This window comes from Rhinoderma darwinii, chromosome 1, assembly GCF_050947455.1.
Source record: "Rhinoderma darwinii isolate aRhiDar2 chromosome 1, aRhiDar2.hap1, whole genome shotgun sequence".
In the NCBI taxonomy this organism is placed as follows: Eukaryota; Metazoa; Chordata; class Amphibia; order Anura; family Rhinodermatidae; genus Rhinoderma; species Rhinoderma darwinii.
In genome coordinates this window covers 233846267-233918355 of record NC_134687.1, presented here as the reverse complement: position 1 = coordinate 233918355, position 72089 = coordinate 233846267, and positions in this window count along the sequence as shown.

Here is a 72089-nt window from a genome sequence, read left to right as displayed (position 1 = left end):
GGTGACCCCAAACTTTTGAACGGTAGTGTACATGTGGGAATACAGGCATATGTGTGAATAGAAGTCCAAAAAACACACACTGGCTACATCAGGTGTATACCAAAATAGTCAATATATGTATCAGTGGCAATCTAAAGTGCTTGAATGCAGGTAGCAAAAACATGTAACTATGAACCACTGTAATACACATAAATAAGGGCATAGAAGGCCCAGACAACAAACTGGAGGGCCAGAGTAATATAACACAAACACCTGTATAAGGTAGCGTACATACCCAAATTCATGGTCCCGCTCAGAGAGGTCACCAACACCCGACGCGCGTTTCGGGTGGGGGTTTGTCTCATTATTATGATGTAATACACTATATCACCACATTTAGAGATTTTCTCTTTCAGCCCACTTTGGGTACAATTGGTTATACATCCTTTTTATGAACTGGAGCCCAGAATTGAACTGCATATTCTAGATGAGGCCTCACTAATGCTTTGTAAAGTGGTAATATTATATCTCTCTCCCGTGAGTCCATGCCTCTTTTAATACACGACAATATCTTGCTGGCCTTTGAAGCAGCTGATTGACATTGCATGCTGTTATTTAGTTTATGATTTACAAGTACACCCACATCCTTCTCAACCTTGTTACTCCCCCAGTGTTGCTCCCCCTAGGACATATGATGCATGCAGGTTGTTGGTACCCAGGTGCATAACTTTACATTTATCTACATTAAACCTCATTTGCCAAGTGGACGCTCAAACACTTAGTTTGTTTAAATCCGCTTGCAATTCACAAACATCTTCCATAGACTGAACATTACTACATAGCTTGGTGTCATCTGCAAAAATAGAAATAGTGCTATTAATCCCATCCTCTATATCATTAATAAATAAGTTGAATAATAGTGGTCCCAGCACTGAACCCTGGGGTACACCACTTATAACCGGTGACCATTCAGAGTAGGAATCATTGACCACAACTCTCTGGATACGGTCCTTGAGCCAATTCTCAATCCAATTACAAACTATACTTTCTAAACCTATAGTCCTTAATTTACCCATTAGACGTGTAATGTTGGGGTAGGGAGACAGACAGGTGAGCCCTAATCTACCCGCCACTCAGTCCCTGCCTACTTGCATCGACCCGCCCTAGGCGACGGGGTACAACTGGGCGACGGTCCCTACACTCAATAGGTGCACGACAGACAAACAGACAAGGGTACAAAGAAGCCAGGGAAATGGGGAAGCTGCCCACGGGGACACCGTGAGCAACAAGCGAAGTGAACGAGCAGAGTCAAACCAGGAGATGAGCGAGGTACAAAAACGCAGAGCAGAAGAGTGGTCAGTAAAGCCAAGGTCAATCACAAGCAGAGGATCAGTAGTTCAAGAAGCTGCAGCAGGGCCAGGAAACCAGCAGAGAAGAAGCACAAGCAAAGGAGGAACAGGAAAGGCAGGTATAAATAGAGGGCGGGAGCTAGCTCCGTCTGGCCAGGCTGTGATAGGCTCTCCCACTCCTAAGCCTGCCATCCTGGGTGGTGGAAGATGGAGTCAGTCTCACAGACATAGAAGCAGGTGCAGACTGATTATCTATGGGCGTCGACACAGAAGTTGTGTCTGGCAGATCCTTTACAAGACGTCTATGAGGGACAGTGTCAAATGCCTTTGCAATGTCCAAAAACACTATATCCACAGCGGTCCCTCTGTCTATGATTCTGCTCACCTCTTCATAAAATCAAATCGGGTTGGTTTGACAGCTTCTGTCCTTAGTAAAAACATGCTGGCTATCACTTATAATACTATTTATTGTCACATAATTTTGTATATAGTCCCTCAATAGCCCCTCAAACATTTTCCCCACAATGGATGTTAAGCTTACTGGTCTATAATTACCCGGGGAAGGGTTTTTGAAAATAGGCACCATATTTGCCCAGCACCAGTCCCTTGGCACTATACCAGTCACTAGAGAATCTCTAAATATTATGAAGAGAGGGACAGAAATAACTGAACTAAGCTCTTTAAGAACTCTAGGGTGTAACCCATCTGGTCCGAGGGCCTTGTGTACATTTATTTTGTTTAATTTAGCTTGGACCATCTCTACATTCATCCATAACTGAACTAAGCTCTTTAAGAACTCTAGGGTGTAACCCATCTGGTCCCGGGGCCTTGTGTACATTTATTTTGTTTAATTTAGCTTGGACCATCTCTACATTCATCCAATTCAGTATATCAACTTTTCACGTCGACACTTCAGAAGAACTTTCCCCGCATGGTGCGGGGTGCTGCTGAAGCCCGGGCTGTTAGTAACAGCCTCGGGCTTCAGGGCAACGATCATATTTAACCCCTCAGATGCGGCGCTCAATAGCGAGCGCCGCATCTGAGTGATTTTAGAGGGAGGGGGTTCCCTCTCTCATCCCACTGGCATCCCCGCGTGCATCGCGGGGTGCCGATGGGTTCTACGGCAGCCTGGGGGTCTAACAATGGCCCCCAGGTCTGCCTTTAGTAATTGCCTGTTAGACCATGCCAGAGGCATGACCTAGCAGGTGCCTGTCAGTTTTACACTGACCGGCAATAATACACTGCAATACAGAAGTATTGCAGTGTATTATAATAGCGATCAAAAGTCCCCTAGTGGGACTTAAAAAAAAATAAAACAAAGTTAAATAAAGTTTGAAATAAATAAATAAATGTCCCAAGTAAAAAAAAATAAAACCCCCCACTTTTTCCCCGTACAAAATACTTTATTATGAAAAAAAGTAAAAAGTTACTCATATTTGGTATCACCGCGCCCGTAACGAACCCAACTATAAAACGATTACATTATTTAACCCGCACGGTGAACGCCGTAAAAAATATAATACAAAACAACGCCAGAATTTCTGTTTTCTGTTCATCCTGCCTTCAAAAGAATTTGATAAAAAGTGATCAAACCGTAAAAAAGTTATGGCTCTTAAAATATGGCAACACAAAAGCAAATAATTTTGATTTTTTTTTTTTTACTGTGCAAAAGTAGGAAAACATAAAAAAATCCATATAAATTTGGTATCGCCACAATCATAACGACCCGCTGAATAAAGTTATTATGTTATTTATACCACACTGTAAACGGAGTAAAATTAAGACGCAAAAATATGGCGAAATTTCTGTTTTTTTCCCAGTTCCTCACTAAAAAAGTTATTAAAAAGTTAATCAATAAATTATATGTACCCCAAAATGGTGCTATTATAAAATACAACTTGTCCCGCGAAAAAAAGTCCTTATACAGCTGTCGACGCAAAAATAAAAAAGTTATAGATCTTTGAATGCGACGATGGAAAAACGTAAAAAATTGCTCGGTCATTAAGGTTTAAAATACCTTCGGTATTAAGGGGTTAACAGCAATGGCACCGGCTACATCAGCTGCTCTTTCTTCTGTTGTATATACAGAGCTGAAGAACCCATTTAGTAACTCTTCCTTCTCTTGATCCCCTGTGACCAACTCCCCATTACCACTATCTAGGGGTCCTACATATTCAGACCTTGGCTTTTTTGCATTTATATACTTGAAGAATTTTTTGGGATTTGTTTTACTATCCTTGGCCACCTGCCTTTCATTTTGTATTTTTTCTGATTTTATTACCTTTTTACCCCCCCCCCCCACCTCCACCACCTATGTCCGTCCCTGGTTATGACTAGGAGGAAATAACCTTTTAGGATAGGGAATTATGTGGGACCTCTTCCAGAGGTGGATGAGCATAAACCTCTTAGGACTAAAGTAAAGTCCCATTTTGCCACAGTTCTGAGGATGGTAGGTCCCATTCTAGCAGACTGTTTCAGGAACCTTTTCACCAAGGGCTTTTGTGGTAAGGATCTTACCCAAAAACGGCGGACATGGACTAAATTTGGACCTTCTAAGGTCGATGAACTCAGTCCTTTTTCGAATCCTTCCTGCAGGAAGTCTAGGATGTTGTTATCCGCAGTTTGAAACTATCCACTCCTTGAGTGGAATACCAAGCTGACAAGATTAATTTGACCCTTGTGTAAGTCTGCTTGGTTTATTCAGACCTGGACTGCGAGCAGGTCTTCATACATTCATTAGATTATAATGGAAGCTGATCAACCTTCAGGCTGTCAGGTTGAATCTCTTCAGGTCCTGGCATATTTGAGTGCTCTGAAACACCAAGTTCTGCAATGGAGTAACTCTCCAGTAACACCCTCGACTCATCTGAAGGAGTTGGTCTTGCCTGATTTTCATCAATACCCTGGGTATCAAGGAAACCGGAGAGAAAATGTAGGCCAGCCTGAACCTCCTAGGCATGGTTCTGCATTCATTCCAAGGGATTCTCCCCCTGATTTAGTGAAGAGAAATGTTTCCACCTTGGCGCTGAACCTGTTTGCCATGGGATCGTTCTCTGGCACTCCCCACAACCTGGTGATCTGCTTGAAGATCTCTAGAGTCAGAGAAATTTCTCCCGGGACTGCTAGACCTCGACTCAGTCGGTCGGCAATAATGTTGAATATGTACAGTAGACAGATAGGTAGGTTCATCTCTGTCAGCCTGATCAGGTGCCACCCTGCCTGATGTTATTGTTGTTATCCGTAGTCAGCACGATCCAGAGATGCTGGATCAAGGACCTCCCATCTCTGAGATGTTTCTACATCTGACGGATTCATGACTTTGAAATGACAGGGTGCACCTACAGTTCAACCACTCCAGGTTGTGTTACCTTAGGTTCTGGAACTCTCTTTGGATGGGTCATAAGTCCCCTAAGGCCCAAAGTACTGCCTCTGCAGCTGCTGAAATAAAATGTAAGATCCTCTGCTACCAAGATTCATTTCCACCAAGCGGGAGGAAGGGAGAGAATATCTCCAGGGAATTTATGACAGCCTTAGGGTATGTTCACACGCAGTAGCAAAATACGTCTGAAATTACAGAGCTGTTTTCACCTGAAAACAGCTTCTGATTTTCAGCCGTTTTTGTAACTACTCGCGTTTTTCACGGCGTATTTTACGGACATTATTGGAGCTGTTTTTCAATGGAGTCAATGAAAAATGGCTCCAAAAACGTCCCAAGAAGTGACATGCACTTCTTTGACGCAGGCGTCTTTTTACGCGCCGTCTTTTGACAGCGACGCGTAAAATTACACCTCGTGGGAACAGAAAATCGTAAAACCCATTGAAAGCAATGGGCAGATCTGTTTGTAGGCGTAATGGAGCCGTTTTTTCAGGCGTAATTCGAGGCGTAAAACACTCGAATTACGTCTGAAAACAGTGCGTGTGAACATACCCTAAGAACGTCTTTGTTCTTGATGGAACAATGTCCGACTTTTCACAATTTATTATCCAGCAGCGTTGTAGTTACTGGACAGTAGTTTAAAGATGGAGCATCAGATGAATCGTTCAGGTATGTAATAACAGATATCCCCTGTGTTCTTACAGGCAGCTATAGTGGACACCATCTTAGAAAAAGTTTGAAGAGCCAAAGAGATCATGAATAGAAGAGCTGAATTGCTGTGTGCTTGACACTGCCTCTTATCTACACAGTTATTGATGTCACAAGGGTCGCTTTCATCATCTCTCTTCTTACTGGCAAGGCCCTTGCATGGGCGAACCATATCTGGGAGAGACAAGGACCAGAGACCCGTGACTTCCAGGAGTTCCTCCGGACATTTCGCACAGTGTTTGAGGAGCCTGGACGAGTCTCCTCTGCAGCGGCTTCCTTCCTGAACCTACGCCAAGGAGATACGTCCGTTGGCGAGTACGCCATCCACTTCCGCACCCTGGCGGGAGAACTGTTGTGGAACAATGAGGCCCTGGTGGCTACATTCTGGCATGGACTGTCTCCTAAAATGAAGGACGAACTTGCCGCTCGAGACCTGCCATCTACCCTGGATGACCTCATCCTTCTGGCTGCCTGGATTGATAGAAGGCTCCGAGAACGGCTCCAAGAGGTTCGTCGGGAGGGAGGTCTTCCTAGTCTGATTCCTACCTTTGCAGCAACCCCTGCCTCAGATGCCGATCCTCCTAAGAAGTCTGTGAGGATGGACCAATGTAAGTTATCTACCCAGGAGAGACAACGCAGACGCACTTCGGGACTCTGTCTTTATTGCGGCCTCAGAGGCCATCTTGTGCGTCTGTGTCCCCAAAAGCCCCAATGCCTAGGGTTGGTAGGAGAGACAACCTTGGGCAACGAAGGACTCCCGTCTAAATTGTCCATACCCGTGACCATAGTGTCCGGTGAGAAAACGCATCAGGTCTCTGCATATCTGGACTCTGGATCCGCTGCTAATTTCATTTGTCGAGACCTGGTGGACCTTCTTCAATTACCCACTACTTCTCTGGAGAGACCGTTGATGGTTGCATCAGTAAATGGACTACCTCTGCCCCACCCAGTTATAGCTGTGACCAAGCCACTGAGGCTCCAATTAGGTGCTCTCCACTCCAAACTTCTATCATTCTATGACCTGTCCAAGGCCGTTAACCCTGTGCTGCTGGGCCTGCCTTGGCCCCGACTACATGCCCCAGTCCTGGACTGGAACTCTGGAGAGTTTCTCCAGTGGGGCCCCGAGTGTCACAGCCGATGCCTGGTGCAGATTTGTTTGGCTCAGCCTCCTCTGCCTCGGTCAATGGCAGGATTGCCTGGTCATTATGCTGAATTTTCGGACGTCTTCAGCAAAAGGGAGGCGGAGACACTGCTCCCACATCGGGCGTATGACTGTCCTATCGAGCTGTTTTCTGGTGCATCCCTTCCCCGTGGTAGGATATACCCTCTCTCCTTGCCAGAGACTCTGTCCATGTCTGCCTATATTAAAGAGAACTTGGAGAGGGGCTTCATACGGAAGTCTTCCTCTCCGGCAGGAGCCAGGTTCTTCTTCGTCAAAAAGAAGGATGGCTGCCTGCTTCCTTGTATTGACTACCGGCCTGTGTAATGCTCCCGCGGTCTTCCAGGAGTTTGTTAATGACATTTTCCGTGACCTCCTCTATGTTTGTGTTGTGGTCTATCTTGATGACATCTTCATTTTTTTTCTAGATCCTATGACGCATCAGGGACATGTCCGTCAAGTTTTGCTGCGCTTAAGGGAGAATCGTCTGTACGCCAAATTGGAGAAGTGCGTGTTTGAAAAGGACTGGGCTACATTGTCTTCAATAGAGGTCTCAAGATGGATCCTGAAAAGGTAAAGTCTGTCCTGGAATGGCCACGTCCTCAAGGCTTGAGGGCCATACAGCGCTTTCTGGGATTCACCGATTTTTATAGACAGTTTATTCCAAACTTCTCATCACTGACATATCCTATCTCTAACCTCACTAAGAAGGGCATGAACGCCAAAGTGTGGACTCCTGAGGCATTCAATAGCCTGAAGAGCGCCTTCACGTCAGCCTCTATCTTCCATCATCCAGATGTTTCCCTACAGTTCTCGTTGGTGGTGGACGCATCCTCTGTCGGTGCTGGTGCACTCCTGTTCCAGAGAGGTTCCAAGGGCAAGTCAATGGTATGTGGATACTTCTCTAATCTTTTCTCTTCCGCAGAACACAACTACTCGATTGGGGATCGGGAGTTACTGGCCATCAAATTGGCCCTGGAGGAATGGAGACATCTACTAGAGGGCGCAGCTCATCCCATCCTGATTTTTACAGACCACAAGAACCTCACCTATCTTCAGATGGCTCAACGGCTGAACCCTCGTCAGGCCAGGTGGTCACTGTTCTTTACCAGGTTCCAATTTGAGCTCCATTATCGCCCGGCCGACAAGAATGTGAGGGCCGATGCCTTGTCCAGGTCTTTCGAGACAGAAGACACCATGGAGAACCACAGAACATTATTGATCCGTCTCTGCATTGTCTCTGTCAATCTCCTGCAAGTTGGGGACATTCCTCCAGGGAGGACTTTTGTGCACCTGGCTGACAGAGGGAGAATCCTCTGCTGGGGACACTCCTCTAGTCTGGCAGGTCACTCGGGTACTCGTAAGACCCGGGATCTGATTGCCCGTCATTTCTGGTGGCCCACGCTGCCCAAGGACATTATGGACTTTGTTTCTTCCTGCTCAGTGTGTGCAGCTAACAAGGTCGTTCACTCCAGACCTGCTGGCCTTCTCCAGCCATTGCCTGTGCCCGATGCTCCCTGGCAGAATATAGCTAAGGACTTTATAACTGACCTGCCTCTCTCTGCTGGATGCAGATGAAGATGGCCCCCCTTCGTTCCTCTGACCGGTCTTCCTTCTGCTCCTCAGCTGGCCAAGATTTTTATCCAACACATCTTCCTCAGCACGGCTTGCCGCAGCATATTGTGTCTGACAGGGGGTTCAGTTCAACTCGAAGTTCTGGAGAGCCCTCTGCGGACTCCTAGGTGTAAAGTTGGACTTTTCCGCGGCTTACTATCCTCAGTCCAATGGTCAGGTCGAGGGGATCAATCAGATCTTGGAGAGCTACTTACGCCACTTCATTTCCAAGCAGCATGATGAGTGGGTGCAGTTGCTCCGTGGGCTGAATTCTCCTACAATAATCACACCAGCGAGTCCACACAGAAGACACAGTTTTTTATTGTCTATGGCCAACACACACAAATTCCTCTCCCGGTGCTTGATACATCCGAGGTACCAGCTGCTGACACTGCTTTTAGGCACTTTCTGCAGATCTGGCAGCAGACTCGATCCTCCATCCTGATGGCAGTTGGCCGCATGAAACGGAATGCGGAAACAAGAAGAAGAGAACCTCCTCAGTTTCTTCCTGCCACGAATGTCTGGCTTTCCTCCAGGAATATTCGTTTGAGGGTGCCATCATACAAATTTGCTCCCAGGTTCCTCGAACCCTTCGAGATCCTGCAGCAGATCAACCCTGTTGCCTACAAGCTTTGGTTGCCTCCTACCCTCAAGATCCCCAACTCCTTCCATGTCTCTCTCTTGAAACCGGTGGTTCTGAACCGCTTTACCAAGACTCCTAGCCCTGCGGTTGCCACCTGGGGCCCTTCAGATACCTTCGAGGTTAAGGAGATCTTGGACACCAAGAAAGTGAGAGGAAAGACTTTTTATTTGGTGGATTGGAGGGGGTTTGGTCCTGAAGAGAGGTCCTGGGAGCCAGAGGAGAACCTCAATGCTCCTACCCTTCTGAAGAAATTCCTCTCTCGCTCTGGCCCCAAGAAGAGGGGGCGTAAGAGGGGGGATACTGTAACATCCATGAATCTGTGAGTGCTGGTCCCCATCTCCTTCCTAGGAGATGCCAGCGCTCACTTCCGCTCCGGTCCGCTGTGTCCCTTAAGGCTCTTAAAGGGCCAGTGCACGCACATAAAAACAATCATCATCATCAACTCACATGATTTCCTGGAATATAGAAGGCCTCTGCCCTTCTGATCCTTGCCTGAGGATTGTTTGTCATATCCTAGTTTGTCTAACCAAATGGTCTCCTAGTGTTTTCCAGTTCCAGTGTTCCCTGTTCCTGTATCCTGTATCACGTGCTGTGCTGTAGCTGGGCTGTATCTTCACCTGTCCTGCTGCTCCACGCCTGATGTCTACCTGCTGCATAGTCCCAGCCGAGCCTGCCTTGCTACTGTCCGAGCTATTACAGATACCTTATACGAACTGTGGACTGTGACCTGCGCCCTTTTGGCCAGCTGCCATACCACCAAGGCGGTACGGCCCAGTGGGTACACAAACCCAACGTGACAGAAACTGCAATATTTATGCAGAGCCATACACCTCTTGCAGACGACCGAGTTCGGGCCGTGAAAAACGGTCCGTGTGTTGGCCTCTTTTCCCAGCCCGACCGCGGTACAGGTGAACGGGACTCCTGGCATCATAGACATTTTATGATGCTAGTAGTCTCTGCCTTCCCACGGAACTGAACAAAACTATACAGTACGGACAAGCAGTTCCATAGGGAGTCGGAGACTCCTAGCATCATTAAATGTCTAAGATGCAAGGAGTCCCGTTCACCTGTACTGCGGTTGGGCCGGGAAATGCGGCTGAGACACGGACCATTTTTCACGGCCAGAACTCGGTCGTGTTGCTACAATCACACAAAAAAATGGCCGTTAGAAAATGATCAGTTGCCTGTTTTTAATGGCAATTTTGCATCAGTGTGTCTCTTTTCATCCATTTCCAGTCTGTCTGTCTGTTTTTAATGGCCGTTTGTCATCCGTTTGCCATACATTTTTCATGGCTGTTAAAAAAAAGGATGGATTTAATTTGTCAGGGTTTTTTTGTCCCAACCCCCTCAAAACACCACAGTGCCCATGTAGATAGTGCAGCAATGTCCCTGTTGATAGTGCCACAGTGCCCATTGTAGATAATGCCCACATGGGGCAAGTGCCGACATAGTACCACTATGCCCACTTTGTGCCACAGTGCCCACTGTAGTTAGTGCCACAGTGCCTGCATATAAAGGGCCACTGCCCACATAGTGCCACAGTGCCCACATACTAGCACAGTGCCCACATATAAAGTGACATAGTATCCACATATAAAGTGCCAGTGCCCACATAGTGCAAAAGTGCCCATTATAGATAGTGCCACAGTGCCCACATAGTACCACAGTGCCAACATATAAAGGGACATAGTACCCACAAATAAAGTGCCTTTGCCCACGTAGTGCCACAGTGCCTATTGTACATAGTGCCACAGAGCCCACATAGTGCCACAGTGCCCATGTAGAGAGTGCAACAGTGTCCCCTGTAGATAGTGCCACAGTGCCCATGTAGATAGTGCCATCCCCTACATAGCACCCCCCTGTAGATAGCACGCTCCCTGTAGATAGCATCCCCCTTGTAGATAGCACCCCCTTGTAGATATCACGCCCTCCCCTGTAGATAGCGCCACTGAAGCTCACTGTAGGAGCAGAATCCCTCAGGTCGGGGATTCTGCCCATAGAGGAGCCCCTGACATCTCTGTCCATATATGGACAGTGACGTCAGGAGAGCAGAATCCCCTGCCAGAGTAGGCCAGGGATTCCGCTCATAGACAGAACACCTGACGTCTCTGTCCATATATGGACAGTGATGTCAGGAGTGCGGAATCCCCTGCCAGAGCGGGTTGGGGATTCCGTTAATAGACGGAGCACCTGAGGTCTCTGTCCATATATGGACAGTGATGTCAGGAGTGCGGAATCCCCTGCCAGAGCGGGCTGGGGATTCCGTTAATAGACGGAGCACCTGAGGTCTCTGTCCATATATGGACAGTGTCGTCAGAAGAGCGGAATCCCCTGCCAGAGCAGGCCGGGGATTCTGCTCCAGGAGTAACCCCTTGACGTCACTGTCCATATATGGATAGTGACGCCTGGGGCTTTTCCAGGAGCGGAATCCCCTGACAGAGCATGGTCTGGCCGCCGGGGATTCCGCTCCTACAGGGAGCTTCAGTGGCGCTATCTACAGTATATATGGGGGGGGTTGCTATCTTAAAGCAGTGGGGTGCTATCTATATGGAGGTGAGCTATCTAAAAGACTGGAGTCCCTGGCCAGAGATCTTGCGATGCTCTGGCCGGGGATTCCATTGTTGAAAGCACGACATCACTGTCCATATATAGACAGTAATGTCAAGGGCTTCCCCGGCTCAGCGCTCAAAGTAGCGCTGTGGGGGGGGGGAATCCTGGCCAGGATCAGTTTTTACCGGCTGCTACAAGGATTGATTCCTAAAAAACGACCAGTAAAAACTGATCCATTAACTTCTATGGGAGCCGTGGGGTCGTCAAAACGGCCAAAAATAGGACATTTTCACAGGCCATTAAAAAAAGGGCCGTGTAAATGCACCCATAGAACTCTATAAAATGGCCGTGTGATGGCCATTACAAAAACGGCCGTCGCACGGCTGTTTTTCGCTGTCATGTGAATGTAGCCTTAGTTTGCTCTGCAATCCTGATTGACTTTGTTAAAGGGAACCTGTCACCAGCAATTCACCTATTAAACTCTACTCACCCCTTACTCTTATATGAGAAACGCTGAAAAATCAGGCCGCCTCCACCCCAACACGTGGAACGTCCCAAGGGACAAAAATCGGACTGCCTAGATGGAGGAAAAGGTTAAAGTGCATTAGTGCAACACCAAGCATTCAATAGCAGGCTGCAAGCAGCAGCTTAATAGATTGCATATGGTTAAGAAACACCCTTGTACACCTCCCAGATCAACCTAGGAAGTCCAGCATAATAAATTAAAATAGAAACACAATGCAAAGCAAACAAGCAGAGCAAACTATCTATCCAAGTCCACCCAGGACAGAAAAAAACATAAAGAGGAAGCGGCTAGATCAGGGGTCTCAAGTACGCGGCCAGCGGGCTGCATGCGGCCCCTGAGGTTGCCATCTGCGGCCCACGGGACACAGAGCCACTACTATAGGCTCTGCTCCGGGACTCTGTGGAATTCCCTGACATCGCTGTCCATATATGGACAGTGTTGTCAGGGTCTTCCCCAGAGCGGAGTCCCGGGCAGAGCGCTAGTATAGGCTCTGCTCCGGGACTCTGTGGAATCCCCTGACATTGCTGTCCATATATGAACAGTGTTGTCAGGGTCTTCCCCAGAGTTCCGGAGCAGAGCCTATACTAGTGCTCTGCTCTGGGACACCGGCTCTGGGGTTGCCCCTGACATCACATTCTGGTCTAGGAGTATCCCCTGACGTCACTGTGTATGAACAGTAACGTCAGGGGCTCCTTCAGCAGAGGAATCCCTGGCCTAAGCGTTGGCAACGCTCTGCCTGGGGATTCCACTCCTAGAGGGAGCCCCAATGGAGCTATCTACTGGGGGTGTGTGTGGCACTATCTGCAAGGGGTATGTAGCATTATCTGCAGAGGGCAGTGTGGCAGCATCTGCAGAGGGGACTGTGGTAGCATCTGCAGAGGGGACTGTGGTAGCATCTGCAGAGGGCACTGTGGCAGCATCTGCAGAGGGCACTGTGGCAGCATCTACAGAGGGCACTGTGGCAGCATCTACAGAGGGCACTGGCAGCATCTACAGAGGGCTCTGTGGCAGCATCTATAGAGGGCACTGTGGCCCCATCTACAGAGGGCACTGTGGCATTATCTACAGAGGCCACTGTGGCATTATCTACAGAGGGCACTGTGGCATTATCTACAGAGAACACTGTGGCTTTATCTACAGAGGACACTGTGGCATTATCTAGGGGTGTGTGGCAGCATCTACAGAGGGCACTGGCAGCATCTGCAGAGGGCTCTGTGGCAGCATCTACAGAGGGCACTGTGGCCCCATCTACAGAGGGCACTGTGGAATTATGTACAGAGGCCACTGTGGCATTATCTACAGAGGGCACTGTGGCATTATCTACAGAGAACACTGTGGCATTATCTACAGAGGACACTGTGGCATTATCTAGGTGTGTGTGGCATTATCTACAGAGGGCACTGTGGCAGTATCTACAGAGGGCACTGTGGAAGTATCTACAGAGGGCACTGTGGCAGTATCTACAGAGGGCACTGTGGCAGTATCTACAGTGGGCAGTGTGGCAGTATCTACAGCGGGCTCTGTGGCAGTATCTACAGCGTGCTCTGTGGCACTATCTAAAAAGGGGCTGCTGAATCTTGACATTTGTGTGTCTGCCAAACGCTGCCAACTGAGTTGCTGTACTGCATTTAGCGACACTTAAACTAGAAAACTGTTGTTGAAATAAGCACGTGGAGAAATCTCACAAATTTCCGTTAAGTTTAAACCTAGCGTTATTATTATAGTAATGTAGTATTGTTATAGTAATGTAGTATTGTCATAGTAATGTAGTATTATAGTAATGTAGTATTGGTATAGTAATGTAATATTATTATAGTAATGTAGTATTATAGTAATGTAGTATTATTGTTAGAGTAATGTAGTATTATTTAGTAAAGTAGTATTGTTATAGTAATGTAGTATTGTTATTGTAGTAATGTAGTATTGTTATAGTAATGTAGTTTTGTTATAGTAGTTCAAATAACTAATTGATTAACAATAATTTTGTAATGTATCAAATTTGAAAGTAATGCGGCCCGTCAACTTCCCATTTTTTCTATACGTGGCCCACCTACCCGGCCGAGTTTGAGACCCCTGAGCTAGATGTTCTTTTATAGGGTCAGGGGGCTCAAGTTAATTAGTGTTTAATTTGATCAAATAAAAAATGACATCTGTCCTACTAGTACACAGGGGCAGAAATACCCCATTATTGTGCTGTTGGTAGGACATAAGGGAAAGTATTGATCAGGGGCAGCCATGTTTGCGGACTTCTCTTCAGTAATTCCCCTTAGAGTATGTGCACACGTAGTGACCAAAAACGTCTGAAAATCCAGAGCTGTTTTCAAGGGAAAACAGCCCCTGCTTTTCAGACGTTTTTTGAGCAACTCGCATTTTTCGCTGCATTTTTCGCGGCGTTTTCGTGGCGTTTTTTACGTCCGTTTTTGGAGCTGTTTTCATTGGAGTCTATGAGAAAATAGCTCCAAAAACGTCCAAAGAAGTGTCCTGCACTTCTTTTTACGAGGCGTAATTTTACGCGTCGTAATTGCCGTACGACGCGTAAAATTACGCGTCGTGGGAACAATACAGCGTTATACCCATAGAAAGTAATGGGCAGATGTTTGACAACGTATTTGAGACGTATTTTCAGACGTAAAACGAGGCAAAAAACGCCTCGTATACGTCTGAAAATAGGTCGTGTGAACCCAGCCTTAAAGAACACAATACCAAGAAATTCATTATTTAATTTCATTAAGAGCTGTCTCAAACAGCAGTTCATCATATTGCTGTGATCTCAGTTTTGTACATGTTGTAAAGAAGAAAAATGGATTCCATTGTGGTTTAGACGCCCATACCTCCCTTTCAGAAGATTAACCCCTTCCCGCACCTTGGCGTAACTGTACGTCCAGGTGAGCAGTAACTTCGCGCACCCGGGCGTACAGTTACGTCCGTGCTTTAAAAGTTAACCGCCGCGCGGCGCTACACCGCAGCGGCGGTTAACTTCTCAGGCAGTCTGCCCTGATGTCCGGGCACACAACAAGGGACCAATTGAAGCTGTCCCTTGTTGTAGATCGCTCTGATTGGTAAGTCTGTGCAGACTTACCAATCGGAGCTCACTTCTGAGAAGGAAATACGTCACAGGCTCTGATTTCCTCTGTTGGAGTTAGGAAGTCGAGGAGATCAGAGCCTGTAGCGTCGTCGTCGTGTGAAGAGCAAAGAAAACACTATAATATCCCGATTAACCCCTTGATCACAGTGTGTAACTGTGATCCCCCCCCCCTCCTCTCCCAGTCTATAAGGGAGCTTTTTTTTTTTTTGTGCTTTTAAAAAAAAAAAACTCTAAAAAAAAAGTCCATTTAGACAGCGTCCGTGTTAGTCAGCGTCAGCGTCAGCGTTAGTCAGCGTTAGTCAGTGTTAGTGAGCGTCAGTGTTAGTGAGCGTCAGTGTTAGTGAGCGTCAGTGTTAGTGAGCGTCAGTGTTAGTCAGCGTCAGTCAGTGTTAGCGTCCGTGTCCATTTAGTCAGCGTTAGCGTCAATTTATTCAGTGTCAATCAGTGTCAGCGTCACTTAGTTTCAGACCATCTGTTAGCGTCAGATCGTTCCATTTGTCAATCAGTCAGCGTCCGTCATCGTCTTTTTGTCAGTGTAGTTTAGTCAGTGTTAGTTTTAGTGTCATAAAATAAAAAAAAGTAATAAAAAAAATAGTATAGTGTACGTTAGTGTTAGGTCAGTCCGTCTGTTAGTCAGTGTCAGACCGTCTGTTTATAAAATCAGTCAGCGTCAGTTAGTCATCGTCTTTTTGTCAGTGTAGTTTAGTCAGCGTCAGTTAGTCATCGTCTTTTTGTCAGTGTAGTTTAGTCAGCGTCAACTTAGTCTGCGTCAATTTGTTTAGTGTCAGTCAGCGTCAGACCGTCAGTTAGCGTCAATCAGTGTGTGATTGTCAGTTATTGTTTTTTTTGTCAGTATAGTTTAGTCAGTGTTAGTGTCATAAAATAAAAAATAAAAAAACATTAGTGTACGTTAGTATTTAGTGTTTTACGTAAAAAAAAAAAAAGACCCCAAAAAATATTTTTTGTATACATATACATTCAATAAAAATGGCCCGCAAAACCTTCACTGCAGAGGAGGCATATGAGATGCTCACATCGGACACCGATACTGCGAGTGATGCTGGGTCCGCATTTGCTCTGTCCTCCTCAAGCGACACAGAGGAACCCCCTCGCAGTCGCAGGAGGGTTATTGTTCAAGTAACACCTGCACCTGAACCCAATTGGTTGCCCCCAACCTCCTACACCCCCCAAGTACCGGACTTTACTGCTGCTGCAGGGGTCCAAGTCCAGACAGCAGCGCTGTCCGAGATTGAGTTTTTCCAGCTCTTTTTTTCGGACAGCCTTGTGGAAAATATTGTTGAGCAAACTAATCTATGTGCTCAACAATTTATTGCTGTCAACCCCGAAAGTTTTTATGCCAGGCCGTACAGGTGGCATCCCACTGACAAAGCAGAAATGCTGCAGTACTGGGGATTGGTACTAAATATGGGCCTAACGAAAAAGCCATCGGTGAGGTCTTATTGGTCCACCGATATTTTGTACCACTGCCCGTTGTACCGCACCACAATGCCCAGGGCTCGTTTTGAGGCAATACATAAATTTTTACATTTCAATGACAATTCCCAGTGCCCCCCCAGGATGACCCCAATTTTGATAGACTCTACAAAATTGGACCCCTTATTTCCCATTTGGTCCAAAAATTTTCAGCATCTTATACCCCTGGCAGAGAAATTGCCATTGACGAGTCCCTGGTGCATTTCAAGGGAAGGGTGAAGTTCAGGCAGTATTTGCCCAACAAACGTGCCAGGTATGGCATAAAAATTTACAAGTTGTGTGAGTCGGAGTCGGGCTACACTCACACGTTTAAAATATACGAGGGGAGGGACAGTCAAATTGAGCCCCCAAACTGTCCACCCGTCCTGACCACAACTGGCAAGATTGTCTGGGACCTCCTGCACCCACTGTTTAATGAGGGGTACCACTTGTATATAGACAACTGGTATACAAGTGTACCCCTGTTCAAATGCCTGGCGGAGCAAAAAACAGTGGCGTGTGGGACGGTCCGCAAAAACCAGAGACAGCTCCCAAAAACCCTTCTCGGCCAACCCCTGCAGCGTGGGGAGAGCAGGGCACTCCTTAGCGAAGGGGTCCTCTTTTTGAAGTTCAGGGACAAGAAGGATGTCCTAATGCTGACATCAATCCATGATGCCACCTGCTCTCTTGTCCCTGTGCGTGGTGCAACAGCCACCACCACGTCACGGCCTGTCTGCATCCAGGCCTATAATAAGTTCATGGGGGGAGTGGACCTTTCTGACCAGATGCTCAAGCCGTACAATGCCATGAGGAAATCAAAAATTTGGTATAAAAAACTTGCAGTGCACTTTATCCAAATGGCATTGTACAACTCCTTTGTCATCTACAGGAGCACTGGTCAGGAGGGGACATACCTGGAGTACCAGGAGAAGGTGATCAAATCCCTTCTCTTTGGGAATGTGGCAGAGGTAGGGGAAAGTTCTGCCTCAGCAAGCACGGATGTCCCCAGAATAGTTCCAGGCCAGCACTTTCCTGGTGAAGTGCCGCCCACAGAAAAAAAAAGGCGCCCCCAGAAAAAGTGTCGTGTCTGTGCCAGAAGAGGCATAAGAAAAGACACGATATATCAGTGTAACACCTGTCCCACCCACCCTGGACTGTGTATCAAGGAGTGCTTCCAAATATATCACACCTCTCTGGAGTTCTAAATTTTATTTTCACCCGTCCCTTTCATTTATAATTATAGTCCCTTCCATTTACAATTACCGTCCCTTTGATTTACCATAACCATTTCACCATTTAAAAATTGAAGATCCCCCATAACAAAACTAAAAATTCCCATTATACCCCTAGATGAATACCTAGGATTTGTAATACTGTGTAGTATCTGCACTATTTTTTAGGCCTTTGCAAACATGACATGTGCCCAAAAATCATCCAAGTAAAATAAGGTCTCAAAATCCTTGTGGTGTTCCAATACTTTCTGGCCCTGCCATACGTCCAGCAACAGCAGATTAGAGCCAATTTGAGGGTATTTCTAAACTCAGAAGAAATGGGCCAATAAGTGTTGAGGTGCTTTTTTTCACTTGCATAATCAGTGTCTGAAAAATCTGTCCTATAAATGAAGCATTTGTGAAAAAATTTTAAAATGTCCTTTTTCACTCCACATTTCCACAAGATTCTGCAAAGAAACTGTGCCGTCAAAAAAGTGATGACACCCCTAGATAAATTCCTTGAGTGGTGTAGTATTCAAAATGGGGTAATTTCTGGGTGTTTTCCATTGTTATGGGGGCTCAGAGTCTCTTCAAAGATCAAATGGGGCTGTTGAACCAATCATGCAAAACTTGGGCCCTGAAAATCTAAGGCTGCTCCTTCACTTCCAGGCACTGCCATGTGTCCACACAACATATTTGGATCACTTTGGGGGTATCTTTGAACTCAGTACAAATGGGCCAATAAGTATTGAGGTGCTTTTTTTCACTTGCATGCTCGGAACAATCTGTCTTATAAATGAAACATTGGTGAAAAAATTGAAAATAGCTTTTTTCACGCCAGATTTCGACAAAATTCTGCAAAAAAATGTGTGGTCAAAAATGTGATCGCACACCGAGAAAAATTCTTAGAGGGGTGTAGTTATCAAAATGGGGCCATTTCTGAGGGTTTCCCATCATTATGGGGGCTCAGAGTCTCATGCAAAACTTGAGTCCTGAAAACCTAAGGCTTCTCCTTCACTTCCATGCACTGCCATGTGTCCACACAACAAATTTGGACCACTTTGGGGGTATCTCTGAACTCGGTACAAATGGGCCAATAATGCTTTTCTTCACTTGCATGCTCTGTGTCTGAAAAATCTGTCCTATGAATGAAGCAGTTGTGAAAAAATTTTACATGTTCTTTTTCACGCCAGATATCCACAAGATTCTGCAAAAAAATTATGGGGTTAAAAAAATTTATCACACCCCTAGAAAAAAATTCCTTGAGTGGTCCAGTTTCCAAAATGGGGTAACTTTTGGGGGTTTTCCACTGTTTTGGTCCCTCCAGGGCATTGCAAACGTGACATGGCAATGAAAACTATTCCAGCAAAATCCGTTCTCCAAAATCCAAATGACGCTCCTTCTCTTCTGAGCCCTGCTATGGGTCCAAACAGCAGTGTATTACCACATATGTGGTATTGCCGTAATCGGGAGAAATTGCTTTTCAAATGTAGTGGTGCTTTTTCTCCTTTATTCCTTGTAAAAATGTAAAATTTCTATGTTTTTTCAGAAAAAAAGTAGATTTTCATCTTCACACACAAATTCAAATAGATTTCGCAAAACAACTGTGGGATCAAAATGCTAAACATACCCCTAAAAAGATTCCTTGAAGGGTCCAGTTTCCAAAATGGGGTCACTTTTGGGGGTTTTCCACTGTTTTGGTCCCTCCAGGGCATTGCAAACGCGACATGGCACTGAAAACTATTCCAGCAAAATCTGTTCTCCAAAATCCAAATGACGCTTCTTCTCTTCTGAGCCCTGCTGTGGGTCCAAACAGCAGTGTATTACCACATATGTGGTATTGCCGTAATCAGGAGAAATTGCTTTACAAATGTAGTGGTGCTTTTTCTGCTTTATTCCTTGTAAAAATGTAAAATTTCTATGTTTTTTCAGAAAAAAAGTAGATTTTCATCTTCACACACAAATTCAAATAGATTTCGCAAAACAACTGTGGGGTTAAAATGCTAACTATACCCCTAGAAAGATTCCTTGAGGCGTGTAGATTCTAAAATGGGGTCACTTTTTCTCTGTTTTTACTGTATCGGCAGCACAAGAACTCTTCAAACCTGACATGGTGCCTAAAATATATTCTAAAAAAAGGAGGCCCCAAAATCCCCTAGGTGTTCCTTTGCTTCTGAGGCCTGTGCTTCAGTCCGTTAGCACACTACGGCCACATGTGGGATATTTCTAAAAAGTGCAGAATCTGGGCAATAAATATTCAGTTGCATTTCTTGAAAAAAACTTTCTGTGTTACTGAAAAAAATGGATTACATATGAATTTTGGCAAAAAAAATGAAATTTGTACATTTCACCTGTAGTTTGCTTTAATTCCTCTGAAATGCCTAAAGGGTTAAAACACTTTCTGAATGCTGTTTTGAATACTCTGAGGGGTGCAGTTTTCAAAATGGCTTGATTTATGGGGACTTTCTAATATATAAGGCCCACAAACTAACTTCAGATCTGACCTGGTCCCTGAAAAAATGGCCTTTTGAAATTTTCTTGAAAATATGAGAAATTGCTGCTAAAGTTCTAAGCCTTGTAACGTCCTAGAAAAATAAAAGAATGTTCCAAAAATGATGCAAATATAAAGTAGATATATGGGAAATATAAACTAGTAAGTATTTTGTGTGGTAATACTATCTGTCTTCCAAGCAGATAGATTTAAATTTCGAAAAATGGTAATTTTTGCACATTTTCTCTAAATTTTGATGTTTTTCACAAATAAATATTGAATTTATCGACCAAATTTTTTCACTAACATAAAGTACAATATGTCACGAGAAAACAATCTCAGAATCGCTTGGATAGATAAAAGCATTCCGGAGTTATTACCACATAAAGTGACACATCTCAGATTTGAAAAATCGGCTTCGTCCTGAAGGCCAAAACAGGCTCAGTCCTGAAGGGGTTAAAGCTTAGCCGGTGCAGCTTCTTAACTTCTGTCATTTGTGAATAACAGGTCTTCCTGGCTGGTAATGTACTTGATGTGGTAACTAAAACCTTGGGAAGTTACTGTAGTCAAAGCAACACTAACAAACAGACTTCGTCCAGTGGAATGCCTGCAAGACGTCTCGGAGACTGTAAGCACACACTTTCCTGTCACTACACATCATTCACACTGTGTGTGTGGAAGTGTAACAGGTCACAAAACAGACAAAACGTCATCTGTACCTGTAGCCTAAGGATATATTACTTTTATTTACATTTCAGCGGGACTATTAAGATTTTATTTACTATCGGATACAGCTACAATTCCTTTTATTTGCTGTGAGATTTTTCTGCTATTTTCTATTGACAGCTCGCTAAGAATTTGGGATTTATCACTAGTTTATTCATTTTAAGCAGTTCTACATATCATTTTGGGGGGGGGGGGGGTAATATCATTTTAAGAACCTTTCCTTTATTTAAATCCAATGAGATTGACGGATTTATTCTGGTTAGCAAACTGGTCGCTGCCATTCTAGAAGAATGCCCATCTCTTCAGGTGCGGAAGGACATGTTGGAGTTGGTGTAGATAGAGCCATAAAATGGGTTCCAGAAGGAGGAGAAGATTATCAAGCAGTACGGATAAACAACTCATATCTTCAGAGGTAAGGAGGTCTTAAAAATCCCAAACAAAATGAAGAAATATACGCAGAACTGCTTAAACTGATCATCCACAGATAGAGTTGTGTTTGAGGAGCTATAGTGTCCTGTGTCCATTAAAAGAATAGATAGAAATGAGATTATAGCCGTATGAGGGCTTGTTTTTTGTGCGACGAGGTGTAGTTTTTAACAACCACCATTTATTGTACCATATAATGTACTGGGAAACTGAAAAATAATTATTTGTGGGTGGAATGAGAAAAAAACTGTGATTCCTCCATTGTTCTTTGGGTTTAATTTTTACGGCGTTCACCATACGGTAAAGACAGCATGTTAACTTTATTCTACAGGTTAATACGTTTATGGCGACTCCAAATTTAAAAAGTTTTTTTATGTTTTACTACCTTTACAAGGAAAAAACTAATTGTTAAAAATAAAATGTGTGTTTTGTTGCCACATTCTGAGAGCAATAACTTTATTTTTCCGTCGATTGAGCGATATGAAGGCTTATTTTTTGCGTGGCGAGCTGTAGTTTCTGTTGGTGCCATTTTGGTGTACATGAGATATACCTGTGACGGATGCTTTACAGTGACCGTCACCAATAATCTCCCATGTTAAAAAACGAACACCGTGCGGTATACGTTTTTTCTGTGGGATTCCTCAGGATGAAATATCGTAGTCTACTATGCTATTCCTCCTTTAAAAAAAAAAGGTATCCTGACATATGCCAGCCTGACGCAGACCAAAAGGACATTCTTTTGGTCTCCGTCTGGATAATGGAGCCCTCCGAACGCGTTTATCGTGTACGTCGGAGCTTTCCCGACGTACACGATGAACGTACGGCGATAACGTGATGTGAATCAGGCCTTCGCCGATGATATATAAGGAGTAAATCACCTGAATCAGTTTCTAGGATACTTTTACTTCAGTTTAAGGGCCTATCCACACAGAGTTTTTTTACACATTTTTTGGACGCGTAAACCGTGTCGGAAAACGTGCCAAAAAACGGCCGAAAATTCCTCCCATTGATTTCAATGGGAGGCGGAGGCGTTTTTTTCTCCCAAGCAGAAAAACCGTCTAGCGGGAAAAAGAAGGGACATGCCCTATCTTCGGGCGTTTACGCCTCTGACCTCCCAGTGACATCAATGGGAGGCAGAGAAAGCATATTTTGCGGCGTTTTATGCCCGCGGCGCTCAATAGATTTTTCTCCTGCAAAAAACTCAGTGTGAACCCAGCCTAACATATCAGATACGTTGATAAATTATCCATATATTTTATACTAATAATAAAGTATATTACATTCTGCTGTATGTTATTTGTTATGTATTCGTGCTTTAGCAATTGATGTACATGAATGACAGTTAGTTATGTGCACCTAGACACAGTTTTGTATTAGCAGATTCTGATAAAGTGCATATTTTTGTATGATTAAAATGTCCAGTGTAGTCCTAAAATGCATTTCTACTGTATGACTGCAGTTTCCACGGTGCACCACACAGTCATAACCATATATTTATTTTTTTAAACAGATATCTTAATCACTATGGCGGTGAGGAAAAAATAAAAAAAGAAGAAATGATGAAAGTAAGTTAGAAACTGGAATGTAAAATAGTCTTACACAAGTATACGTTTATAGCTTTATTTTTACACCTCAAACTAGTATTTCAGTTGAATGGTAACAGACCAGGCTCAGTAGCTTTGAATTGTTTTCTGAGGACATTTAGGCTTCATATACACGACAATGCCAATACAGTGGTGCATGGACTGTTTTCTGGGTCTGTATTACAGACCTGTAGGCCTTTGGGGATTAGAAGCTATGTCTCTTACCGACTATAAGGCCTCATACACATAAAACCTGCACAGGGTCTACAGCTATGTACTACAGAACTACAGAGCCGTAGGCGCTCCTTGTGCCTCTGTTTGGTGCCCCTGTACGGCACCGTATTACGGCTCATGCACAAGGCAGAGCCCTGTGCATGGGGTCATATGGCTTGCCAGTATGGAGCCACACGGCTCGTGTACCATATGCACGAAGATATTCTTCTTTAGAAGCAATGCTTCTAGGGGAAATTATCTCCCTATATACGGGGTTCGGTGGAACATGCCACAATATTTATTCTGTTAGATTCATACAGAATTAGATAGAAAACCTTTGAGCCTTCTATGGGTGCCATATTATGGCTCTGTACAACTAAAAGGTTTTTACGGAGCCATACTACGGTCATGTACAGTTAGGTCCAGAATTATTTGGATAGTGACACAGGTTTTGGCATTTTAGCTGTTTTCCAAAACATATTGAATATACAGTTATATAATCAACATGGGCTTAACGTGCAGACTCTTAGCTTTAATTTGAGGGTATTCACATCCTAATTTGAGGAAGGGTTTAGGAATTACAGCTCTTTAATATGTAGCTGCCTCTTTTTCAAGGGACCAAAGGTAATTGGACAATTATCTCAAAAGCTATTTAATGGGCTGCATGGGCTATTCCCTCGTTAACCCATCATCAATTAAGAAGGTAAAAGGTCTGGAGTTTATTCCAGGTGTGGCATTTGCATTTGGAAGCTGTTGCTGTGAACCCACAACATGAGGTCAAAGAAGCTCTCAATGCAAGTGAAACAAACCATCGTTAGGCTGAAAAAAATGAAGAAATCCATCAGAGAGATAGCACAAACGTTAGGAGTGGCCAAATCAACAGTTTGGTACATTCTTGAAAAAAGAGAGCGCACTAGTGATCTTGTGAACTCCAAAAGGCCTGGAGGTCCACGGAAGACAACAGTGGTGGATGATCGCAGAATCCTTTCCATGAAGAAAAACCCCTTCGCAACATCTACCCAAGTGAAGAACACTCTCCTGGAAGTAGGTGTGTCAGTACCTAAGTCTACCATAAAGAGAAGACTTCATGAGAGCAAATACAGAGGGTTCACCACAAGGTGCAAACCATTAATCAGCCTCAAAAATAGAAAGCCCAGATTAGACTTTGCCAAACAACATGTAAAGAAGCAGCCCAGTTCTGGAACAGCATTCTTTAGACAGATGAAACTAAGATCAACCTGTACCAGAATGATGGGAGTAAGAAAGTATGGAGAAGGCTTGGAACTGCTCATGATCCAAAGCACACCACATCCTCTGTAAAACATGGGGGAGGCAGAGTGATGGCATGGGCATGCATGGCTGCCAAAGGCACTGGTCACTAGTGTTTATTGATGATGTGACTGAAGACAGAAGCAGCCGGATGAATTCTGAAGTGGTCAGGGATATACTTTCTTCTCAGATTCAACCAAATGCAGCAAGGTTGATTGGACGTGGCTTCACAGTACAGATGAACAATGACCCAAAACATAAAGCAACCCGGGAGTTTAAGGCAAAGAAGTGGAATATTGTGCAATGGCCAAGTCAATCACCAGATCTCAACCCGATCGAGCTGCATTTCACTTGCTTAAGACAAAACTTAAGGCAGAAAGACCCACAAACAAGCAACAACTGAAGACAGCTGCCGTAAAGGCCTGGTAAAGCTTCACCAAGGAGGAAACCCAGCGTTTGGTGATGTCCATGGGTTCCAGACTTCAGCCAGTCATTGTCTGCAAAGGATGATCTACAAAGTATTAAAAAAAAACATTTTATTTATGGTAATGTTAATTTGTCCAATTACTTTTGAGCCCCTGAAATGAGGAGGCTGCATAGAAAAATGGTTGCAATTCCTAAATGTTTCACAGGATATTTATGTTTAACCCCTTGAATTAAACCTGAAAGTCTACACTTCAATTGTATCTCAGTTGTTTCATTTCAAATCCAATGTGGTGGCACGCATAGCCCAAGTCATGAATATTGTGTCACTGCCCGAATAATTCTGGACCTAACTGTATATGAGCCCTTACTCATATTTTCTAAATGTTTAAGTTATTTTGAAGTATTATTAAACAAAGAGAAGCATCCATCTTTAGAACAAGAGTTATCCTAATTTCACATATGAATTCCTTATTTAGGTGGAAATTCTGAGTAGTTGTTAAAACCAAAATGCCTTTTTTCTTGGTGGTAAAACAGCAGTCAATATGCCACATGTGGTAAACCAATGCTGATTGTCCGGGTGTAATATGAGATATCAATTGAATGTTTTTTTAATTAGGAATACACTTTTAACGTGACCTGTTGTACATTTTTATGTTTTATGAAGAAGACTGTAGGATTTCAAAGAATATATAACACACAGAACAAAGTGTCCACAAAAGAAGGCTCAGATATGTGTAAGTATTTGCACTAGATAAAACTGAGCATTCTTTAGTGCTTAAATGCTTTCCCAATATTACAATATTATTTGCGACTAGTGTAAGTAGCTTCACTAATCTTAACTGATAGATTAATGCCTCGTCTCAAGTGACAGGAATTTAGCAGCACTCCATTGGAAATTATAATATGGTTTTAAGCCATATCTCTATGACCTTACCATTATACAGCATTGGTACATATGTCCTATAGTTCATTATCTATATGAACAAGTGACTGACTGGATCAAAGTTTACTTTTAGGGTATGTGCACACACACTAATTACGTCCGTAATTGACGGACGTATTTCGGCCGCAAGTACCGGACCGAACACAGTGCAGGGAGCCGGGCTCCTACCATCATACTTATGTACGATGCTAGGAGTCCCTGCCTCGCTGCAGGACCACTGTCACGTACTGAAAACATGATTACAGTAAGGGACAGTTGTCCTGCAGCGAGGCAGAGACTCCTAGCATCGTACATAAGTATGATGCTAGGAGCCCGGCTCCCTGCACTGTGTTCGGTCCGGGACTTGCGGCCGAAATACGTCCGTCAATTACGGACGTAATTAGTGTGTGTGCACATACCCTTACCCGTCATTGCAGTGATCCAGTCATTCACCATCAATAGGCTATAAAGCACTACACAGTAGTAAATGTAGATGACATAGACTTTAGGATCGTAGCATTTCCAGTGCTGCTTCTGCTTTTAAAGGATTCGTTTGAGATTATATTAAAAAGTCTGCTTTTTTTCGGAAACAGTACCACTGTTGTCCATAGGCTGTGTTTGGTACTGCAAGTCAGTCCTATTCACTTGAATAGGGATGAGATGAAATACCAGGCACAGCCCATAGACAAGGCTGTTTCTGTAAAAAATGCAGACCTTTTCTTCTACACCTGGACAAACCCTATAAGTATTTTCGAGCAGGCTTTATTTATTACATGACAAATGTGGAATTTAGGGTTTTCCTTGTGACATCATGCTTTGAGCTCATGCACAATGCAGACTGAGCCTGTATGGCAGTGCACGGAGGCCGTACCAATTCTTAGTACGATTCTAAGTGCTGAAATGTACAGAAATGTTCATTAAGAGGTCAAGGTAATAAAGAAAAGAAGGGTAATCAAAAGAGATATGCATTCATTAAAAGCAATTATTTATTTTTACTTATTAATAGAATATGAAAACCTTTAGAGTTTGCCGAGACCTTACTGGAAAGAGCAGCTAAGTGGCAAAAAAACTATTTAAAACAAGAAGCTGAGCGAGTGTGGGAGCTTGGGAGTGAGCATTGGTCTGCAGCAGTGGCGTAACTACCGCTGTAGCAGCCATAGCAGCTGTTACAGGGCCCGCGGCATAAGGGGGCCCGTGCAGCCCGCCGGCACGGCCCCCCATCCCCAGTGGCGCCGCTAGCAGCCACTATGGCTGCTACAGCGGTAGCGATGCCACATTCAATAGTATCTGCGTCCATAGGCTACAGGCAGGGTGGCAATGTAAACTACCGGGAAGATTTGCGGTGGGTCGGTCAGTAGGTGGGCCGTCCCCATACCTCCAGCTGCTGGCACCTCTGCACACTTGGAATTGCTGATTGGATGAGAGCCTGTCAGTCTCCCTAGCTAATAGGCATTCATCCAATTAGTAGGTCCTCTTGCAGCTATAGGAGAACCAATGGAGTGATAGTGGGCAGAGCCATGACGAGAGGGCGGCCCTGCAAGGCAAATTACAGGAGAGAGAGAAAGAGCCTAGGCTGCAATGTACTTCTAAAAGTAAGAGTAATGTTTGGGGGAAATGTCTGATAATATTTAATGTTCTGGTGCAGGTGAAAAGAAAAGTAAAAAATAAATTGCCGCATTCATAAGGCCGGTTTCATATGCAGCGGTCAAAATGCTTTTTTTACTGCACCATTTTCCCGCGATTTTTCGGAAATCGCTGTAAAACCGCACCAGTTTGCCGTGATTTTCGAAAAAAATCGCATCAAAACCGCTCCGTTTTGACGTGATTTTCGGAAAATCACGCCAAAATGGTGCGGTAAAAAACATCATTTTGACTGCGGCATGTGAACCCAGCCTCATGAATATGCGCCGCTCCTGTCCCCTGTTCTATAAGGCTACATTCACATGAACGTAGCCCACCTAGGACATGAAAAACTGCCTTTTTCCACATCCGAGGTGGACCCGTACGGGACGCGTTGTCACAGATCCCCCACAGACTACAGTCTATGGAGGGATGCGTGACAAGCAGTAAACTAGGACATGTCCTATTTTTCAACGGAGCGTTCACACGCTCCGTTGAAAGAGCGGTCGTGTGAACGGCCCCATTGAAATGCACGGGTCCGTGTGACGGACGTTGTTTTAATGGCCGTCACACGGACAAGATTCACGTTCGTGTGAATGAGCCCTAACTGTGGGTTCACACGTCGCGGTCAAAATGTGTTTTGACTGCGCCAGGAAAACCTAGCCTCAGGCTCAGCGTAAACGCTGCCGAATTTCCGCAACAGAATTGTGTGCAGAAATTCCTGCATTTACAGTCGCAGCAAAGTGGATGAGATTTAGAAAATCATATGCCCACGCTGCGGAAAAAATAGCAGCGTAAACGTCAATAAATTGACCTGCGGTGTGGAATTTAAATCCGCAGAAAGTCATTTATGCTGCGTTTTCGTGGATTTTCTGTCGCGGGTTTTCTCCATTGAATTCAATGGGGATACAAAACCTGCAACAGAAAGCCATGTGTTGCGACTTTTGCAGTGGAATCGCAGCGATTCCACCACAAAAATCGCAACTCAGGAAAAAATAAATAAATCTTACTTACCAAGAACTCTCTGCTTCTTCCTGCAGTCCGGCCTCCTGGGATAATGTTTCATCCCATGTGACCGCTGCAGCCAATAGCAGGCTGCAGGGTCACATGGCCTGCAACGTCATCTTGGGAGGCCGGAGTGCGCGTAGAAAAGAGGGAGGGGGTAAGTATGGGCGTTTTTATGTTTACCCCAGCGCTGCATTCCGCAGCAAAAATTCTGTTCGAAAAATCGCACCACAATTGGAAGGTGCTGCTGGTTCCAAGTCAGATATGCTGAACAGTTTTTACTCAGGCTGGGTTTTCAAGCTGCAGTTTTGGTCCTTTTTTCGCTGCGATTAGTGCACTATAGTGGCTAAATACTACAGTATTTTTAGTGATTTTGCAAAAAACGATGTGTTTTGCCGTAATTTCACAGTAGCTGCGGCAAAAAACGCACAACAACCGCAGTGCGTGAACCCAGCCTAAAGTACGGCACGGGACTGCTTGTCTACCAGTGCAATACCTCGGTGTGCTAGCCCCCCACTGTAAATGCTCCGACTTTGTATTTTTGCATTGGATCAACCTACCAGCAATGTGGCTACGGCTAATGATTTTTTGGCCTGCCTACTTGTGTTGGCCCCGCCTGCCACCAATTTTGACCTACCTACAATATAAAGGCCACTTTAGATTTTTTTTCCAGGGACACAATAACCTCCCAATCCGCCCCTGGCTACAGGCCACGTTCGGCCGGCAACCTATCAGGCGCAGGGGCTGGATCCCTGCAGAGGCCGGCGTGATGACGTCACTTGATCACGCTGGCCTCAGCAAGGATTCTGTCGGCATTGAGGATGCTTTAGAGAACCTCCGTTCACCTCCTAGGTGAATTTTTTTTGTTTTATTTGTTTGGGAGGTGCTATCTACAGGGGGGCTGTATGGCACTATCTACAGGGGGGCTGTATTGTAGAATCTACAGGGGGGCTTTATGGCGCTACCTACAGGGGGGCACTATCTACAGGGGGGCTGTGTGTGGCACCCAGGGGAGGGGGGGGGGCCCAGTCAAAAGTTTGCTATGGGGCCCAGTCTTTCCTAGTTAAGGAAAACTAGTCTGAAGTGTGCAGTGTCTTAAGTGTGACTTAAAGGGGTTGTCCGAGATATATTTTTATTTAAAAGTTAAACACACAATACACACATTAACTATTCCCTAATATACTTACCTGTGCAATCTTGCTTCTGTTCTCCGTTCTGGCAGCTCTTTTCTTCAGATCACCTGTCTTCTGACGTCACGTTTTCTTCCTCCTCCACTGTCGTGTCGTGTCCCGATCACATGGTCTCGCCCCAGCGAGACCTCGGATGGGACACGACACGTCACTGGAGATGTGTCGTTTCTGCGGGTGCCCGCCCAGCCTATGCAGCTTTTTTTCACTGTGAGCGCGCCTATGCGTGTTCACAGTGAAAAAAGTGAAGAGGGACGGCACCCGCGGACTAGAGAGGTACAGTGACCTCTGTACTTTTAGTTCTTCCCCTATCAAAGCCTACACATAGTAGGCTTTGATAGGGGATCAGACAACTCGATGCAGCACACGGGTCGCATGCAGCCCTTGAGGCTGTTATCTGCGGCCCGCGGGACACCGTTGCGCCGTAGCACCGAGCAGGCCCAAGGAGGAGCCGCACTACGCTATTATAGGCTCTGCTACGATGTCAGGAGTCCCGGAGCAGAGCGTATAATATTAAACTGTAAAAGATCTTCTGGGGTCCTGTATCTAAGCCTACATTGTTAGGCTTAGATACAGTGGCTAAAAAAAATTGTCACACATGGAGCCTGTATCTAAGCCTAACACAATGTATGCTTAGATACAGGACCCCAGATGACATTCTTTTTATTCCTGTATAAGATTTGTGTTTTGGGGCCCTGTATCTAAGCCTAACATGTATTCTTAGATACATGGCCCATGTGTGACACTGTCTGCTTGGGTAATGTATCTAAGGCTACCTTGTGGTAGGCTTAGATACATGGTCAAACAGACAGTATCACACATGAGCAGTGTATCTAAGCATCACTTTTTTTTTCTTAGTTATGTGTTTTTTACAGTTCAAGGACTACTTCAATGACACCTTTTTTATTTTTAATAAAATCGTTAACCAGTGTTATGTGTGTTATTTCATTACAATATTTTTTCTATGTCCTCATTTATTTTAAAATGTATTACTAGTTCATTACTGTCTAACAGCGTCCATTAGTAAGGCTTCATGCACACGAGCGTGTGTATTTTACACGCGTGAAAAACTTGCGTCAATCATGTCTGTGTGTGTGCGTTACGGCGGATTTACACGAACGTGCTATACGTCCGTGCAACCCGCGTGGTTTTCACGCGGGTCGCACGGACCTATGCAAGTCTATGGGGGCATGCAGACTGTCCGTGAGTTTTACCCAGCGTAAGTACGCTGCGTAAAACTCGCGACATGTTCTATATTTCTGCGTTTTTCGAGCATCACGCACCCATTGAAGTCAATGGGTGCGTAAAAATCACGCGCACCACACAGAAGCACTTCCGTGGGACGTGCGTGATTCGTGCAACAGCAGTAAAAAGTATGAATGTAAACAGGAAAGCACCACATGCTTTTCTGTTTACAAACATCCAAACGTAGTGTCATAATGATGGTGGCTGCGCGAAAAGCACGCAGCTGCACACCATATGAACATGACACGGAGCTGTCAAGTGCATTTTGTGCACGCAAAACGCCACTGTATTTGCGTGCGCAAAACGCACACGCTCGTGTAAATCCGCCCTTATGCATCAGTGTGCTTTTCGATTGTCATGTGTTATTCACGCACTCACAAAGCCAGCACATTTTTTTCATCTAACAAATTGTGTAAATCACGCACCAAACACGTGTGTGCGGTGCGTGGTTTTCACGCATGCATTGACTTCAATGTGAGTGTAGGTGCATGATAACGCACCAATAGAGGACATGCAGTATGTTTCACGCAGCGGACTCTCGCTGTGTGAAAAGTCACGCATGTGTCAACGGCCCCATTGAAATAAATGGGTCGCGTGTGTAGTGCGTTTTTTCAAAGCACAGCACACGGACGTGATTCACGCTTGTGTAAATCGTGCCTAAGGCCCCATTCTCAACAGGGTGAATCTCGCCCGTGTGCTGATCGTGAAAACCACGCACAGCACACGCGACCCATTATTTTAAATTGGCCTGTTTTCATATGCGTTTCTCACGGGCGTCAATCTTACACGCAAGTGTGCATGAGGCATAAGACGGGGCTGGACGAACGCAAAAAAAGGCGCAAACAACGCTGCAAAAAACAATAAAAAAACAACGCCAAAAAGGCTACGATAAACGCGGGGAAAAACATTTTAAAAAAAAAGTGAAAAAAACAGCAAACAAAGAGGCAAAGAACGCCACGAAAAACGACAGGGAAAACGCCACGAAAGACGCAACGAAAAACGCAGAAAAAAAACCCCCCCAAAAAATACGCGAAAAGCGTAGAAAAAAAGGCTATGATAAACGACACGCAAAACGACGAAAAAAATATAGTGGAAAATGACACTAAAAAAGCCGCAAACAAAGAGGCAAAGAAGGCTGCGAAAAAAAACGGGGAAAACCACACGAAAGACGCAACGAAAAACGCATAAAAAATTTCCGAGAACAACGACGCAAAAAAAGAAACGATAAACGACGCGAAAAAAAGGATACGATAAACGAAACGGAAAACACATTCAAAAACATCGCAAAAAAAGACGGAAACAAACAAGCAAAAAACGCCAAGATAAAGTAAGCGAAAAACGCCCCGAAAAAAATCGTCAAAGAAAAACGCAAACAGCGCACAAAAAACGCCGGGAAAAACGACGCAAAAAACAACGTGCAGGGAGAGGTAAATCTGCCGCAAACTTCAAGACGGAATTTTGAGGCAGATATTGTTCCTGCCAAAAAACTCTGTGTGAACATAGCCTTAGTGGAGAGAGACATGAGATAGAGGAGGGCGGACAAGGGTTAGGGTATGTTCACACGAGGGCGTCCGTAACGGCTGAAATTACGGGGATGTTTCAGCCTGAAAACATCAACGTAATTTCAGCCATAACGGCATGTGCAGGCGCTTGAACGCCGCGTCCATTAGGGGCGTAATTGGCGCTGCTATTCATTGGAGTCAATGAGTAACGGCTCCAATTATGCCCAAAGAAGTGACAGGTCACTTCTTCTACGCGGGCGTCTATTTACGCGCCGTCATTTGACAGCGGCGCATAAATATACGCCTCGTGTGAACAGACAAACGTCTGCCCATTGCTTTCAATGGGCAGATGTTTGTCAACGCTATTGAGGCGCTATTTTCGGACGTAATTCGGGGCAAAAACGCCCGAATTATGTCCGTAATTAGTGCGTGTGAACATACCGTGAGGGTAGACACGAAGAGGTTTATAGACCTGAAAAGAGAAAGAAAACATAAATGTGAAAAACATAATGGGGGGGGGTAACATTTGCTCACCATCCTTCAAGAATGTCAGCAAGGAGACAAGTCCAGTGAAGGAGGTCAGCGGGAGGAGCAAGGACAGCTCACATGAACTCTTGGAAGGTACGTGCACGCTCATTGCAGCCTGCAATGAGCGTGCACGTGAAAAAAGTTTCATCACAAGGAAAGATCAACAAACCAGAGCTGAACTGCATGTAAACAAACTGTGCTGAATTCAAAGAAGAGATGTGGTAAGTAGAATTTTTTTTAAAAATAATGCTTTATTTAGGTTGTCTGTATAAGGGGTAATGTATGACACAGTTTTTGAAAAAATGTTGGGATCTCGGACAACCCCTTTAAGATTCAGTGACTTTAGATTAAGTTACTTTGGAAGAAATTGTTGTTTGGGGTGTTTAGTGTATTTTTTTCCCCCTACAACGGCATATTAATTGTTAAATCCCTTTTAGACACAATGAACTCCATTGCTGCCAATGCTACCCAGTGTACATCCTGTGCCATGTATGCCCTCCTTGAACAGCTGTTTGAGGGACCATACTGCTGTGCAGGGTGTGTGAGTATTGCCCATTTGGAGGCCCAGATTATGGTTCTAAGCGAGCAACTTTCAACACAGCAGGCAATTAACAACATGGAGAGGAGTTTGCTGCTCACTGAGCAAGCACTCACTGGGGTAGATGCAGGGGAGGATGGTAGCAATGAGGTTCAGGCTGTTGAGGCAGCTAGCTGGGTAACAGTTAGAAGGCAGGATAGAGGAAAGAGTGTGAGGGAAACTAGTTCTGATCTGGAACACCCCAACAAGTTTGCCAGGTTGGCTGGGGGACCTCAGGTCAGGGGTAAAACTGCTGCAGCTAGACACCTCCTCTTGCAACCAGGGGGATGTCTGCTCCAATAAGGAGGGGAATGGGAGCATAGGAAAGGCTAAACAGATTCTGGTAGTGGGAGACTCTATTATTAGGGGAACAGATAGGGCAATCTGTCACAAAGACTGGGAATACAGAAGAGTTTGCTGTCTCTTGGGTGCTTGGGTTCGGCATATTGCGGATCGGGTTGACAGATTATTGGGAGGGGCTGGTGAAGAACCAGCGGTCATGGGGCACATTGGCACAAATTACAAAGTTGGACGTAGGTGGAAGGCCCTAATACATAATTTCAGGGACATGTGTAACAAGCTGTAGTATTTTCAGAAATACTGCCTGTACCACGTGTCACACCAGAGAGACAGCAGGAGATTAGGGAGGTGAACAAGTGGCTAAAGAATTGGTGTAGGAAGGAGGGTTTGGGCTCCTGAAGAACTGGGCTGACTTCTCTGTTGGCTACAGACTCTACGGTAGGAATGGGCTGCACCTAAATGGGGAGGGTGCAGCAGTGTTGGGGAAAAAATTGCTAGAAGTTTGGAGGAGTGTTTAAACTAGGGAATGGGCAACAGTACTTAATGTATAGAAAGGGTGGACAGCATAGCTAGTGAACTAGGGCTAAGAAATGAACATGGGGTGAAATAGGGGAATTGGTTAGAGCAGTAAATAGGAATAAGAAGAAAAGTGGCCTTAGAGTTGATAATGCTGGAGGAGAATTGTGACATAGTGGGGATAAGTGAGACATGGCTGGATGGATGATTGCTATGACTGGGCTGTTAATATGCAGGGTTACAGTCTGTTTAGAAATGATCGTACTAATAAGAAAGGGGGAGGGGTTTGCTGATATGTAAAATCCTGCCTAAAGCCTGTCCTGCGTGATCATGTCTATGAGGGAAATGATCATGTGGAGTCCCTATGGGTGGAATAAGGGGAGGGAGAAAGAAGAATAAAATACTGCTAGAGGTTTGTTAGGCCCTGTTCACACAGAGTTTTTTTGCCGTGGTTTTTGTCGCATCTGAAACCGTGGCAAAAAACGTCCGAAATCGCCTCGAATTGATTTCAATGGGAGGCGGAGGCGTTTTTTCCCGCAAGCGGAAAAAAAATGCTCACGGGAAAAAGAAGCGACATGTCCTTTCTTCAGCCGTTTCCGTCTCTGACCTCCCATTGACATCAATAGGGGGCAGAGAAAGCGGTTTTTTTTGCTGCATTTTTTGGCGAAAAACGCAGCAAACAGCGCGCAGGCAGGTCAAAATCTGCAAAAAAAAACTCTGTGTGACCAGGTCCTTATAAGTCTCCAAGTAAAATGGAAGAAGCAGAAAATCAACTAAGAAAGCAAATAGATGAGGCAGCAAATCATAATGAAATCAGTGGCATAACTACCACTGTAGCAGCCGTAGCGGCTGCTACGGGGCCCGCAACATGAGGGGGCCTGTGGCACCTCGCCAGGCACATTACATTATGTGCCTAGCCTGGTGGCACAGACCCCCTCATGCTTGGTAGCATCACTAACAACGCTAGCCACTGCCACAGTTGAATAATATGTCCGAGAGAGGATGGGGACGCTCAGAGACTGAGCAGGGACGAGGACGTCACACAATGTCCTGTTCAGCGTCAAGACGTTCGTAGCGGGAGGGGCTGATGGAGCAGGAGGTAGCAACGCTCAGGCCAAAGAGGATGGAGGGCGGAGCTAAAGGGAACGACGCAGGACATTCACAGGACGGGTGGAGGACAGTAACAGGACGGCCGTAGTTACAGTCTGATAGCACGGGTGTCACGGCGCGGGGTGTGGACCCACTGGGCCATACCGCGTAGCGGGATAGCAGCTGGCCAAACAGGTATAATGCAATGTCTATAGTTCTGAAAGTGTACCTGAGGCAACGTAGACCGTAGCGGTGGTTTCAGGCTAAGATGAGACACCGACAGTAGACAGACACCCGACGGGGTGCGACACAATAGATGCAGCGGAGGGCACAACACGACTCCAACTCTTGAAGGCACAGAGGCACGGTAGCACGGGATACAGGGTACAGGCAGCAGGAACGGGAAACACTTGGAACTGGAAAACACTAGGAGACCATTTGCAAGGACAAACTTAAGGTAACACAACAATGCTCAGGCAATGATCGAGAGGGCAGAGCCCCTTTTATAGCCCAGAGGCATTCTGGGCTAATTGCAGGTATTCTTAAAATGTGCGCGTACTGGCCCTTTAAGGCTGTGCACGCGTGGGCACGCGCACCCTGCGGGAGACAGTGTCCGGACCAGGAAGTGAGTGCTGGCATCTCCCAGGAGGGAGATACCGCCGGGAACTCGCTCGTCCATGGTAAGTCAGGACGATGGTCCGCGGCCATAGACGTTACAATGGGCAGGTGACAGTCACAGGACAGGCGGAGGACAGTCACAGGACGGGCAGAGGACAGGTAGAGCAAGTTAAAAAGTTCAGGGGAGGAGGGGGAATTTTTGCTTAACAGTGTCTTTTAACACCTATACTGAAGCCTGCCTGGCCCTGCCCTCTGCCATGTTATATAATATATTCCCTCCCTGATTCAAACTTGACACACATAGCATTAATGGGGTCCTCTGGGGATTTTATATTGATGGCCCATCCTTAGGATAGGCCATCAATATCAGATCAGTATATCTAAGCCTCCCGCATGGTAGGCTTAGATCCATCGCCCATGTCTGATGGGCCCTATATCTAAGCTTACCACATAGCAAGCTTAAATAAAGGAGCCCCAGCATGTTTTACGCGGCCATTTGTAAAAACATCATGTAAAAAAACGCCCCGTAAAAAATAAGTGCATGTAACTTCTTGAGACATTTTTGGAGCCATTTTTCATTGTCTCAATAGAAGAACAGTTCCAAAAACGTCCGTAAAAAAACGCATCACAAAACGCTTGATGCTTTAAAAACGGCTGAAAATCAGAGGCTGTTTTGCCTTGAAAACAGCTTCGTATTTTACGGCCATTTTTAGTTTGCCGTGTGAAAATAGCCTTATACTTACCTTTCCCGGGTCCAGCACTGGAGCCGCAATGTCAGCGAGCTGGGCCCTATATCTAATCATATGATGTGTGATACTGTCTGCTGAGCCGCTGTATCTAATCCTAACCATAGCTATAGAGTCGCAGTGCTATAGATATGCGGTCTCCTATGTGTATATGTATATATATATATATATATATATATATATATTTTCAGGGCGCAACTAGGAAGGACTTGACCCCATAGCAAACTTTTGACTGCCCCCCCTCAGGTGCCACACGCAGCCCCCTTATAGATATAGATAGTGCCCTCTGTAGATTGTGCCATACAGCCCCCTGTAGACACTGCTATAAGGCCCCCCCTGTAGACAGTGTCACACCCCACTTGTAGATAGTGCCCCCACCTCCCCCCTATAGTGCCATACAGCTTCCCCTTGTAGATATCGCTATACAGCCCCCCTGTAGATATCGCCATAAAGCCCCCCTGTAGCTATCACCATAAAGCCCCCCTGTATATAGTGCCACACAGCCCCCTCCCTTGTACATAGTGCCACACAGCCCCCCCTTAGTAGATAGTACAACACAACTCCCCTTAGTAGATTGCGCCACACATAGCCCCCTGTAGATAGCGCCACAGCCCTCCCCTTTGTAAATAGTGCCATACAGCCCCCCTAGTAGATAGTACCACACAGCCCCCCTTAATAGTGCCACACAGCCCCCCCTTAGTAGTGCCACACATCCCCTTGTATATAGTGCCACACAGCTCCCCCTTGTGTATAGTGCCACACAGCCCCACCTGTATAGTGCCACACAGCCCCCTTGTATATAGTACCACCCTGCTCCCCCCGTGTATACAGTGCCACCCTGCTCCCCCCTTGTATATAGTGCCACCCTGCTCCCCCCTTGTATATAGTGCCACCCTGATCCCCCCTTGTATATAGTGCCACCCTGCTCCCCCCTTGAATACGGTGCCATCCTGCTCCCTTCTCTTGTATATAGTGCCACATAGCCCCCCACAAAAAATATAAATATATTGTACTTACCTTGCCCCGTTCCTGCGACAGACGGAGCGCTGCACCGGCTACGGTCAGGATACATGTGCAGACCAGCGTGATGCAGTGACGTCATTACTCCGTCCTGCGCAGGGAGTCTTCACAGCACCTTATAGGCTCCAGGCCTAATGTGGCCTGCAGCCTCAGGGCAGTTCTAGCTTTTCTGCTGCCTGAGGCGAAAATTGAAATGGCACCCCCCAGATTTTGACTGACATCCCCCTGGCTGTTCTACATCACTACCAGCTTCCTCAAACTCTTGCGGATGCGCCGTTGCCTTGTACTCCCCCGGCATGCGCGGTGCAACGATGAAGCCGGGCAGAGTACACCTCGCTGCACGGTGCGTGCCCAAGTAGTACAAGGGTAATGAATGAGAGTCCACCAATGACACAAAAGGTATGTGAGCGATAGACCACATAGGTGTGCACCAACTAGGCAAGTATGTATGAATAAGGAAAGGGAAGAAAAGGAAAGTGTGTGGTCTTATAATATATAACTTTTATTTATTTAATTAAAATAGACAATAAATGATAAAAGTTCCAATTAGTGCAACTGGGTATATGTGAGTGACCCCTAAACTCACATTCCCTATGGACCAAAAAGACAGTGTGACATATGTATGTCACTATTACTGTAAACCACAATATAAATAGCACATAAGTGCTGTGCTATTGTTCGATTGACATGCAGCACTGTCTGAATGAGGTCCAGACAGTGTGATTTCCCGCAGAGGCGCTCCACTAAGATCAGCAGAGCAGCAGTGCAGGGGATGCCGTCTGGAGCTGAAAGCAGGCAAAAGCGCTAGTTCTCGCTATGTTATGCCTGACCGGTCCGGTGTTTCAGCGGCGCCCCAGCGAGGCAGAGTTGGGGCGGCGATGCAGGACAACCATCCGGTAATGGTTGGCTGGAGTCCGAATGATGCAAACTCCCGCAGCGGCACGCCACCACAATCAGCAGAGTGGCAGTGCGGGGGGTGCCGTCCGGAACTGCAAACCAGCAGAGGCAAGAGATTCTAGCTAGATCGTACCTGACCGGAATCACCACGGACAGGTAGTCAATGGCAACGGCGCCCCAGCAGGGCAAAGCTGGGGCGGCGATGCAGGAGAGACCGTCCGGTGTGGGACGTCGGAAGGGTGATCTCAGGAAATGACAGGCGAAGAAGGCAGGTGAGCGCTGAATTACGCCCCATTGCTAGGATAAAACCAGGCGAGGTTACGCTCAGTTCTCGCGAGACCTCGCTGGTTCACATGCGGGACAGCTGATAGCCTGTCCGATTGTGGCAATAAGGTTAGCTGTTTACAGAATTGTAATATACTGGATAGCTAGAGGCCCTATTGTTGCACATTAGGATATTAAAAGTACTAAGCACCCGACCCGCTTTTCGCCAGCATTCTGACTTCTTCTAGCGGTGGGGGACCGCCATTACACTGCCCTATAAATAGGGCCAGAATTGATTGACAGCCTAAGCGGCCAATAAAAGAGTCTAAAACACAAATTGATGTATAGATCATGTCAGAGTAGTAAGTAACTTAATTTGATAAAACATTTTTCTAATGTAGAGTACCTTGGTTGGGTCAAAGATCGAGTAATAACATTTTATACATATAGTAAGCACTTATCTTAGAAGTGCATTTATAATCAGATGAGTTTTATACTTGAAATCAAGGGCAAACATAATTGGTCCCTATTGATAGAAAGAATGGGTCACTAGAATAGTTGTCACCAGATTGTGGAGTACTTCTTGAACATAGAGAGGGGAAAAAATGTAAACAGATCGGTGAGGACATAACAATTTCTTATTTTCATACTCAAAGAAAACAGCAAAAACCAAAATTCCCATTAAGTCCAAATGGATTGACTGTGTTCAAATTAGAAATCCACTCACTCTCTTTCTTGAGGAGTGCCAAGTCCAAATTCCCCCACCTAATGCCCAGGCGTATTTGGCACAGGGCCCAGTCTTTCAAGGTAGTCCAATTCAAATCATGCTTGATTTTAAAATGTCTGGCTAATGGAGTCTGGCAAAATGGTTTGTTTTTGGACTGACAGTCACTTTGGTTTTTGTCGTAACTTGCAATTGAATTGATGTGTTTTCTTATACGGACACGTAGTTCCCTCACCGTTTTGCCAATATATTTTAGGCCACAGGGGCATTTAAGACAATAGACTACACCGGACGTGGAGCATCTGATGTGGTCTCTAATGCGATGATTGATTCCATAGGCATCAACAAATAGTTTTTTCTATATTAGGATTCTACAGTCTCTACACATTTTACAGGGGTAGAAACCTGGATTCAAGGTTAAATGGGTCCTGTTGTCTCGTAAAGAGTGGCTCGTACCAAGACATTAGAAATAGTTTTGCCCTTCCTATACCTTAGGGATACTCTATCACCTAGGATATTTTTAAGGATTGGGTCACTGAGTAGGGTTTTCCAATGCCGATTCAGAATAAGATTCATCTCGTCCCAATTTTCGTGGAAGTTCGTCATGAATCGCGGTTCCTCTCGTCCTTTGTGGACTTTCACCTTGGGGGTTAACAGAGTCTCACGTTCCGTTCTTAGGGCCCAATTGTATGCTTGCTTAATGCTTCTTTTGGAATAATTTCTTGCTGACAATCTGCTTTTTAATTCAGCTGCCCTAGATTTGAAAAGTTGAAAAGTAGAGCAATTGCCTCTGAGGCACAAAAATTCACCCTTTACGGAATAAATCTGTTTCAATTATACCATGTTCATTTGTAAAAAACCTCACATCTAGGAAGGGAATTGATTGTTGATTATAGAGAGTCTTAGGTTGAAATCATTATTGTTCAAAATCCCTATGAATTCTTCAAGTTCTGTAGGGAAACCGTTCCAAATAAGCAGAATGTCATCAATATAGCGATACCAGATGTTAATCTTGGTGGTAAATTTTTCCATCGCAGAACAGAAAATGAATTTATTTTCCCACCAGCCCAGATAGAGGTTGGCGAAGGTTGGTGCCACCGCCGCCCCCATCGCCGTGCCACGTATCTGTAAATAGAAGCGACCGTCGAAAAGAAAATTGTTATGCTTGAGGATAAAATTGAAGTGCACGCAAGACGAAAATCTTGCGGATTGGATTATAATTATCGTTCCTTGACAGGAAGAATTCAACTGCTGTGCAACCTGTACTGTGGTCTATGCTGGTGTAGAGGGACTCTACATCACATGTAGTTAACCATTCGTTCTCCTCCAGGGAGCTACAAAACCATCCTGAACCATGTTGTTATATTCCGTAAGAAATTGCATGGTAGGATCGCCCCACTGTGGGCGATAACAGGCTTTGTCCATTAACCCCTTCCCGCACCTTGACGTAACTGCAGGTCGATGTGTGCAGTAACTTCGTGCACCTAGACGTGCAGTTACGTCAGTGCTTTGACAGTTAACCGCCACATGGTGCTACACCGCAGCGGCGGTTAACTGTGCATGGTGTCTGCCCTGCATCCCCTGTTGCCGATCAGCGGCCCATCGCCGCTGATTTCGGCAGTTAACCCCTTAATTGCGGCGTTCAATTGCGATCGCCACACTTAAGGTGTTTAGCGCAGATCGGAAGCCTCCACGTGAAATCACGGGGGCTGGCCATGGTACCCATGGCAACCGGACGCCACACAATGGCTTCCGGGCTGCCATGTACAGAAGCCTATGAGCCTATGGCTTCCTGTCAGAGTGACTGTCACGTCACAATGACAGTTGGAATGCATTACACTACGTAGGTAGTGTAATGTATTCCAGCAGCGATCGGAGCTGCAAGTCTAAGTGTCCCCTAGTGGACAAGTAACAAAAGTAAAAAAAAATAATAAAAATGTTCTAAAAAAAGTGTAAAAATAAAAGTTATAAGTGACATAAACAAGAACTGCTTTTTTTCCTATAATAAGTCTTTTATTATAGGAAAAAATGAACACGTAAAAAAAAAGTGCACATATTTGGTATCACCGCGTTCGTAATGACCCCAACTATAAAACTATAATATTATTTTTCCCGCACGGTGAATACCGCAAATAAAATAAACTAAAAACAATGCCAGAATCACTATTTTTTGTTCACCACCCCTCCCAAAATATACAATAAAAAGTGATCAAAAAGTCGCATGCACGCCAAAATAGTACCAATACAAACTACAACCCGTCGCGCTAAAAACAAGCTCTTACACTGCTTTTTTGACTGAAAAATAAAAAAGTTATGGCTCTCAGAATATGGTGACACAAAAAATAATTTATTTTATAAATAAAGTTATTTTATTGCGCAAACACTGCAAAATGTAAAAAAAAATATATACATATGGTATCGCCGTAATCGTATCGACCCGCAGAATAAAATATAATGGTCATTTATAGCCCAGGGTGAACGCCGTAAAAAATAAATAAAAATCATTGTCAGAATTGATGGTTTTTGGTCACCTTGCTTGCCGAAAATTTGAATAAAAAGTGATAAAAAAAATCTCATGTACCCCAAAATGGTACCAATGAAAACTACAGATTGTCCCGCAACAAATAAGCCCTCACACAGCTCCGGCGTTGAAAAAATAAAAAAGTTCTGGCTCCCAGAATATGGCGATGCAAAATGTGAAGTGTTCAAAAAGCGGATAAGATCGGGCGCCACTTATAAGTGCGACACTGGCCACATATCTGCGGATTATTATTTATTTACCCCATTATTATACCCTCTTATTATACCCCTGATGTACTCTGCCCAGCCTACATATGCCCCCACATTATAAACTGAAATACCAGAAAAATGGCAGAGCTACTACCAAGCAAAATCTGCACTCCCTAAAGCCAAATGCTGCTCCCTCACTTCTAAGCCCTACAGCGTGCCCAAACAGCAGTTTACGTCCACAGATATAGCATCGCCATACCCGGGAGAACCCAGTTAATATTTTATGAGGTATTTGTGGAACAAACTGGGCACAACATAAAATGGCACATCAGGGGAAAATTTACATTTTCACTCTGCACCATCTGCTGCGCATTAAACCCTTCGCGCACCACGACTTAATAGCATGTCGTGGTGTGGGGGGTGATATATGGAGCGTCTCACGCGCTGAGCCCGCGCCATACACTGCGGGTGTCAGCTGTGTATTACAGCTGATACCCGGGACTAACGGACAGAAACAGCGATCGCGCTGTTACAGGAGCCTGTAAAAAAATCACAATATACTGCAATACATCAGTATTGCAGTGTATTCTACCAGTCATCTAATGATTGCTGGTTCAAGTCTCCTATGGGGACTAATAAAATGTGTAAAAACAAAAGTAAATAGTTATTATTAGTGGAAGATTCCGGCGTTTACAATTTTTTTTTTTACGGCCTTCACCGTGCGGGTTAAATAATGATATATTGTAATAGTTCAGACTTTTACGGACGCGGCGATACCAATTATGTTTATTTATTTTTTTACTATGCTCTAGGGGGAAAATGGGAAAAGGGTTTTTTTTTTTTTACTTAATTTTTTATTTTATTTTTTACTCAAAAAATGACTTTATTTAACTCATTTTTACATTTTTTTATTAGTTCCCCTACGTCCAGCGATCGTTAGATCGCTTGCACGATATACTAAAAAACTAATGTAATACTAATATATCGTGATTCTGACAGGCATCTATTAAGCCCTGCCGGAGGCAAGGCTTAATAGGTGTACAAAGATGGCGGACCTGGGGGCCTTCATTAAGCCCCCAGGCAGCCATAGCAAACATCACCCCACCCCCCCCCCCGCGCGATTGCGTTGCGGGGAGGTGCGATGAGCTGTTAGAGGGGGTCGCCTCCCTCTTTCTGACGATTTAAATGCTGCGGTCGATATTGACCGAAGCATTTAACGAGTTAAACGAGCGGGATCGCGCTCGAGCGTGATGCCGCTCGTTACTCTGAAGTGTCGGCTGTAACAAACAGCCGACACCGGCATCGTATGGAGCAAGTTCACTCCATGAGCCCGCTCCATACTTCCCCTACCCGACTTTGGCGTATGGATACGTCAAATGTCGGGAAGGGGTTAAAGTCCAAAAAGCCTTTTCCCATTTTTTCTCTAAAGTAATGTAAAAAAAATAAAAAATACACAAAATTGGTATCACCGCGTCCGTAAAAGTCCAAACTATTACAATATACCATTATTGAACTCGTGTAAAATAAATAATTTTAACCCCTTCCTGCCGCAGCCCTTTTTCAGATTTTCATTTTCGGTTTTTCCTCCCCACCTTCCAAATGGCATAACGTCTATATTTTTCCGTCGATATAGTACTATGAGGGCTTGATTTTTGCGGGACGAGTTGTAGTTTTTCATAGCACCATTTATTTTGCCATATAATGTACTAGGAAACGGTTTGTGGGGTAGTAAATCAAAAACAGCGATTCCTCCATGGTTTTTTGCGTGACGTTTTTACAGAATTCACTGTGCAATTAAAACAACATGTTAACTTTATTCTATGGGTCAATACGACTACGGCGATACCAAATATATATAGTTTTTTTCAATATTTTACTACTTTTACATGTAAAAACCTAAGTGTAAAAAAGAAAATTTATTTTGTGTCGCCAAATTCCGAGAGCCACAACTTTTTTATTTATATTGATCACTTTTTATTTCATTTTTTGTGGGAGATTAGGTGACCAAAAAAATAGAGATTCTGGCGTTTACAATTTATTTTTGGAGGCAGGGCTTAATAGGTGTACAAGGATGGCGGACCTGGGGGCCTTCATTAGGCCCCCAGGCAGCCGTAGCAACCATCGACCCCCCCTGATTGCGTTGCGGGGGGCGCGATGAGCTGTTAGAGGGGGTCGCCCCCTCTTTCTAACGATTTAATTGCTGCGGTCGCTATTGACCGCAGCATTTAACGAGTTAACCTAGCGGGATCACACTAGAGCGCGATGCCGCTAGTTACTCTGAGGTGTCGGCTGTAACAAACAGCTGACATCGGCATCGTATGAAGCGGGTTCACTCCGTGAGCCGGCTCCATACTTCCTCTACCCGACTTTGGCGTATGGATACGTCAAATGTCGGGAAGGGGTTAAATGGCAAAATCGCTGTTTTTTGGTCACCTTGGCTCTAACAAAAAATGTAATAAAAAGTGCTCAAAAAGTCGTACGTACCAAAAAAACAATAAAAACTACAGCTTGTCCCGCAAAAAATAAGCCCTCACACCACTCTATTGACGTAAAAAAAAAAAGTTGTGGCTCTCGGAAAGCGGAGAGGAAAAACGAAAAAGAAAAAGCAAAACATGGATCAGTTCGGAAAGGGTTAATTACTTTCTAATGAAAAAACATTTATGACCACATGTGGGGTATAGATTTACTCGGGAGAAATTGCTTTACAAATGTTGGGGTGCTTTTTCCTCTTTTAGCCTTTGTGAAATTTTAAAAATTAATGTTGATATTAATTTTCACGGCCTAATTCTAATTAATTCTGCAAAAGACGTGTGGGGTCTAAAGTCTCACTATACCCCACTATACTGATGTTTCTTCATTAGTGACAGTTTTCATGCGTCCACATTTGAGCAAATCCAATACTGAACCAGTTTCACGAAACTTGGCAAGCAGTTTGCAAACTGTAGCATGGGAGATGGGTGATCTCGTAGGGTGTCTTGCATTGAAATCTGCTGCAATGACCCGGGTACTGCATTCACCAGACATCAACACAATTTCTATCCGCTCCTCACGTTTTAACCTCTGCGACATGTCAATAGCTGTAAACAAAGGGAAGCTTGTAAATAACTCATGAAAGAATAAAGTAACGTTAAAACCAAGCACACCATTGTTTTTCTTGTGAAATTCTCGATAAGTTTGATGTGTCACATGACCCTCTTCCCATTGAAAAAACGAAAGTTGGATACAAAATGGCCGACTTCAAAATGGCCACCATGGTCAACACCCAGCTTGAAAAGTTTCCCCCCTCCCATATACTAATGTGCCACAAACAGGAAGTTAATATCACCAACCATTCCCATTTTATTTAGGTGTATCCATATAAATGGCCCACCCTGTACATTTTGTTTTCCTGCACCAAGCCAAGTTTTCAGTCTCATAGGTGTCAGAATGATGGAAACCCGCATAAATGACCCCTTTTTTAAAACTACACCCCTTAAGGTATTTATTAAGGGGTGTTGTAAGTATTTTGACTGTACGTTTTTTTTGTAAGAATTCATGCAATGCAGGTGTAAAAAAATATAATTTCAATCACCCTGTTTCTCCTGTGTTCGAAAATGCCCCCATTGTGGCCCTAATGCGCTGCCTGGACACACGGCAGGGCCCAAAAGGAAGGGAGCACCTGGAGGCTTTCAGGACACATATTTTGCTTGAAAATGTTTTAGGCCTCACTGCAAATTTGGAGGCATTGAGCTGCCAGAACGATAGAAACTCCCCATAAATGACCCCATTTAGAAAACTAGACCCCTTAAGTTAATTATCTTAGGGGTGTAGTGAATATTTTGACCCCACAGTTTTTTGCTAGATTTTATGCAAAACGGGTGGAAAAAAAACCCCCACTTTTTTCACAAATGTATCATTTTAGAGACAAATTTCGTTGTAAAGCGTACATGAGAATGAACAAACACACCCAAAAATCTATCACCCTGTTTCTCCTATGTTCAAAAATGCCCCCAATTAGGACGTAATCCATTGCCTGGCTGCATGGTGGGGCACAAAATGACAGGAACCCCTCTATGGGTTTCAGGACATAATTTTAGCTTGAATGACTTATAGGCCCCACTCCTTCTTTACAAAGGATTTGAGCTGGCAGAACGATGTAACACCCCGAAAAGTGAGCCCATTTTGAAAACTACACCCCCTAAGGTATTCATCTAGGGGTGTAGTGAGTAGTTTGAGGCCACATTTTGTTGCAGGAATTAATACAAAGACAGTGTAAAAAATTTAATTTGGATTTTTTTTTCCCACAAATGCCTCATTTATAGGACATACTTTTCGTACACAGTACATGAAACTGAGGAAATCCACCCCAACATTTATTGTGCTGCTTCTACTGTTTTCAAAAATGCCCCTACTTAGTACGTAATTCATTGCCTGGCCGCATTGTGCGGCACAAAATATCAGGAACCCCTCTATGGTTTTCAGGACATAATTTTAGCTTGAATGACTTATATGCCCCACTCCTTCTTTACAAAGGAATTGAGCTGGCAGAACGATGTAACACGCCCAAAAGGGACCCCATTTTGAAAGCTACATTCCCTAAGGTATTCATCTAGGGGTGTAGTGAGAATTTTTCTTGGGTGGGGGATCTTTCCCTAATGGTATTCATCTGGGGGTAGAGTGAGAATTATTTGTTTTTGTGGGAAATCTTTCCCTAATGGTATTCATCTAGGGGTATAGTGAAAAAAAATTTTTGTTATTTTTTCTTGCATACCAATTTATATGTGGGCTATAGTATAATAAAAAGTGAAGTGAAAAAAAAATCAATGGATTGGATAATAAAATGGTAACGAAAATGAATAAAAGGGCTAAAAAACGTATTTTTAAATTAAATTATTAATTTAGGGATGTGTGGTACACACGGAAATATTCCCTAATGCAGAGCCCTGGTTTCTCTTGGCAGGTGTCACATTGGTAACTGCTTTCCCTTCGTATTCCGTTCCTAGCACATACTCGACATTTCTTTTGGGGTCGGCTTTTTTTGGCAGTAGGGGGCACTTCGGATGGGAAATGTTGTCCTGGGACAATTCTGCTGGCTTGGCGTGATGATCCCACCCCTCCCCTCCCCTGGGTCTGATCTCCAAATATAAGATTTTTAATCACTTTTTCTTGATAGTGAAGAAAGCATCCCTGGTTCCCCGCCTTTCTAAAAATGACAAACGAGTTATATAGGGACACTTCGATGAGGTGAACGGCCATTTTTTTGCATCATATCCGGGATTTCCAGACAGCATTGTAGGACTGCAGCATCTGGTCTGCAAGATCCACCCCACCCATGAATTTATTGTAGTCCTGTATGCAAACAGGCTTACAGATGGTACTACTTGTCCCGTGTACAGGAATGTGGCTGCTGCTGTCTGAGTGAATCGATGTAAGCATCAGGGCATCCCTCTTGTCACGGAATTTGACAAGCAGCAAGTCCTCATTACAAAGTCCCATGATTTCCACAGCTTTTCATTTTTGGTTGACCAGGGACAGGGCCGCCATCAGGTGGGTATTAGGGGTACTGGTGTGAGGGGCCTGGCCAAACCGAATTGAAAGGGGGGCCCGGCAACAGCCGCGACTTGCCATTGGTAGAAAAAAAACGGGCCCCTGCAATGGGGCCGATTTTTTTCACCACAGAATGTCGTGAGCTGCGGGCCCCCCTCTCGTCATGGGGGCCGTCGAACCGCCTGCCCGCGCACGCGACCGATCGCCTGCCCGTGCGACCGATCGCGCGTACAAGGAAACTCCCACGCGTGCGCACTCGCGAGCGTCCGTGAGCATGCACCCACGAAAGCCCGCACTCGAGACCGCAAGCGCGCGCACCCGCGAAAGCCCGGAAGCGCGCGCAGCCGCGGACACACACATGGACACAACTTACCTGGATCATGGCTGGAGGTGAAGGACTGGACGTCTGGACCGAAGACATCGCCTGAAGAGGACTGGAGTGGGAGCAGCTCTTCAGACACAGTGAGTAAAGTGTCTGAAAGTGCTGATTATGTATGGCCCTGTTCACACAGAGTATTTTGCAGGCAGAAAAAAATCTGCCTCAAAATTCCTTACAGAATTTTGAGGCAGATTTTGACCTGCCCACACTAACTTGCCGCGTTTTTTTGCTGCGTTTTTTGCCCGCGGCGATTGAGGACAGCAGACAAAAAACGCAGCGAAAAATGCGTTTTCTGCCTCCCATTGATTTCGATGGGAGGTCAGAGGCGGAACCGCGGCAAGAAAGGACGTGCTGCTTTTTCTTTTTTCCGTGACTGGCTCCCATTGATTTCAGATTAAATCAATGGGAGGCGGTTTTGGAAGTTTTTTGGTGCTGATTCTGACGCAGTGTCCGAGTCAATATCAAGGCCCAAAAACTCTGTGAACTGGGCCTTATTGTTAGGGCTTATTCAGACGAACATGTAATACGTCCGTGCAACGCGCGTGATTTTCACGCGCCTCGCACGGACCTATGTTGCTCTATGGGGCCGTGCGGACTGTCAGTGATTTTCACGCAGCGTGTGTCCGTGTGTCCGCTGCGTAAAACTCACGACATGTCCCATATTTGTGCATTGTTCGCGCATCACGCACCCATTGAAGTCAATGGGTGCGTGAAAATTACGCCCAGCACTTCCGCAGCAGTATAAACTATGAAAGAAAACAGAAAAGCACCACGTGCTACAAACATACAAACAGAGTGTCATAATGATGGCGGCTGCGCGAAAATCACGCAGCCGCGCATCATACGCTGCTGACACACGGAGCTGTTATGGACCTTTTGCATGCGCAAAACGCCACGTTTTTTGCGTGCGCAAAAAGCACACGCTCGTGTAAATCCTGCCTTAGAGTAGGAACACACTAGGCATGAACACTGCGGATTTTATGCAACACATTTTATTGTGGAAAATCCGCAGCGTATTACAGGTCCAGCAGAGTGTATGAGATTTGAACAAATCTCACCCACACGCTGCAAAAAAAAATAATGGACCTGCAGTGCGGCTTTTTAAGTCCCAGCGTGTCAATGTATTCTGTGGAATCGCTGCTCCTCTGTTGCGGAAATGCTGCGGTTCTGCCGCAAAAATCACAAATGAGAAAAAAAAAGGCACTTTTTTAAATTTATAAAAAAAGTTTAGACTTCCCCCGGCCGTAGTCCTGGTGACGCGATCCTCTATTCTTAGCGCAGCCCGGCCTCCTGTCATGACGTTTCATCCCATGTGACTGCTGCAGCGGTCACATGGTCTACAGCGTCATCCCAGGAGGCGGGGCTACGTTCAGAAGAGAGAGATGCGTCACCTAAACTACGGCCAGGGCAAGTCTAAACTTTTTTTTCCCTGCAGGATTCCCGCAGCGGACATGCCTCACGAAACCTGCGCCACTATTTGGTGCGGTTTTGCTGGCAGAATTCCCTGCGGCTACAGGGGTGGATAAGCTGTGGAGTTTTACTCAGCATATCCGCCTAGTGTGTTCCTACCCTTATGATGTCGCTCCTGGAGCTGCTGCCTGTCTCTAAATAGGCAGTTGGTCCAGTAGAATATGGAATTATTTTTTTTTGTGAACCAGCTTAAAAAAATACAAAACTTTTGTGTTAGGGCCTGTTCACATCACCGTTCGCTTCCGTTCCGGGGTTCCGTCTGAGGTTTCCATCGAGTGAACCCCGCAACGGAAAGTGAAAGTGACAGCACAGCTTCCGTTTCAGCCATCATTGATCTCAATGGTGACGGAAACATCGCTAATGGCTTCCGTTCGTCACCATTCCAGCTGGTTTTCGGACGGAATCAATAGCGTAGTCGACTGCGCTAATGGTGACGGAAACGGAAGCTGTGCTGTCACTTTCACTTTCCGTTGCGGGGTTCACCCGACGGAAACCTCAGACGGAACCCCGGAGCGGAAGCGAATGGTGATGTGAACAGGCCCTAACACAAAAGTTTTGTATTTTTTTAAGCTGGTTCACAAAAAAAAAAAATTCCAAATTCTACTGGACCAATTGCCTATTTAGAGACCGGCAGCAGCTCCAGGAGCGACATCATAAGGAACACACTAGGCGGATATGCTGAGTAAGGCCTCATTTACACGAGCGTAATATACGCGCGTGCGACGCGCGTGCCTTTCACGCGTGTCGTACGCACCTATATTACTCTATGGGGCAGTTTAGACGATGCGTGAATTTTGCGCAGCGTGAGTGCGTTGCGTAAAACTCACGACATGTTCTATAATCGTGCGTTTTTCACGCAACACGCACCCATTGAAGTCAATGGGTGTGTGAAAACAACGCATGCCACACGGACGCTACTGCGTTGCATGCGCGAAAATCACGCAAGAGCTGTCAAAAGGATGAATGTAAACAGAAAAGCACCACGTGCTTTTCTGTTTACAAACATCCAAACGCAGTGTCAAATTAGAGATGAGCGCACCGAACTTCACCGGGTTCGGCCGAACTCGTTTTGACCGAACCCGGCAAAAAATGTTCGGGTACGCGACGTCAGGAGACAGTCACTGCCCACGGTGCTGAAAGACTTAAACTGTTTCAGCACCATGGACAGTGACTTTCGATCGCCATATACATATACGTGTAAAAAAAAACAGAAGTTCGGACTTACCGATAAGTCCCGGCTCCTTCCTCCAGTCCGACCTCCCGGGATGACAATTCAGGCCAAGTGACAGCTGCAGCCAATCACAGGCCAAGCACAGGCTGCAGCCAATCACAGGCTGCAGCGGTCTCATGGACTGCCGCGTCATCCTGGGAGGTGGGGCCGGATGACAAGAGAGGGACACGTCACCAAGGCAACGGCCGGGAGACCGGACTGGAGGAAGCAGGCAGTTCCTGGTAAGTTTGAACGTCTTTTTTTATTCACAGGTTGCTGTATATTGTGATCGGCATTCACTGTCGAGGGTGCTGAAAGAGTTACTGCCGATCAGTTAGCTCTTTCAGCACCTTGGACAGTGACGGGCGTCGACTAGCCTCATCTCTATGATGGCGGCTGCGCGAAAATCACGCAGCCGCGCATCATACACGGATGACACACGGAGCTGTCAAATGCCTTTTGCGCGCGCAAAACGCAGCGTTTTTTGCGCGCGCAAAACGCACACGCTCGTGTAAATCAGGCCTAAAACTACACAGCTTATCCGCCCCGATAGCCGCAGGGAATTCTGCCAGCAAAACCGCACCAAATAGTGGCGCAGGTTTCGTGAGGCATGTCCGCTGCGGGAATCCTGCAGGGAAAAACAAGTTTAGACTTGCCCCGGCCGTAGTTTAGGTGACGCATCTCTCTTCTGAACGTAGCCACGCCTCCTGGGATGACGCTGTAGACCATGTGACCGCTGCAGCAGTCACATGGTATGAAACGTCATGACAGGAGGCGGGGCTGCGCTAAGAATAGAGGATCGCGTCACCTAAACTACGGCCGGGGTAAGTCTAAACTTTTTTATAAATGTAAAAAAAGTACCTTTTTTTTTTCTCATTTGTGATTTTTGCGGCAGAACCGCAGCATTTCCGCAACAGAGGAGCGGCGATTCCACAGAGTAAATTGACATGCTGCGGCTTAAAAAGCCACACTGCAGGTCACTTTTTTTTGCAGCGTGTGAATGAGATTTGTTCAAATCCCATCCACTCTGCTGCGACTGTAATACGCTGCAGATTTTCCACAATAAAATGTGTTGCATAAAATCCGCAGTGTTCATGCCTAGTGTGTTCCTACCCTAAGGCCGGATTTACACGAGCGTGCGCTTTTTTGCGTGCGCAAAAACGTGGCGTTTTGCGCATGCAAAAGGTCCATAACCGCTCCGTGTGTCAGCAGCGTATGATGCGTGGCTGCGTGATTTTCGCGCAGCCGCCATCATTATGACACTCTGTTTGTATGTTTGTAGCACGTGGTGCTTTTCTGTTTTTATTCATAGTTTATACTGCTGCGGAAGTGCTGGGCGTGACTTTCACGCACCCATTGACTACAATGGGTGCGTGATGCTCGAACAATGCACAAATATCGGACATGTCGTGAGTTTTACGCTGCGTGAAAATCACTGACAGTCTGCACGGCCCCATAGAGTAACATAGGTCCGTGCGAGGCGCGTGATTACGTATTACATGTTCGTCTGAATAAGCCCAGTTCACAGAGTTTTTGGGCCTTGATATTGACTCGGACACTGCGTCAGAATCAGCACCAAAAAACTTCCAAAACCGCCTCCCATTGATTTAATCTGAAATCAATGGGAGCCAGTCGCGGAAAAAAGAAAAAGCAGCACGTCCTTTCTTGCCGCGGTTCCGCCTCTGACCTCCCATCGAAATCAATGGGAGGCAGAAAATGCATTTTTCGCTGCGTTTTTTGTCTGCTGTCCTCAATCGCAGCGGGCAAAAAACGCGGCAAGATAGTGTGGGCAGGTCAAAATCTGCCTCAAAATTCGGTGCGCGGTTCCAGGCGGTGGTGGGTGCGCATGCGCGGGAGTTTGCGGGTGCGCGCGATCGGTCGCACGGGCGGCGGTGTTTGACGGCCCCCATGACGACCCCCATGCTACCCAGGGCCACCATCAGGGGGGGTATTAGGGGTACTGATGTGAGAGGCCCGGCCAAACCTAATTGAAAGGGGGGCCCGCAGCTCATGACATTCTTTTGGTGAAAAAAACAGGCCCCATTGCAGGGGCCTGTTTTTTTTCTACCAAAGGCAAGTTGCGCCAGTTTGCCGGGCCCACCCTTTCAATTAGGTTTGGCCAGGCCTCTCACATCAGTACCCCTAATACCCCCCCTGATGTCGGCCCTGGGTACCATGATATAGTGCTGGACGGAGTACCGTTAACAGGCGGTGCCACGGTAGGGGGGCCCAGAAAATTTAGCTGTAGGGGGCCCTGAAATTCCTGATGGCGGCCCTGACCAGGGACTTTGGCAGGCCTTTTTGATTTCGGCGTATGGTGCCACAGGCCACAGTTTTTTTTTGGCACGCAGGCACCTGAAGAGGGCTATGCTAGTGTAGAAATTAGCCACATACAAATTGTACCCCTTATCCAAAAGAGGGTGCGAAAGGTCCCAGACAATTTTTCCACTGCTGTTGAGTGAAGGGGGACATTCTGGAGGGACAATTTGGGAGTCTTTCCCTTCATACACTCTGAGTGTAACCCGAGTCACTTTCACACAGCTTATAAATTTTTAACCCAAATCGGGCCCTCTTGTTTGGCAAATATTGCCTGAATTGTATGCGGCCTTTGAAAAGGACCAGAGACTCATCCACGGCAATATTTTTTCTGGGGTATTCTGGGGTATATGTCTCTGCAAATTTCCCATTCACAATTTTTTAAAGGGTGGGCAAAGCATGTTATCAACAAAATGAAGGAAGCGCAGTATGGTCTCAAACCGCTGCCTCGTCATTACCTCTCTGTACATAGGGGTGTCTTACAGGACATCAGATGTCCAATAGGACCTAATCGTGGGTTTCTTAACTAAACCCATGTTCAATAGGAGACCCCAAAATTTTAAAATGTCTGCCACAACTACTGGGCGCCACACGCTATTTTTGGCGTAATGAGATGTGGGGTGACTGGCGATAAATTGAGCAGCATAAAAATTAGTCTGCTCAACCATCAGGAGTAATAATTCCTCTGAAAAGAAGATTTTGAAAAGTCCTCCTCCCTAAACCGCTCGGTGTTGATTTGGATGCCCGTCACCAGGGCCGCCATCAGGGGGGTATTAGGGGTAGTGGTGTGAGGGGCCCGGCCAAAACTAATTGAAAGGGGGGCCCGGCAACTGCCTCGACATTCTTTTGGTAGGAAAAAACGGGCCCCTGCAATGGGGCCCGTTTTTTTCACCAAAAGAATGTCGTGAGCTGCTGCTGCTGCTGCTGCTGCGGGCCCCCTCCCCTCGTCATGGGGGGCCGTCAAACCGTCCGCCCGCGCGCGCACCCGATCTCGCGCACAATGAAACTGCCGCGCGTGCGCACTCGCGAGCGCGCATCCACGAACGCCCGCACTGGAGACCGTCCGCGCGCGCACCCGCGATCGACCGCGCGCGCACCCGCAAACGAAGCGCGCGCAGCCGCGGACACACATGGACAAAACTTACCTGGAGCCTGGCTGGAGGTGAAGGACTGGACGTCTGGACCGAAGACCTCCCCTGGAAGACATCGCCGGAAGAGGACTGGAGTGGGAGCAGCTCTTCTGACACACAGTGAGTAAATTATCTCAAAGTGTTGTTTATGTATGGCCCTGTTTACACAGTATTTTGCAGGCAAAAAAAAATCTGCCTCAAAATTCCTTAAAGAATTTTGAGGCAGATTTTGACCTGCCCACACTATCTTGCCGCGTTTTTTTGCTGCGTTTTTTGCTCGCGGCGATTGAGGACAGCAGACAAAAAACGCAGCGAAAAATGCATTTTCTGCCTCCCATTGATTTAGATGGGAGGTCAGAGGCGGAACCGCGGCAAGAAAGGACGTGCTGCTTTTTCTTTTTTCCGCGACTGGCTCCCATTGATTTCAGATTAAATCAATGGGAGGCGGTTTTGGAAGTGGTTTGGTGCTGATTCTGACGCAGCGTCCGAGTCAATGTCAAGGCCCAAAAACTCTGTGAACTGGGCCTTATTGTTAGGGCTTATTCAGACGAACGTGTAATACGTCCGTGCAACGTGCGTGATTTTCACGCGCCTCGTACGGATCTATGTTACTCTATGGTGCCGTGCGGACTGTCAGTGATTTTCACACAGCGTGTGTCCGCTGCGTAAAACTCACGACATGTCCTATATTGGTGCATTGTTCGCGCATCACGCACCCATTGAAGTCAATGGGTGTGTGAAAATCACGCTCAGCACTTCCGCAGCCGTATAAACTATGAATGAAATTAGAAAAGCACCGCGTGCTACAAACATACAAACAGAGTGTCATAATGATGGCGGCTGCGCGAAAATCACGCAGCCGCGCATCATACGCTGCTGACACACGGAGCTGTTATGGACCTTTTGCATGCGCAAAATGCCACGTTTTTTGCGCGTGCAAAAAGCACACGCTTGTGTAAATCCGGCCTTAGGGTAGGAACACACTAGGCATGAACACTGCGGATTTTATGCAACACATTTTATTGTGGATAATCCGCAGCGTATCACAGTCGCAGCAGAGTGGATGAGATTTGAACAAATCTCATCCACACGCTGCAAAAATAATGGACCTGCAGTGTGACTTTGGCTTTTTAAGTCGCATGTCAATGTATTCTATGGAATCGCTGCTCCTCTGTTGCGGAAATGCTGCGATTCTGCCGCAAAAATCACACAAGAGAAGAAAAAAAAGGTACTTTTTTAAATTGATAAAGTTTAGACTTGCCCCGGCCGTAGTCCTGGTGACGCGATCCTCTATTCTTAGCGCAGCTCGGCCTCCTGTCATGACGTTTCATCCCATGTGACTGATGCAGCGGTCACATGGTCTACAGCGTCATCCCAGGAGGCGGGGCTACGTTCAGAAGAGAGAGATGCGTCACCAGGACTACGGCCAGGGCAAGTCTAAACTTTTTTTTCCCTGCAGGATTCCCGCAGCGGACACGCCTCACGAAACCTGCGCCACTATTTGGTGCGGTTTTGCTGGCAGAATTCCCTGCGGCTCCCGGGATAAGCTGTGTAGTTTTACTCAGCATATCCGCCTAGTGTGTCCCTTATGATGTCGCTCCTGGAGCTGCTGCCGCTCTCTAAATAGCCAGTTGGTCCAGTAGAATTTGGAATTATTTTTTTTTGTGAACCAGCTTAAAAAAATACAAAACTTTTGTGTTAAGGCCTGTTCACATCACCGTTCGCTTCCGCTCCGGGGTTCCTTCTGAGGTTTCTGTCGGGTGAACCCCGCAACGGAAAGTGAAAGTGACAGCACAGCTTCCGTTTCAGTCACCATTGATCTCAATGGTGACGGAAACATCGCTAATGGTTTCCGTTCGTCACCATTCCGGCTGGTTTTCGGACGGAATTAATAGCGCAGTCGACTGCGCTAATGGTGATGCAAACGGAAGCTGTGCTATCACTTTTACTTTACGTTGCGGGGTTCACCCGACAGAAACCTCAGAAGGAACCCCGGAGCGGAAGCGAACAGTGATGTGAACAGGCCCTAACACCAAAGTTTTGTATTTTTTTAAGCTGGTTCACAAAAAAAAATAATTCCAAATTCTACTGGACCAACTGCCTATTTAGAGACCGGCAGCAGCTCCAGGAGCGACATCATAAGGGACACACTAGGCGGATATGCTGAGTAAAACTACACAGCTTATCCCGGGAGCCGCAGGGAATTCCGCCAGCAAAACCGCACCAAATAGTGGCACAGGTTTGGTGAGGCGTGTCCGCTGCGGGAATCCTGCAGGGAAAAAAAAGTTTAGACTTACCCCGGCCGTAGTTTAAGTGACGCATCTCTCTCTTCTGAACGTAGCCCCGCCTCCTGGGATGACGCTGTAGACCATGTGACCGCTGCAGCAGTCACATGGGATGAAACGTCATGACAGGAGGCGGGGCTGCGCTAAGAATAGAGGATCGCGTCACCAGGACTACGGCCGGGGCAAGTCTAAACTTTATCAATTTAAAAAAGTGGCTTTTTTTTTTTTTCTCATTTGTGATTTTTGCGGCAGAACCGCAGCATTTCTGCAACAGAGGAGCGGCGATTCCACAGAATACATTGACATGCGACTTAAAAAGCCAAAAAGTCACACTGCAGGTCCATTATTTTTGCAGCGTGTGGATGAGATTTGTTCAAACCTCATCCACTCTGCTGCGACTGTGATACGCTGCGGATTATCCACAATAAAATGTGTTGCATAAAATCCGCAGTGTTCATGCCTAGTGTGTTCCTACCCTAAGGCCGGATTTACACAAGCGTGTGCTTTTTGCGCGCGCAAAAACGTGGCGTTTTGCGCTTGCAAAAGGTCCATAACAGCTCCGTGTGTCAGCAGCGTATGATGCGCGGCTGTGTGATTTTCGCGCAGCCGCCATCATTATGACACTCTGTTTGTATGTTTGTAGCACGTGGTGCTTTTCTGTTTTCATTCATAGTTTATACGGCTGCGGAAGCGCTGGGCGTGATTTTCACGCACCCATTGACTTCAATGGGTGCGTGATGCGCGAACAATGCACAAATATCGGACATGTCGTGAGTTTTACGCAGCGGACTCGCGCTGCGTGAAAATCACTGACAGTCTGCACGGCACCATAGAGTAACATAGGTCTGTGCAAGGCGCGTGAAAATCACACACGTTTCACGGACGTATTACACGTTCGTCTGAATAAGCCCTAACAATAAGGCCCAGTTCAACGTTTTTGGGCCTTGATATTGACTCGGACACTGCGTCAGAATCAGCACCAAAAAACTTCCAAAACCGCCTCCCATTGATTTAATCTGAAATCAATGGGAGCCAGTCGCGGAAAAAAGAAAAAGCAGCACATCCTTTCTTGCCGCGGTTCTGCCTCTGACCTGCCATCTAAATCAATGGGAGGCAGAAAATGCATTTTTCGCTGCGTTTTCTGTCTGCTGTCCTCAATCGCCGTGGGCAAAAAACGCGGCAAGATAGTGTGGGCAGGTCAAAATCTGCCTCAAAATTCGGTGCGCGCTTCCAGGCGGTCGCCGGTGCGCATGCGCGGGAGTTTGCGTGGTGCGCGTGATCGGTCGCACGGGCGGCGGTGTTTGACGGCCCCCATGCTACCCAGGGCCGCCATCAGGGGGGGTATTAGGGGTACTGATGTGAGAGGCCCGGCCAAACCTAATTGAAAGGGGGGCCCGCAGCTCATGACATTCTTTTGGTGAAAAAAACGGGGCCTGTTTTTTTTCTACCAAAGGCAAGTCGCGGCAGTTTGCCGGGCCCCCCTTTCAATTAGGTTTGGCCGGGCCTCTCACATCAGTACCCCTAATACCCCCCCTGATGGCGGCCCTGGGTACCATGATATAGTACTGGACGGAGTACCGTTAACAGGCGGTGCCACGGTAGGGGGGCCCAGAAAATGTAGCTGTAGGGGGCCCTGAAATTCCTGATGGCGGCCCTGCCCGTCACAGAACGAAATTCTGGAACACACGGTGTGTATGACTCCGTGGGCACCCAATCGGGGTCAATGGCACTAGTGCTAGGCGGACAATCTTGGCTACGTCGCCTTGGCAGTGGCTCCGCATCACTAGTGCTAGTGGACGATGAAAAAGAAATAAATTGCTCATCAGTCTCACTTGCACTTTCTGTATCCGAGCAGATCATGGCATAGGCCTCTTCTGCCGAATACAGAGGCTGAACCATTTTATTACTATAAACCTAACGCTAGCCCTAACGATTTCTAACTAATTGCCCCCCTAACTAATGCCCTACGCCTAACTTACGCTACCTAATGCCCTATGCCTAACACTAAGTAACGATAATGAACCCTACTAAACCCCAACTAAATGCTACACTATATTTTTTATTGACATTTTTTATATATAAAAAACCCTAAAACGTCCCTACTACACTAACCCTATAAGCGTAACGCTGATAAATGTTCCCTAACACTAGCCCTAACTATGTCTAACTAATTGCCCCCCTAACTAACGCCCTACACCTAACTTACGCTACCTAATGCCTAACACTAACTAAACGCTAAACTATATATATATTTATATATATATATATATACATATATAAATATATATATATATATATATATATACTGTGTATATATATATAGTTTTTTTTAATCTATCTATCTATCTATCTATATATTTATAGTTAATCAGCGCCTTTCAACAACGGAAACAGCGTGATGACGTTATCGCGCCGCTAGCATCGTTGAGAGGTACTGATTGGCGGGACAAGTAATTTTGCCCTGCCAAGCATTGGAACGTGCCAAGCCATTCCGCGCTAATGCATGTATTTGTACCTGCGTGCTATAGACGCAGGTACAATTAGTGCAAGTGGGGGTGGCGCCGGCTGGTTTCAGTGGCGTCGCCAACCCCTCAGAGGCAGCAGCCTAAAATATTTATTTGTATCTATGTCCAGAAGACGCAGATACAAGTGAATGTGGCTGTCGCTAGCAAATGTTAGAGGCCGGCCAGCGCGGGCCCCATAGTGGCGTCATTACCACTGTAGCAGCCATAACGGCTCCTAGCGGCGCCACCGGGCATGGGCGGGGGGCTGTGTCGGTGTAGCAGCCACCACAGAGGTAGTTACGCCACTGTATATACATATATATATATATATAAATACACACACATTTTTTTGGGGGGAGGTTATGTATTACGGCTATTGACCCTGACGTTTTGAGACTTTGGTGATGCCCCTGGGTGCTAGTGCCCCTGGCTGAAAGCTGATGAGCAGGAGTTGGGAGGGGCGCCCGAGAAGGACTTTTGCATTGGGGCCCATGAGCCTTTAGCTAAGTCCTTGCAAGGGGGGGTATGTGGCACTATCTACAAGAGGGGTATGCGTTACTACTGTATCTACAGCAGTGTTTCCCGGTGCTTCAAGTTTCGAGTCAGTTTTTCTAATAACTATTATGTCTATGAAATAACATATTAAGTGATAACAAATGTTATATTATCAGTGCTTAAGTGTTTGTTACAATCTTAACCCTGTAACTAAAGCTTAATTAGAGTACACTTGGCAGCCTAGCTGTATTTTTACATTGCACACAGAACTGATAAATGTTCATTGTCGAGAGGGCGGGGGTTGTGGGGGGTGTTGTTGCGGGGGGGGGGGGGGCAGTCAAATGTTTGCTATGGGGCCCAGTCTTTCCTAGTTATGCCCCTGAATGAAGTAATTATTATGGGGGGCTTTAACTACCCTGATATAAACTGGGAGGCAGAAACCTGCAGCTACAACAAAGGAAACAGGTTTTTGACAATAATTAAAGACAATTACCTGTCACAACTGGTGCAAGACCCAACAAAAGAGGGGGGGGGGGCAATTCTAGACCTAACTTTAACCAATAGGCCGGACAGGATATCAAAAATACAGGTTAGGGGGTCACCTAGGTAATAGTGACCACAACATAATAGGTTTTTATGTATCCTTTAATAAGATGTTTGGTAGAGGAGCTACAAAAATTCTAGACTTCAGAAAGGCCACTTTTCATGGGCTAAGGGATGATCTTAAAGGAACAGTGTCATGGCAAATAATTTTTTTTATATGTTAAAGATGTTAGTGCTTTAATAAAAACGTTTTTATTCATTTGTGTGTTTGTGTTTTACTTTTTCTTATTTTTACACTTTTTCTTCCCTATGGGGGCTGCCATTTTTTGTTCCATTTCTGTGTGTGTCGATTAACGACACACACAGACATGGAGTACGGCAGCCACAGTCCCATAGGGACTGTGAACGGCTCCCGTCCCATTCACGTCCGTGTACGGCGTCTGTGTGGGAACTGCGCATGCGCCGCTCCCACACAGTCCTATTCGAAATTGGCGCCGTCCGGCGCCATTTTCCTGTGGACCGGAAGTCGCGGCCGGACTGTAATATTACTACTTCCGGTCGCGGCTTCCGGACTTGTGCACATGGAACAGCGGCAGCAAACGGAGCGGACGGGCCAGAGGGAGCCGCGGCGGCAGGAGCAGGTAAGAGATTTCAATGTATGTTAGTGTTTGTGTGTGTTTACTACTATATGTAAACCTACTACACTGTGGGTTACCTCAAAAAATGGCGACACGCAGTGTAGCAGGTTAAACCTTTCAAACCCCTCGTTTATCCCGGCACTAGCCAGGATAAAGGAGGGGGGGATGCTGAGAGCTCACTAGAGCGAGGGCTTTTAACCCAATGTTGCAATGCTGCAATTTTGGGAACAGCCCCATCTAGTGGCCAAAAATGGGTAGTATTATAAATTAGAAATAATTTATAATATTACATGGCTCGTGCCAAAAAAAAAAAAATAAATTTGAACAATGTTTAATCACCCACACACTAAATGTTTAATTTTTTTAAAAAAAACATGTTTTTAGGGCAACACCATGCCTTTAAGGGCATAAACTGGGACAATGTCCTCAAAGATAGAAATACACAAACTAAATGGGACATTTTTAAAAGCCTCTTAAATAGGTCCGGTAAAAAATATATACCTTATAAACAAGATAGAAACAGGAGAAAACCAATGTGGTTAAATAAAACTGTAAGTGGGCAATAAATGATAAAAAGAAAGCGTTCAAACTACTAGGGCAGGATGGTAGTGATGAGGCATTAAATAGTTATAAAAAATAAAAAAAAAGTTGTGTAAAAGACAAATAAAAGCAGCAAAGATTGAAACAGGGAGACTTGCCAAACAAAGTAGAAATTACCCAAAAATATTTTTCAAATACATAATAATAAGAAACTGAAAACTGAAAGTGTTGGCCCTCTCAAAAATAATCTTGGTATAATGGTGGAGGAGGGTGAGGAAAAGTCCAATCTATTAAACACCTTTTTCTCTACTGTATTTACACATGAAAATCCAATGTCAGACGACATGATTAGGGATGAAGTAAATTCTCCATTAAATATCACCTGCTTAACTCAGCAAGAAGTGCAGAGCCGCCTTAAAAACACTAAAATAGACAAATCACCGGGCCTGGATGGCGTAGCTAGGTTCTCCAGCACCCGCGGCAAAGATTCAGTTTGGCGCCTCCCTCCCCCAACTTCTTTGTATAACTGAGGCTAATGAGAGTATATGGTGAAATAATGAACAGCCTCCTGTAGATAGAGCCACACAGCCCCACTGTAGATAGTGCCGCAAAGCCCCCCTGTACATAGTGCCACACCCCCTTGTAGATAGTGCCACACACAGCCCCCTGTAGATAGTGCCACACCCCCCTAGTAGATAGTGCCACACAGCCCCTGTAGATAGTGCCACACAGCCCCCCCCTGTAGTTAGTGCGACACAGCCCCCCTGTAGATAGTGCCACACCTCCCCCTTGTAGACACTGCAACCCCCCCTGCAGATAGTGCCACACAGCCCCCCTGCAGATAGTGCCACACAGCCCCCCCTTGTAGATAGTGCCACACACCCCCTTGTAGATAGGGCCAAACGCCCCGCTGTAGATAGTGCCACACAGCCGCCATGTAGATATTGCCACCCCCTGTAGATAGTGCCACACACACCCTCCTTTAGATAGTGCCACACACACCCTCCTTTAGATAGTGCCACCCCCCTGTAGATAGTGCCACACACACCCTCCTGTAGATAGGACTATACCCCCCTCCCTGTACATAGCGCCATTGGGGCTCCCTAGAGGAGACCCTGATGTCACTGTCCTTATATGTATAGTAACGTCAGGGGCTTCTCCAGGAGCTGAATCCCCGGCCAGAGCATCGTCAACGCTCTGGCCCAGGATTCCACTACAGGAGGAGTATTCAAATGTACCTGCGCCCACGCCGGCCCCCCCGTACCTTCTATCCTAGTTGCACCCGGGGGCACATGCCCCACCTGCCCCCCTAGCCAGAGGTGTAGCTAGGTTCTCCAGCACCCGGGGCAAAGATTCAGTTTGGCGCCCCCCCCCCACCAACCTCTTTCCCGACATCTCCTTCCCCCTCGCCGTGTTTGTTTTCTCTACCAATTGACGTGTCATTTATTTTTATGAAACGCGAGCATAAAAACATTTGTACATTTTACAAGCAATATGGTTCTATACACAACACCAGAACCAAGCTCACTAGATATATACAACACCAGCACAAATACAGCTGAATTTAGTGCAACCCCTGCCGTATAGGTGTGTACGGCGTAAAACTACAGCTCCCTGCATGGCCCGAACAATGATAAGGATATGCTGGGAGATGCCGTTTCACAAAAAATAAATCCTATCATAATCATCTCACTGTAGATCATACAGCGACTACAATACTGATTAGAGGCAGAATAAACATTTACATTAAGTGACTCAACGGTGACGTCTCAGATTCTAGTTCTTTTTCTCCATCCGGTCCAGACCTCTATGACGACTTCTCCCGATCACAGCCCATTTCTGCAGTTTGCCGCTCACATGTCTTCAGCTTCTCACTTTTCCAACATTTCTGCACCTATAAATAAATATAAAGTTATCATTATACCACACACTACCCCCCTAAATATAATAGCGCCATACACTGCACCTCTAATTATAATAGCACCATACACCGTGTCACACACACACACACACACTGTGCCCCCTGTAGATAGTGCCTGCCATAGAGCCCCCTGTAGATAGTGCCTGCCATAGAGCCCCTGTAGATAGTGCCCCCATATAGACCACCCCTGTATATAGTGTCCCACAAATAACTCCCCCTATAGTGCTCTACAGATAGCCCACCCCTGTATATAGCCCCCTGTAGATATAGCCCACCCCTGTATATAGTACTCTACAGATAGCCCAACCATGTATGTAGCCCCCCTGTAGATATAGCCCACCCCTGTATATAGTGCTCCACATATAGTCCACCCCTGTGTATATAGTGTTTCACAGATAGCCCACCCCTGTATATAGCCCCCCTTGTACATATAGTCCACCCCTGTATATAGTGCTCCACTAGATAGTCCACCCCTGTATATAGTGCTCCACAGATAGCCCACCCTTGTATATAGTATATACAGGGGTGGGCTATCTGTGGAGCACTATATACAGGGGTGGACTATATGTACAAGGGGGCTATATACAGGGGTGGGCTTTCTGTGGACCACTATAGGGGGAGCTATTTGTGGGATACTATATACAGGGGTGGGCTATATCTACAGGGGGACTATATACAGGGGTGGGCTATCTACAGGGGGACCATATCTACAGGGGGACCATATCTACAGGGGTGGGCTATACACAGGGGTGGGCTATATCTACAGGGGTGGGCTATATCTACAGGGGTGGGCCATATCTACAGGGGGGCTATATCTACAAGGGTGGGCTATATCTACAGGGGTGGGCTATATCTACAGGGGTGGGCTATATCTACAGGGGGCTATATACTATATAGCCCCCCTGTAGCTATAGCCCACCCCTGTATATGGTGCTCCATAGATAGCCGACCCCAGTATATAGCCCCCCCTGTAGATATAGTCCCCCTGTATATAGCCCACTCCCTGTAGATATAGTCCACCTGTATATAGCCCACCCCCTGTAGATATGGTCCCCCTGTAGATAGCCCACCCCAGTATATAGCCCCCCTGTAGATATAGTCCCCCTGTATATAGCCCCCCTGTAGATATAGTCCCCCCGCAGATACAGACACACACGTCTATTACAGTTAAAAAAAATATATATATATTCAAACTCACCTTATTCCCGCTCCCACGCCGTCCGGCAGCCATGGAGACCTGCGCTCTTCTGCGCAGGTCTCCAGGGGGTTGAATACAGCGTCTATGAAAGGCGCTGATTGGCTGGGCAGGATGACTTTCCCTGTCAGTCAGTCAGCGTCTTTCATTGACGGAAGCTTCACTGGTACAAAAGGTACCAGTTGCTTCATTTGTGGAAAGGCGCTGAATGGCCGGGCACGGAACGTGCCCGGTCATTCATTGCTTCTAATTGTACCTGTGTCCTTGCGACACAGGTACAATTATAGTGCAGGAGGAGGTGGCGCTGGCGCCCCCCTCTGAGCTGCGCCCGGGGCACGTGCCCCGCCTGCCCCCCCTAGCTACGCCCCTGCCCCTAGCTATGCCTCTGCCGGGTGGTATATACCCTGCGTTCTGCAGGAATTAAGTACCGTGATAGAGAGACCCTTATTACTAAGGTTTAAGGATTCCCGACCGCGACCTCCACTTAGCTGCCTCCTGCAGATCTTCCCCTTCCAGCGTGTGTTCGCTCTGTCACGTAGTGCTCACAAGAGGGCGCGCGCTGGTTCCGGGCCTTAAAGGGCCAGCATGCATATGTAAATAATTCATTATTCCCAGATCACCCTGAACTATAAAAAGGGCCCTGCCCTTCTGATCCTTGCCTGAGCGTTGTTTGTAATCCCCATGTTAGTCTTGCAAATGGTTCCTTAGTGTTGTCCCGTTTCCAGTGTTCCCGTGTCCTGCTACCTGTATCCTGTGCTGTGTTATTGTTCCTGAGCCTGTTTAGTGATTGGAGTGGTGTCTTTCTGCACCCGTTGTCATCCGCCACGTCTGGCGCAAACTAATGCACCCATTGTCATCCGCCACGTCTGGCGCAACCTACTGCACCTGCTGTCATCCGCCACGTCTGGCGCAACCTACTGCACCTACTACCATCCGTGCCAGAGCCCCTGCCAACATCTGGACTATTTCAGTTACCCTTGTGCTACGAACTTGTATAGACTTTTGCATAGACTGTGACTTAGCCTGCTGCCTCTCCGCTACGGTGGAGTGGCCTAGTGGGCCCACATACCCCTAGATTGTGACAGATTCTATCATGACTGGGTCTGTTCTACAGGGCTGGTGCATAGCAATGTGGTGCCAATATTAAAAAAGGGGTCAAAAAGTGAGCCCGGAAATTATAGATCTGTAAGTTTAACCTCCATTGTGGGTAAAATATTTGAGGGTTTTCTAAGGGATGCTACTCTCGACTATCTCAATGCAAATAAACTATTAACGCAGTATCAGCATGGGTGTATGAGGGATCGGTCTTGTCAAACCAGTCTGATTACCTTCTATGAGGATTTAAGTTCTAGACTGGACGTGGGTAAGGCTGTGGATGTGTTGTTTCTAGACTTTTCAAAGGCGCTTGATACTGTTCTGCATAGAAGGTTGGTATATAAAATAAAAATGCTGGGACAGGGGGAAAATATGTGTAATTGGGTTAACAACTGGCTCAGTGATAGAAAACAGTGGGTGGTTATTAATGGTACATCTTCAGAGTGGTTACAATTATCAGTGGGGTTCCACGGTGGCCAGTATTGGGCTCTTTCTTTTTAATATGTTTATTAATGACCTTGTAGAGGGTTTACCGAGTGTAATTTCAGTATTTGCAGATTATACTAAGCTCTGTAAAGTAATCAACACAGAGGAGAATAATGTAATACTACAGAAGGATTTGGGGAAGCTGGAGGTTTAGGCAGAGAAATGGCAAATTAATTTTAATTTAAATATAAAGACTCAACAGGTCAAGTCGCAAGCCAGGTGCCACTAGCAAGTGTCCGAGCACCTCAATTGTATTCTAACAACATAGCAAACTTCATAGTATCATAGAAAACTTAGAGAAAAGGAAGTCATTACGCCACAAATGTAAAAAACGTATACATTTTATTAGGACATACAACACAAAATAATACATATGTAAAATTTCAAAGGGGATCTGAAAAAAGAAAAGCAGTGTGGTAGCTTCACACAATTGGAATTTAGGGTGTCCTGCCCACCAAAGAATTCCCTGGCAATTAATATATGTCTAACATAGACCACAGGTCAAACATCTAAATAATATAATAGTGGTGTATCTGCAGCCTGGTGGTAACAACACAGGTACAAAAATTACGGGGAACACAAAGGTCAATCCATGACCGTGTGTTTCCAAAGTGCCCGAATTCAAGAGGTTACAAAGCAGGTTACGCCATAGTAGCAAGGATAGATCAGGACCAGAGTGTCATAGTCAGGCAAAAATTGCCAGAAAGGAAGTCAGGTGTACAGAGCATATATAGATCATAGTAGGTCTGTTTACAACGTAAGGAATATTATGGCAGGCTTACCCATAGAAATAAATGTTGCGATGGCCTCACACTGCAGCCTGAAATGGTAGCGCCCTGATGCGCGTTTCGCCAGTCTAGCTTCCTCAGGGGGTAGTATATTGCATACTAGCCTTGTCGTGCTTTTTATATGGCTGGGTGGGTAGTGATTATCAGACTCAGGTGTCTGTCCTCCAGTTCCGGTCCACGGCGCATGCGCGAGAGTCCGACTTGAGCCGCGAGATCCCCGCTGTCCGTCGTCACGCTCGCAATGCGCCTGCGTGCCCCCAGAGGACACGTGTCCATGGAGACAGAGCAGGCACAGCACGAGTGGAAAGACGACAGAGAACCGGGGCGAGTCTCCCAGACTCACTCACACATGCGCAACCCCGGGACAAAAGAGGTATTATAATGAATGTAATGTGCAGAGTCTATACTTGGGCTTAATTGTGCATAAAGAGTTAAGATATAATGTTATGTCCCCTCTTCAAAGAAATAAAGAGGAGAAAGAAAAAGAAAAAAAGAAAAGAGAGAAGAAGGAAGGATAAAGAAGAGAAACAACCGGAAAAGGGAAGAAAAAGGAAAACAAAGAGAAAAAAGAGAAGGCCACGGAACATGACGAAACAACGTAAGTGCAAGTGATCACAAAAACGTATCCACAATAATTATAACAAATACATAAGTGTATAACTAATGGCGCAAGGATATATTAAAATGTCGTACAGTAAAATACAATAAAAATAATACTAGAAATTACTGATAATGGATTAATGAAAGTGCTGCTAGTTTATTGAAAAAAACACAAATTCCAAGTGAATAAGAAGATCATGAGTAACATGAATCAAAGACGCAAGTAAACGAATATATATCTTGCGATAAGTGACATCCAAGAAAAATAATGATAAGAAATAAAAATAAACCATTTAAATGTAAAGCCATTAGGGAAGAGAGAATCACAGAGGATATCATCCTACTGTTTAATGAGAGAATCATTAGTGAGAAATAAGAGAATGTCAAAACAAACTAAAAAACAATATAGACAAGTATAATAAATATAATAGATCTCTTCTTGTCCGTGGTGGTTGATCACTACATCAAAGATGTAGTTGCAGAATGTGTCAGAAGGACAGCGAGTTGGAATCACCCAGTCATCTAAACATGACAATGCAAAAGAAACAGGCATTAGTAACAATTAAAAACACTTAAAATTCAGGGAATATTGATATAGGAGAGAAATTTGCTAAGTGAGTCAGGCAGTATTCAAACAGATGGCAGATATTATAAGTAAGCAGAAAAACTCAAATTTTCATTGAGACCATGAGGAGTCATGGTACCCAATGTAACAATCCACCTGCACTCTTTTTGTGCAAGTGTCCCTTTGACATCTCCACCTCTGACACCGCAATGTATACGATCGATACCTCGTACGCGGAATGTTTTAGGGTCACATCCGTGTTTTAATTTAAAATGTCTCGGGATGGTTTTTAGGGTCGTCAGGTCAACTATGTCCTTTGCTGTAGATATGTCCCGAACATGTTCCCGAACCTGCAATCTTAAAGAGGCTCTGTCACCAGATTTTGCAACCCCTATCTGCTATTGCAGCAGATAGGCGCTGCAATGTAGATTACAGTAACGTTTTTATTTTTAAAAAACGAGCATTTTTGGCCAAGTTATGACCATTTTTGTAGTTATGCAAATGAGGCTTGCAAAAGTCCAAGTGGGTGTGTTTAAAAGTAAAAGTCCAAGTGGGTGTGTATTATGTGCGTACATCGGGGCGTTTTTACTACTTTTACTAGCTGGGCGTTCTGACGAGAAGTATCATCCACTTCTCTTCAGAACGCCCAGCTTCTGGCAGTGCAGACACAGCCGTGTTCTCGAGAGATCACGCTGTGACATCACTCACAGGTCCAGCATCGTGTCAGACGAGCGAGGACACATCGGCACCAGAGGCTACAGTTGATTCTGCAGCAGCATCAGCATTTGCAGGTAAGTAGCTACATCGACTTACCTGCAAATGCCGATGCTGCTGCAGAATCAACTGTAGCCTCTGGTGCCGATGTGTCCTCGCTCGTCTGACACGATGCAGGACCTGTGAGTGACGACACAGCGTGATCTCTCGAGAACACGGCTGTGTCTGCACTGTCAGAAGCTGGGCGTCCTGAAGAGAAGTGGATGATACTTCTCGTCAGAACGCCCAGCTAGTAAAAGTAGTAAAAACGCCCCGATGTACGCACATAATACACGCCCACTTGGACTTTTACTTTTAAACACACCCACTTGGACTTTTGCAAGCCTCATTTGCATAACTACAAAAATGGTCATAACTTGGCCAAAAATGCTCGTTTTTTAAAAATAAAAACGTTACTGTAATCTACATTGCAGCGCCTATCTGCTGCAATAGCAGATAGGGGTTGCAAAATCTGGTGACAGAGCCTCTTTAATAGCCTAGAGGTTAAACCAACATAGACCTTAGGGCAGTCACATGTAGCATAATATATCACGTGAGTGGTACTACAAGAGATATATTGCAGAATTTTGAAGCGTCTGTCAGTCTTGACAGAGTCAAAAGTTGTAGTCCGCAGAATGTTCGGACACGCTACACAGTCACCACAGGGGAAACAACCTTGAACCGGGCCTCTAGTCGAGAAAGGATTCTCTCGTTTGGGGACATAGTGGCTCTGTATCAGGATATCTTTTAGGTACCTGCTTCTTCTCGCTGTCATTTGGGGATGGGGGGGGGGTAAGGCTGGGGTTAGTGTTGCCTCTAATTGCAAAATGGGCTAGTGTTTCTGCAAAATATCTCTCATAGTCTGCCATTGGTTATTATGGGTCGAGATGAACCTAATCACAACAGGCGTCTTGTCCTTCTGTTCTAAAGGCAGTGGATTAAGTAGATGTTTCCGTTCCACTCTCTTAGCCCGATTGTAGCCCTGTTTAATACAACGATGGCTATAGCCCCTCTCCCTAAAACGTTCCTTTAGGTCTTGTGCTTGATTTTCAAACCTACAGTCTGAAGAGCAGATCCTCCTCATCCTCAGAAACTGACCAACCGGGACAGCTTTAACTGTAGAATAAGTATGTGCCGATGTCGCATGTAGCAGGGAATTAACCGACGTCTCTTTCCTATAGACGTCGGTCTGTAATCTCCCCTCCTTATCCGCTGCAATTGATATGTCTAAAAAATCCACCCTTTGTCTGTCATGGACAAATGTCAACTTTATGTTCCAAGTGTTAATATTCAGATTGTGCATAAAGTTGGCGAGTTGTGTCTCAGTGCCCTGCCATATAATGAATACGTCATCAATATAACGCAGCCAGCACTGCACATGGTTAGCGGCGTAGGCGCCGTCACCATGCACAACCTGCCTCTCCCAGAGGCCCAGAAACAGGTTGGCATATGACGGCGCGCACGCCGCCCCCATGGCCGTGCCTTGTTTTTGCACATAAAAGGTGTCTTTAAAGACAAACAGGTTATGCGTCAAGATGAACTCCAACAGATCAATTATCAGGTCACATAGCTGGCTGTCCCGGTTGCTCATCCCGAGGAAAAAGCGGACCGCTTCAATGCCATCTTGGTGTCTAATGCACGTGTACAAGGACTCCACATCTGCTGTGACCAGTAGCATGTCTGCCTCCAAATCTATTCCATCAATTCTTTTGAGTACCTCAGTGGTGTCTCTAACATATGATGGTAGGCACTCGACTAGGGGTTTCAAATAAAAATCAATGAACTTGCATACTGGTTCACATAGACCTCCAATCCCTGACACTATCGGGCGGCCTGGGGGGTCCCTGATGTTTTTATGGACTTTAGGGAGGAGGTAAAAAGTTGGAATTTTAGGGAATTCCACCATTAGACCATCCAGTGTTTTTTTGGGGATAATCCCTTTTTCAAAGGCGCTATTCAAGATTTTTGCTAAGTCCAAGGTAAAGGAGCCTAGGGGATTATGGCTCAGTTTGCAATATGTCTCTTTATTCCGTAATTAGCGGAATGCTTCTTTCTCATATTGTTTGATTGGCCAGATCACAATGTTGCCCCCCTTGTCCGCTGACTTGAATACCACATCCTCAAGTGATTGCAGAGACTTCTCTTATTTCTCACTAATGATTCTCTCATTAAACAGTAGGATGATATCCTCTGTGATTCTCTCTTCCCTAATGGCTTTACATTTAAATGGTTTATTTTTATTTCTTATCATTATTTTTCTTGGATGTCACTTATCGCAAGATATATATTCGTTTACTTGCGTCTTTGATTCATGTTACTCATGATCTTCTTATTCACTTGGAATTTGTGTTTTTTTTCAATAAACTAGCAGCACTTTCATTAATCCATTATCAGTAATTTCTAGTATTATTTTTATTGTATTTTACTGTACGGCATTTTAATATATCCTTGCGCCATTAGTTATACACTTATGTATTTGTTATAATTATTGTGGATACGTTTTTGTGATCACTTGCACTTACGTTGTTTCGTCATGTTCCGTGGCCTTCTCTTTTCTCTCTTTGTTTTCCTTTTTCTTCTCTTTTCCGGTTGTTTCTCTTCTTTATCCTTCCTACTTCTCTTTTCTTTTTTTTTTTTTTTCTCCTCTTTATTTCTTTGAAGAGGGGACATAACATTATATCTTAACTCTTTATGCACAATTAAGCCCAAGTATAGACTCTGCACATTACATTCATTTTAATACCTCTTTTGTCCCGGGGTTGCGCATGTGTGAGTGAGTCTGGGAGCCTCGCCCCGGTTCTCTGTCGTCTTTCCGCTCGTGCTGTGCCTGCTCTGTCTCCATGGACACGCGTCCTCTGGGGGCACGCAGGCGCATTGCGAGCGTGACGACGGACAGCGGGGATCTTGCGGCTCAAGTCGGACTCTCGCGCATGCGCCGTGGACCGGAACTGGAGGACAGACACCTGAGTCTGATAATCACTACCCACCCAGCCATATAAAAAGCACGACAAGGCTAGTATGCAATATACTACCCCCTGAGGAAGCTAGACTGGCGAAACGCGCATCAGGGCGCTACCATTTCAGGCTGCAGTGTGGGGCCATCGCAACATTGATTTCTATGGGTAAGCCTGCCATAATATTCCTTACGTTGTAAACAGACCTACTATGATCTATATATGCTCTGTACACCTGACTTCCTTTCTGGCAATTTTTGCCTGACTATGACACTCTGGTCCTGATCTATCCTTGCTACTATGGCGTAACCTGCTTTGTAACCTCTTGAATTCGGGCACTTTGGAAACACACGGTCATGGATTGACCTTTGTGTTCCCCGTAATTTTTGTACCTGTGTT